The sequence below is a fragment of the Cryptomeria japonica genome, chromosome 11 (assembly GCF_030272615.1).
Source record: "Cryptomeria japonica chromosome 11, Sugi_1.0, whole genome shotgun sequence".
Classification (NCBI taxonomy): Eukaryota; Viridiplantae; Streptophyta; class Pinopsida; order Cupressales; family Cupressaceae; genus Cryptomeria; species Cryptomeria japonica.
In genome coordinates, this window is record NC_081415.1 from 197091846 (window position 1) to 197163934 (window position 72089).

The 72089-nt window shown below is 35.4% G+C and overlaps 2 protein-coding genes and 1 pseudogene across 3 annotated transcripts; 1 reads left to right on the top strand and 2 right to left on the bottom strand.

Moving 5' to 3' along the window:
* Positions 1-9889: 9889 nt before the first annotated feature.
* LOC131044020 (bark storage protein A) lies at positions 9890-11793 on the top strand. Its single transcript, XM_057977283.2, has 6 exons — positions 9890-10322; positions 10455-10522; positions 10602-10760; positions 10857-11078; positions 11170-11358; positions 11453-11793. The coding sequence occupies exons 1-6, from the start codon at positions 10016-10018 to the stop codon at positions 11636-11638; spliced, it is 1131 nt and encodes a 376-aa protein (XP_057833266.2). The 5' UTR covers positions 9890-10015; the 3' UTR covers positions 11639-11793.
* A 15161-nt stretch (positions 11794-26954) lies between these two features.
* Positions 26955-28824, bottom strand: LOC131051783 (bark storage protein A-like; annotated as a pseudogene).
* Positions 28825-32571: 3747 nt separating this feature from the next.
* On the bottom strand, positions 32572-35501 carry LOC131051790 (embryo-specific protein ATS3). 2 transcript variants are annotated; one of them, XM_057986391.2, is made up of 3 exons: positions 35173-35501; positions 34882-35025; positions 32572-33292 (listed from the first exon to the last, which is right to left on the bottom strand). In XM_057986391.2, exons 2-3 carry the CDS (start codon positions 34963-34965, stop codon positions 32804-32806), a joined length of 573 nt encoding a protein of 190 aa, XP_057842374.1. In that variant the 5' UTR covers positions 34966-35025; positions 35173-35501; the 3' UTR covers positions 32572-32803. The 2 variants fall into 2 exon arrangements, with proteins under 2 accessions (XP_057842374.1, XP_057842373.1); XM_057986390.2 differs by having other exon boundaries at positions 34882-35501.
* Positions 35502-72089: the final 36588 nt, after the last annotated feature.

The window sequence follows — 72089 nt, forward strand, 5'->3', positions numbered from 1 at the left end:
AGATTCAGATTGTTGTGATTCTAAAATGCTGAAATGCTCTCCCCCATACATGAAACTTCTCTTTTCTTCAGTATTCTTTCCAATCTGTAGTCTTCTCAGTTTTATTTTAGTCTTCTCCCCCGATATTAGTCTTCTCCCCCTTTGACAACAATGCCAAAAAGTAAAGAACTAAAACATAATTTCTTTCTGTATGAAGTGATTTCCTGCTGTTGTGTATCAACTGAGTCTTTGTCAAAGCATTTTGTCTTTAATTCCTATTCCATGTAATTTCCTGTAATATTTCTTTTACGCCTTTAGAAAACATCCTAAAGTGTGTAATGCAGCATCAACTCCTAAAAGATATGCGATAGAGTCATCAGATTGATGCTTTCACCGAACTCGGTCAGTGAGTAGAAGATAGGGGTAGGACCCCTAACTTACTTCTGAGATATTAAAAAGTGTCCCTTGGTAGTGGCTTGGTGAAAATATCTGCTATTTGTTCCTTTGTGCTAACATACACCAACACCACTTTCTTCTTGTGAGCTTCTTCTCTAAGATAATGATATTTGATAGAGATGTGCTTTGTCTTAGAGTGCATAACAGGATTTTTTGAAATATTAATGGCACTAGTATTGTCACAGAATATAGTTACTGGCTCGGTAACTTTCTCATTTATACCTTCCAACAGTTGTTTGATCCATGCAATGTTGGTACAATTCAGTGTTGCAGCAATTATGTATTCAGCTTCTGTTGTTGATTGTGAAACACATCCTTGTTTCTTGCTAAGCCAACTCACTAGTCTTTCTCCTCAAAAGAAAGCTCCTCCACTTGTGCTTTTTCTGTCATCAATGTTGCCTGCCCAATCAGCATCAGTATAAACTTTTAAATCAAAATCATTTCCTTTCTGATATACTAAGCCATAATCCTCTGTGCCTTTCAAGTATCTAAAAATTCTTTTGATTGTTGTCATGTGTGTTTCCTTAGGATCTGCAGAGAATCTTGCAACTATACCTACTGCATGTGCTATGTCTGGTCTACTATGAACAACATATTGTAGTTTTCCAATCATGGATTAGTAAAGTGTCTCATCAACAGATGCAGATTCATCATTCTTTGATAATTTACAGTTGGTAGTCATAAGAGTACTTATTGGTTTTGAATCCTTCATTCCAAATTTCTTCAAGATTTCCTTTATGTACTTGGATTGAGTAATGAAAATCTCATTTTTCATTTGCAGTATCTGTAAACCTATAAAATACTTTATCTCACCGATTAATGACATCTCAAATTCTTTGCTCATTTCATTTCCAAAGTTCTTGCATAAAGAGTTATTTCCACAAAATATAATATCATCAACAAATATGGTTGAGATCAGTATTCCATTTTCATCATTCTTCATGTACATGTTGTTGTTCTCACTTGTCCTTATAAAACCAATCTTAATCAAATAAGAGTGCAAACTTCCATACCATGCTCTAGGTGCTTGTTTCAATCCATATAAAGCTTTGTTTAATTTACATACCTGATCTTTATTATTGTCTTCAACAAATCCTTTAGGTTGTTCAATAAAAACTTCTTCTTCTAATATTTCATTCAGAAATGCAGATTTGACATCCATTTGATATACCTTGAAATTTTTGAGCAGCATAGGCCAACAATGTTCTTACTCCTTCAAGTCTAACAACAGGTGCAAAAGTTTCAACATAATCAATTCCTTCTTCTTGAGCATAACCTTTGCAAACTAGTCTTGCTTTGTTTCGAATGACTTCTCCTCTTTCATTCAGCTTGTTTCTGAAAATCCACTTTGTATCGATTACATTTTTGTCCTTTGGTCTTGGGATTAGTGTCTATGTGTCATTCTTCTTAATTTGATCAATCTCTTATATCATAGCATTTATCCAATCTTCACTGTTAAATGCCTCTTTCACTATTCTCGGTTCAAATTCAGATATCAAACATGTGTTATGTCTTAGTTTGTTCCTTGTCATCACTGGATCATCGTTATCTCCTATAATCTGGCTTGGTGCATGATGTCTTCTGACATACTTGGCTAATACAGGGTCGGTAGGCTCTGTATGATCTTTTTCATCACTCAGTAACTAGATATTCTCTTCATTTTCTTCAACAGTCTTCTTAGTAAGACTTCTCGGTTGAACATAGACAAATTCATCATAGTCTTTCGGTTCCTTGGAATTTCCTTCATCATTTCTTTCTGAAAATTCATCAACTTTCACATTTGCACTTTCTACTATTTTGTTAGATGATTTGATCAGACATTTAAATGCTTTGCTTCTAGAAGAATAACCTAGAAATGTTCCTTCTTCACTTTTCTGATCAAACTTGCCATTTCTATCATCTTTGTGAACATAGCATCTACTTCCAAAGATTTTAAAATAACTTACATTAGGTTTCTTATCATACCAAATTTCATATGGTGTCTTCAAAGTACCTTTCTTCAATTGTACTCGGTTCAAGGTGTAAACTGATGTGCTTATTACTTCTCTCCAAAATGTTTGTGGCACCTTCTTTTCAATCATCAGTGTTCTAGCATAGTCCACAATAGATATGTTTCTTCTCTTAGCTATTCCATTCTGTTGTGGAGTTCTCGGTGCAGAGACTTGTCTTTTAATACCATGATCATTGCAAAATAAGTTGAACTCATCAGATGTGAACTCTCCTCCTCTATCTGATCTAAGACATTTCAGTTGTCTTCCTGTTTCATTTTCAACTCTTGCCTTGTACCATTTAAACATTTGAAAAGCTTCTGATTTTTCTTTTAAAAACATTACTGACATCATCCTTGAATAGTCATCCACAAATAATATGAAATATTTATCACCATAATAACTTTGAACTTTCATAGGACCACAAAGGTCAGTGTGCACTAGATCTAAAATTCCCTTAGAAGTGTAAGACTTACTTGTAAAGCTTGATCTTGTCATCTTACCCATCTGGCATCCTCGGCACATAGCATTCTTAGGTTTTTCAAGACTCAGTAGACCTCTTACTCAGTGCTTCTTACTTATTTTGATCAAATTATCAAAATTGACATGACAAAACCTTTTATGCCATAACCAGGTATCATCTATCTTTGCATACAAACACTTGTTACGAGTTGAGTCAAGGTGAAATGTGTTACCTTTTGTTTGTGTCCCAGTCGCAGCTAATTTTCCATTCTTGTCATGAACTTTGACAATTCCTTTCTGAAATTCTATTTGGTAACCTGTGTTGTTTAGTTGTGCTACACTCAACAAATTGTATTTCAAACCTTCAACCCAATAAACATCATTGCATCTTGCATTATCAAGAAGTGTTATAGATCCTTTACCTTTCACCGGACATGGTGCATCATTACCAAATCTAACATAGCCTCCATCATAATCTTCTAATATAACAAACTTGTGTTTATCTCTTGTCATATGATGTGAGCATCCACTATCTATAATCCAAGAATCATTAGTGTTTATGTGAGATATTAGGGATTTTTTTTCATACCTTTCTTCATCTGATCCATCTTTGATAGCCACATAAACTACTTCCTCTGTATCAGTCTCTTCTCATTTATCATCATTGGATTCCTCATCAGCTATTAAGCATGTATTTCTATCTCTTCTTCTGAAGTCTCAATGTCCTCTGTAATGATTATCTTTCTGTCTGTCATCTCGGTAATCTCTCTTTTCAGTAAAATCTTTGTCAGGGCAGTTAGAAGTCATATGTCCTATTTTAGCACAATTGAAACATTTCAAAGGTAGTTTTCCTTTATACTTACCTTTGCCTCTCAATAACCTTTTGGCTAGTAGTGCTTCAAACTCTTCTTGCTTTCTAATTTCCTCATACGGTTTGTGTACTTCTTCCATGTTCTTACGAAATCTTTCACTTGCTCCATTGTGATCTCCTTCAGAGTACTTATACTTTCTTTCATTGTAATCATTAGATTCATCAAGATGAAAAGAACTAAATGCAGATTCAACTTTATTTACCAAAGAACCACTGTTATCAAAATTACTTAAGTCAAATGCATGTAGCTTACCAATAGTAGCATCTAAAGAAACTAGCATATTAGGTACAGACCTCAACTCATTGATTGCAGAGACTCGGATTGCATAAGCTGGTAGAAGGGTTCTCAACAACTTACTTGTTATATCCTTTTCTTCAATAGTTCCACCTGCTCCTTTGATTTGATTGACAATCTCCTTTAGTCTTGTATTGTACTGAGTTATGTTCTCACCTTCATTCATCCTCATAGATTCAAGTTGTCCTCTTAGACTATCTACTTTTGCTCTTTGAACATGTTCATCTCCTCCATATATTGATATGAGCTTATCCCACATTGCCTTTGCATCATTGTAGCCTTCTAGATCATTAAACTTTGAGTCGGTCAATGCAGATGTTATTTCAATCAGTGCTTGAATATGTTCTTGCTTTGCCTTTATCTCTTCCATAGTCAATGGATAGGTGCTCGATGTAACAAAATCATTCCCCAGATAGTATACAACATATTCTCCAACTCCTGATAGATGCAGCTTCATCCTTTTCTGCCATGTAGAGAAACTTGACTTGTTCAGCTTCGGTGCATCCCTCTTATACATCCTTGGATCTTTAACTCAAGTGCCTTTAAACTTTTCTTCCGGAGTCCAAAGCTCTGATACCAATTGATAGTTCTGATACTTAATATAAGTACAGATCCAATATACAACAAGATGAGAGGGGGGGATGAATCATACAAACTTAATCTTCTATTAAAACATCAGATTCAACCTCGGTAACATATACTATGGTAATATATAACCAAAATTGTTAAACATGCAAACTCAAAAACATATAAACATCATAAACCTCATAACACCAAATTTAGCGTGGAAACCCAAATAGGGAAAAACCACTGTGGGATTTCAGACCCACTAAGAAATATACTCTTCTAGAGTATGCTCGGTTAAAAGCAAATCCTATTAAAGATTACAAACACATTGCTAGATGTGACCTGGTTAAGGGATTTCCCTCAGATCTGTTAGGATCTTCACCTTGTTAGAAGTGACCTTGTTAAAGGATTTCAAACACTCAATCAGAATGCCACCTTGCTAGAGGGTTTTACAAATAAGGTTGTTAAGTCCACTTGGTTAAGAGATTTTCTGTCACTTTCTCAAAATAACAGTAATAAAAATCTATCTGTAACTTCACATCTAAAATGCTAAAGCAGATTCCTATTTGTTCAATACAATCTAGACATAGAACTAATCTTGTCTATCTGTTGGGCTTCTATACTCTATTATTCAAACAGGTCTTCAAGCTTATGTGCTCGGTAATCACTATGTAGTATCCTTGTGCATACACTTGCCTGCATACATTGTTTATCAACAATTTCCTATTTATAATCAATTAGGTAATCGCTTAATCTCCTTGATCACATTTCCCATGATCAATCATAGCCATCAGATCTTCAATCTTGTCTAGGTTCAATGCATCTTTCGATCTGAAAACATTTTACCCTGCCTTGGAACTTGCATGCATTTCTTGGAACTTGTGCCAAGGTATTGTGGTTCAATCTGCACTGTAGATCTTCATGCCGACTTTCCATTGCCTTAGATTCATTAACAAACTTCATCCACGGCTCACCAATCATTTAATTAGTTCTAGCTCATCAGCTTCCTTCATTAAATAACGCATGCAAACATTTAATGCATTCTGTTATAGCTCGGTTACAACTCGGTAACAACTCGGTTATAACTCGGTGAATACTAAACTTCACTCGGTAGACATTATGCCTTCATTAACCGATAGCAATAACCTTAGGGTTTACCGACTAGGTTCCTTAGGGTTTACCGACTAGGTTCTTTGCTTGGTAACATAGTATAGTATTATCCTTACAATTTACAACATATGTATGATGTTAAAACAATCTAAACATCATGATCTCATCATTTTCTGACTCGGTAGTAGTAGTTGCCCATTGAATACCTTATTCATCCCCTTATTCATCATAATCTTTCCTGTGTCTTTTACCGACATCTTTATACTTTTTTTAAATCATACTTCTCAAGATATGGCAACATCATACTGAATTGGAAAATGAATTTCTTGACATCAATGAAAAATTAATAATATCAAGACAGTAAACATCTTTAATCAGTTATATCAATAATCATCAACAACCTTCTCAATATCCTTATGAAATGCCAACAATCTTTCATTGTCTATTATAATGCAATATTGCCAACAGATGCTAGGTCTATAAATCATAATCACTAAAACCTTAGAAGTAGTCTATGTCATAAAGCTCATAGATAAGCTCCATAAAGCTTTGACAACCTCAAGAAAACACAAGAGATAACCTTGACACAAACATTGGTCATTTAAGTTTGATGAATTATTTTTATAAAAATTTTAATTAAATTCCACACAAGAGACAAGTTCATGTCAAGTTCACCAAAATCTAGAGAAGGAAAAGTGAACCATTACCAAAGGTGGTTAAACCCCTTGAGGACTCACTAACCTCCTCTCCACTCAAAGTAACCTTTGGAGTCCTTTGACCTCCAAGTTACTTAATAAGGATGGAAGTATGCATGAAACTCTTTGATATTAATTTAGATAAAAGTGTTTTAACTATAGGAACCGAAACTATAAGTCACTGAGACCATCTAGTGGACTCTACAAGCTCTCTATCTAAAATGCACGTGTAAGTAAAGGACAAAAGTGTGAAAAATTAGAGTTCCATATAGATGAGACATATAGGTCATACCAAAAAGTTAAAAAGTGGAAATACATAGATTTAAAGTATTAAATGGGATAGAAAAAAAAAGTGGAAGTTGAAACTAATTAAAATGAAATAATGGAAAGACAAAGAAAGGAGAGAGAAATTCACAAGAGGTCTAGAAAGTAATGCCTACAACCAACAAAATGCCTTATTTATCCAAACCCGCACATAGAAGAACGGAGATGAAAAATGTTGGGGCTATGATTTAGAGTTTTTCTATAGTTAGATTCTCATTTTGATGTTTCCACCTCCACAAATAACCAAGATTGTTAGCTTGATGGATAATAAAAGAGATACAATAAAATAAGAAATATAAATGATATACTATTTAAGAGTTGAACAAATACAAAATATGATAAAGTAGAAGTGGGAACTTTCCTTCAACACCAAGAAGCCGAAAGCTTGCTGGAGTGTGAGAAAAGCATCAATTCTCTAGGCTAATCAACAATAAAAAACCTTTATAATAAACTAGATAACTTACGACCATGATGAGAAGCAAGAGAGAGCCAACAAGAGGACAAAATTAATGAACATGGAAAGATAAAGGGATCGAATGGAAAGGCATGAAAAAAATCATAAGCATGTGTGAGCGGTCAAACTAGTAGGGTTTATGTTCCTAGTGTGCCTCCCTTCTCATGTCCACTTCAATCTATAATCCTACTAGGATGTTGAATTTCCTTCTACTAAATGTGTCTTTCGACCATATCTCCCTTTTACTCCTCTCTAAATATAAAAAATTTAGATTTATGATTGCAACCACTCACCAACCCTAACATTCAAACATTAGTGATCCTATAAAAATTTATCATTCTACTCCACCTACCAACCTACATGAAAAGAAGACCACTAATACATAAAATGCTAAGTAATTTCCGTGTGAGATTTTACTTGGATCTAACATCTATCCAAGTACCCTTAAAAACAAACAATTTGGTCATCCATTCAGCCCACAGTAAAGTAGAGAAAACTATCATCAATACAATATTTATGGTTTCAAACCCAAAGTGGTTCATTTCTATACTAGCTAAGGATATACACTTTCATTTTTACCTAAATGCTCATATACAATTGTAATTGACTAAAAGATAGTGGCATAAGGAGAAAAAATTCAATGTTTTAGATTTTTCTCTTGTTTTGGGGGTTTCTCTAGTTGTAACCATGTTTCTTACTCTTTTTTGCCTGTTTCTTTTTTTTGGTATGCATCTATATTATGTTCTATTTTGACCATGTAGACTATTGAAATAACTATCAATAAACAATATTTTAAAGGATTGTGCAAGGTGGAAAAGAAAATATATATAAGTGGTGATTACTAAAAGAATATATCCAACATTTATGGATCAATTTTGGCATCTTTTTAGAATTTTTAACCCAATATCATCAATTCTTATCAATCTTTAAAAGAGGCAAGCTTTGAAATTATCTCCTTGTGGTTGGCTTTGAAGAATTACAAGAATTTGGAAAGGTAGGATTATGCCTAAAATTGATTACTCTTATGGTGTGGGGTTTGTAAAGGGTTGTTGTTAGTTGAAAGTCTCACTCACATTGGTTTTTCTTATCCTAAGTGTCTACCTTGACATAGAGTCAAGACTTTTAATCATCTTTTATGGACATGCCTTCACACACAAGGCAATTGGAAGTAAATTTGTCACTTTTTTTACCTTTCCATCCAAATCTTCCTTCTTGGAGGAATTCTCTTTTTGGGTTTACAACCCAATGACATGCTCACATACTTATAATTTAGGATTTTCTTAGAGTAGCTATTTAATTTTAGCTAGAAAAACCTAGAAAAGTTGTTGTTTTCAATTTTAAATATATTATGTATTGTTCCTCTCATTGTTTGAAAGTGTTACGACATTTGTATTTTTATAGATGGAAGGCAAAAGGGAGAAGTTTGCTATGCGTTTTCAATATTTATAGGGTCTCCACAACCATTAAGGTAGTCTATTGTGTGCTATAAGTAGTGTGCCATGAAATGACAATTTACAATCCACACCTTCAACTCCTCACTAACAATGTCATCCAAATGTAGGGGTCATGCTCCAAGACTAATTTGTGTCTTTTAAAGGCCAATAGGCTAGACATATGTAGAGTGACACTAAGACCACTAGATAGTGTCATTATCATCTTAGCTATACAAGATTTATAGAAAATTATCAAATTATTAACCTAATAAAAAACTCTTAATGAGCCTCTTTTTCTTTATAATATTGTTTCTAAACTTCTAAATTATATTCAGTTTTATTTTGCTGAACTGTATATAACTATTTTTTTTTTTATTACAAACCATATATATTAATTTCAATATTAGAAAAACAAAAAATCTTATGTACATTTTCAATAAATGTGAAACTTTGTATATTAACAATTATTTGATGTCACTATTATTTTATATTGTTTAATTCTTTCATTAATAAATTGGTTCCCTAAAATGTTTTTTTATTATTATTATTTAACAGTTTTGGCTAAATCTGTGTATTCTTCTTTTCTTTCATCAATATTTATTACTTTGATTCAATTAAAAGGAGATAGAAAAGTGAGAACTTTATTTTTGGAGTAAGAAAACAACTATAATATAGAGGAATCTGCAATTTGTATCAGATCTTGTTTGGTGACCATCATCAGAAACGATGGTACAAATACAGCACCCTAGGGTATGCGTGGGCGCTTGACAGCCCTAAATATATTCTTTATCCTTATCACAATTACATGTTGCGCAACTCTATTCGTTATCCCAGATGCCTTATTTTCAAGGGTGAAATCAAAACCAAAAAATCTCCTTCTAGTACACTACTTTAAATAGTTTTCATTGAAAAGCAAACAGATCTTATCCTTGCTCCCAGAAACAGAGGGCACGATGCTTTTTTAACATTGATGCAGAACAGCCAATTCTATAAAAGGATGACACGTTTTGTTTTACACGTTTTCGAGTCCTTCGAGGTTAATGATCTTCAATGGAGTGGATTACATTCATTTAGTGCTTATAATATACATTTAGTAGATTTGACACATTCCATTTTGAAAGATGCTCACTTTGTTTAACTGTAAACCTAAACGAGTAAAAAAGTAAAACTCAAAAAGATAAAAATTGCTGTGTCTGCTGTTCATCAGTATACATCACGCGGAATATGTTGTAAGATATGCTTGGGTGTCCCTTTCTTTTCTTTTCTTCACATGCACCACTCTATTAGGATAAGGTGCGTTTGTTAAACCATACTAATCAATTTCCTAAGAGATTTCTGGATGTGCAAAATCGAGGGTGTTTTTCCCTATAAATAGAAATGAATGAAGAGCTTGGCATTGCAAACCAGCTTAGTAAGTGTGCATCGTAGTTGCTCTAGTCTTTATTTTGCGATGGATTTCTACAAGAATTCATCTGCTTTTTTTCTCTTCTTCTTGCTGTGGATCACTCTTCCTTTCCTCTCTGTTGCTGAAATACCTCGAGAAATTGCTGAAAAGATCGAGCGTGTGAATAGAAAGGGAGAGCTTTATGGCCTCGTTGTTTCGAGCAGAGCTGAACTTGAAGTTGTTCTGGACGAGCGCTCTGGAACATTCCGTCCAGATAGAGAATTACCCACCATAGATATCTCTGGTTTGTTGCAAACCCAATTGACCTCTGTTCTTCCCTTGTTAAAATTTAGATTTGATTTCCCTTTACGGTTTTGGTTTCTTTGCTTCACAACTATAAATTAATGGTTGGTGTTGGGCATTAATTGTGTTGCAGCGCGCAGGTTCCATGTGGGAGAAATTGGAGGGCATAGGAGTCTCGTGGTTATGTGCGGAAGGGGAATGGTATACCCAGATTAAACTATTCCAACAATTTTTTTCTTTATGCTTGAATAATTAATTAAAAAAAAATGTTTTGTTACAGGTGAATGCAGCACAGACAACACAGTTGATGGTGACACTGTTTCGAGTGAAGGCAGTAGTTGAGTACGGAAGAGGATCCAGCGCCAACCCTCGTAAACTCAACATCGGTGACGTGGCAATTCCCCGTCAATTTGCACACACTGGCCTCATCTTCTGGGAGGTGCGTACCCTAATATTTCTTCTTCATTCATCCTCTTAATATCTTGTAGCTCATACAACTAGTTTTTAACTGATTTTGGGTGTGGGATGAAATCAGAAATTTGGAGGCGACGATGAGAGATTCGATCGTGATATTGCAAACCTCACATTTTCTGACTACAATGTTGGAAAATCAAGAGGCCAAGTTGCAAATGAACTTCAGAGTATTTATCCCCAGCGAGAAGAGGTTTACTCAATGAGAGGAAAGGCTGAAGAGGGAAGACGCCAATTCTGGTTGAATGTGGATAATGCTCTCTATACCACTGCACAACAGTTGGAGGTATTTTTTTTATTGTTGCTATCAATTTCATTAACATGCTCTGTAGATAATTGTGGGTATTCTTTTTTATTTAATAACTTTGAATCAACAGAAAGTAGAGCTTGATAAGTGTACGTCAGTGGAAAAAGCGTCTGTATGTCTGCAAGAGCAGCCAAGGATTAAAAGGGTTGAGAGGGGAAGCAGTTCCAACTTTTATGTGAATAACGAAGCATACAGAAACTTTCTCCGGGACCAACTGAATGTGGTCTCGATCGACACTTCAAGCGCCGCAATTGCAATGGTAGGATATCAATGTGGATAAGAAACAATACACCTGTCGGATATAATTTTTTCTTTTAGTGAACTGATTGTGAGTAAGTATGTGATTTGTGCAGGTGTGCGAGAGCGAGAACAAGCCGTTCATAGCAATGAGATCCATCACAGATTGTGCAGGAGGGTGTACTGATGGAAACGACATTACTGTTATGAGGAATTTATGGCCTCACCATGCTCGTAAGGCAATCAATCAGATCTTCACCAACTTCGCTTTCATCGACTCCAATATCCATTCGGTTGCTTAAGACTTAATCCCGTGAAATGGAGATGTATATATATTAAGCTCCAGTGGCTGCTCGATCTATCTATATGTATGTACAATCTATATGAGTGTCTTAGCTGCTTCTGTCGCTGCAGAAGTTATCTTATTACCATAAATAAGAGTGGCTTGTTGTAAACACCTCATCTGTTCTATGACTTACCCTTTTTTGGGGGGTGAAATTTTTAACTAGTAGTATAAATAGTACTTAAATATCCACAAACGAAAACCCCGAAACACAGAGACGAGACCAAACATTTAGAAATTTACACCAGCCAAGCAAGAGCAGAAGATAATTAAAATCCCAAAACCTCGATCTTGCAAACTAACATGGAAAATACAACTTTCAGATTAATTAAGATCTACCTTAACTATTTTGAGATTCAATATGAATGTATTATCAATTGCAACATCGATCTTTGAGCTTTTGAGAGTAAAGGTAAATAATGAGCAGAGATTTATCATCACTATTGTTGCCACTAGGTGATTAACATGCCTACAATGCTTCGAAATCTTCTTGACCCATCTCTATCACGTCATTCTCAGTTCACAAGTTGCCACCAATTTTTGCTTATAGTGATGATAAATCCCACATCAATAAAAGCTTCCACCTCCAAGAAACCCAAGCTCAAGGCCAGCATCAAGGATAAAGTAATGGAAAAATATAACCTGCAACAATCTATGTATATTAGAACAATCAGATCACGATAATGTTAGGATACCTATTGAAAACTATGTAAAGGTTTCAAATTTTTTATAGAAAAAGGATATGATGGCTTACAAAAATAGGGCATTTTAGAATTCCTTCAACCTACATTGGTATTTAAGAAGCAACAAATAAAAGGTGGGATTTGCACCCATGGATCTGATATTAAATGTCCTACACAAGAAGCATTACAAATGAGTCCTACATAAGGATTTGTGGGAATGCTGATTCACTCGCTGCCCCTCCCCCCCCGCCTCCCTCAGTATTTTGGTTTCTTCAACCAATCCAACAAAGGGTTGAACTCTTAAATTGTGAAGAGCTCATGAAAAACAAAACAATATGCCGAATTCTAGATCGTGTCAGTCTTTACCCCTTTCATAGAAAGATTGCACGGAGAGCATGCAAATGTCACAAAAAAAATCACCAAGGGCTTGAAAGATGGAAAAATTCAAATTGAGGGTAGAAAGGTGGAAACTGATGAGAAGCTGATAGGCGAAGTCATTGGTCTGTCAATGGAAGTTGCAAAATTTTACAGAGATAGAAAAATGTCTGACGATGTTGTTAAATGATTTTCCAGAAATGTAAAGGAGAGGGCAAACCTCACCAAAGTGGGATAAAAGCAGCTAAGACACGAGTAACATCAAATCTATTTGGCGCTCTATTCTTGTTGTTTTGATGAAATATATTACCCTTGATGGGAGATACACTAGGGCCTACAGGCATAATTTTGTTTTTCTTAATTATTTTAGGTACAATGTGAATATTTTTTTCCCCTTCTTAATGGCATCCATTAATGCTAGCATTAAGGACCATAGGAAAAAAAAAATTATTTTTCCTTCATGGGGGATTTCTTTTCCTTATCCTTTAGCACATCAAAAACCACCATGCCCCATCAACTAGGGTTCCAGAAGGTGCTAGCAAGTTTGAGGAGGAAGATCATGTTACCCTATCCTCTAATGAAAAAGAATGAAATGTCAACATGAATGAGTCTGATTCTGGGTCGAAGTCTTCTTTGAAGATTGGACACAAAGTTAAACGAGGCAGAGCTTCCCCTAATTCTACCTCATATTTAACTCTTAGTCATCCCACAACTCCATCCCAGAAAAGTCTATCCCGACCCCCTCTAGAAGTAATAGAATACCCTTTCCGAAGGACCTTAATGCCAATTCCTCTTTCCTCAACTTGGAAAGGGAGAACCATGATTATGTCTTAACCATGGCCTGCGATGTTGCGGTGAACAACTCTAGAATGTTTAAATGGGTTTTTCATAAAATCAAGGACATCAATGTGAAACTTCAAGCAATTAACAAGAAATATGATATCCAAGCTATTGAACAATGGACGGTGGACCAGAGACAGTCAATTGTGGATTCCATGCAAAAAAAGGTGGGTATGATAAGTGAGATGAGGAAATATTATGATGTCAAATTATCATAGTTGGAGGACAAAGTTAAGAAAGAGTTTGAGGGAAGATTGAGTCAGATGGAGAATAGGTTTCAGAAAGTCAATGAGAATTTGATTTCCTTGGTCACCTATAGCCACAAAGTGGTGAAGAATTCTACAGAGAGTATAAACACCATGGTTGGAAAGCTTGAATATATCCATCAGGAAGGTGCCATAGTGGATGTCGATGCTTTGGAAAAAAAATAAGAGGAAACGATTAGGACTTGTAAAAGAACCAGAGCAAATATGCAAATCAAGAAATCCAAGAGCTTAAGAAAATAGCTCTTAACATGACTCAATTGGAAACTGAGGCTGCAGACGCCCTAAAAATTTTGCACTAGCTTCTTCCTTTCCACTGTCCTTTTCCTTTCCACCACCTTTTTGCTAGCTTTATGCTTTTTGCTAGTCTTTTGTTGCCTTGACTATAATTCTTTTGTTTTTACTCATGGCATCTTTTTGATGTAGTTCTATGTTAAAGGGTTTCTAGTCCCTTCAAACCCTATTTGTTTTGTAATCAAAAACTTAAATTTTTTTTTCAATTATATTTATGTTTTATTTACTAGTTGTTTTAGAGAAATGAAATATACTCAAATGTAATAAAGTTTTAATTAGAAGTCTTTATTCAAAACAGATCTCATTTTTCAATAATAGAGCAATCTAACACACATATATGTTTCTAAATTTATAGAAGATTTTTCATTTAAAGAAAAATGATATGATAATAGATTCATAAAAAATGTTGTAAAAATTAAAATGATGTTAAAATCATATCGAAACTCTTTAATATTGAAATATAATTAATTTATTTTTTTAAATTAACAACATAATTTATTAATAAAAAATAATACTATACCTACATAATTTTAACAAGCTACTCTATTTTTTTAAAATTCTTCCATACTCCTAAACACTTACAAATTTAACTAAAATTGAATATATCACATAACTTTATTACTCTTGCCATTTCAGTAAACCTGTCAGCCTTACGACCTTTTGAATATGTTAAATCATCGACAAAAGTGTAGAATGCATGCAATCATATAATGTCAGTCGACGTCAATCATTGTTGGCCATTTTTCTTTTTCCTTGTACCTTCCAACTCACAAACAAGATACAGTAAAACAAAGTGAGCATGTTCATGATAAAATGTGTCAAAACCTATTAAATGTATATAATAAGCACTAAATGAAATAGAATGAATTCAATTCATGATCATTGACAGTGACACACATCACTTCAAAGGACTTGAGAACCAGCAAACTAGAACGTGGCATCCTCTTATAAATGGGACGTTCTGCATCATCTCCAGTTTTTAAGAAAAGCATTATAGTTAAAAGAACATCGTGCCCTTTAGCTGGGGACAATGAATAAGATTTATTTGCTTTTCAATAAAATGGATGTGAAGTAATGTACGAAAAGAAGATTTTTTGGTATTTGATTTCACCCTTGAAAACGACGTCTTTGGAATGAATATGGATCAGATTTGCTAAACGGATAAGGATAAGCAGGAGGATAGTGATATTTGTACCACACTGCCCACCTAAACAAGATCTGATACAAATTTCAGACGTCTTTCAATTATAGTTGTTCTCTTATTCCCTAATGGAAGATTATCACCTCTTTTTTTTCATATATTTTAAAGAACGAAGGTTTTATTGATGACTGAATTGAAGAATACAATGTTAACGCAAATAAACACATACAGCAAATAACTGTTAAATATAAAAAAGTGTAACATTTAATTGGAATCAATTTTTTTGTTATAGTAAAATAACAATATGGATAGTTAGTATTTATAATTTAACAAGTAAACTTTAAAATTTCAGGAATTATATTATTAGAAGAATGGCAGACAACCTACAATAATGCTTCAGAAATATTTTAGACTCATCGCTATTACGTCATTCTCAATTCATAAGTTGCTGCCAGCTTTCGTTCATGATGATTCCTTTATACAGTGTATTCCATAGAAATCGACAAGTTTCGATCCATTTAAGGTTTGATGTTGATTTGGATTGTTCAGGGACAAGGCAGCAGTCGACTGGGATTTCATTCAAACCATTTTTTGTACTATCTAATAAATTTTGCATTAATATAAATAAAAGGGTCAAAATGTTATATGGGGTTATAATGTTATATTATAATTGGTTACATTAATGGTCTAAATAGATACCATAACTTATGTATATAGGAACACACATATGGGCATTGTAGTCATTGTTATAACAAGTGGCGAAAGGATAACAAATTTGAAGTGGAAGTTGGAGGATAATCTAATCTAGACTAGTCCCTTACTCAAATGTGGCCAATTCCATTAGAAGCCCCTTCTATTTCAATTATTTCCTCTTTGGATTAAGATGGGTTATATTGGTAAATTTTATCTAAAGTTTTAGCAACAAGACAATGAAAATATTAGCGGTGAAGGTAATGCAATAAATTTTTAGTGTCCATGATAGGATGAATGATTGTTGTAACCAATGCAATGATTTTCTAGTGTCCATGATAGGTGAAGGACAAAATTTTTTAAAACTAATATAGTGAAGCTATGAAATCTATTGTAGTGAACTATTTATATTGTCATAGTTAATGGGTTGTTGTTTGGGCTATTATGTTTGCCCATGTCTAAGTTTCAGTAAACCGCTATCAACAAAATATGATGTAATAGAAAGAATGTTAAAATTATTGCATCATATGCTCAATGTGTAGTTATACATTTATCTTTTATTAATTTGTGTTGAATAATTAATAATTAAATTCTTATAAGAAATATGTCCATAGAAATAAAAATGGAAATCTTTTATACATGTTGAAATAATAAAATAAATTATGACATAATATAATATTTTAAATATATTAAATTTTTAAATGTAAACTTTATTTTTTTATTTATTCATTTAATTTCTCCCAAAAATGTTTATGTAATAACAACGAACCCAAGTCTATAAAAAATGAAGCATCTTTGCATATGTTGAAATGGAACAATTTTCTCAAAAGTTTAAATTCATTTTTAATGTTTTTTTTTTATTGAAGTAAGTGGGGAAGATCCCCAACCTATTACAGATTAGACAACTTACATGAGATCTACAAAGAGAACAATAGGGTTACACCTAGGTAACTTAGAAAATAAACCACATAGCTGGAAAACAACTACAACTTACAGATCCAAAATAGGGAAAAGGAGTTGGCCAAGAGGAACAATCAGAGATCTTTGAGAGGGAAGATAATGGCCCTTTTTCTTTCTCTATACAACATTTCAAGAAGAATCCTTAAGAGGAGAAACAAAAGGAATGGTGATGTTTGAACCAACTGACACAATAGTAGAGTCTAAGAGAGGAGCTACTGAACCTAAAAGAGGAACCTGGTAGTGCATGGAAAGGGAATTAGGACTAGGGACGAAATTAGTCCCATACTCGTCAGAACACCAAAATGAACTAGAGGACCATCTATGACAGACACCATCAAAGGAGTAGGAGCAACAAGAGAATGGGAAGCTATAGTTGGAGAAATATGGGACACCTAGGCAAGAGCCATAGGGGTCAAAACATCATGAACTATAGAAGTTGGGGCAGTTGATGAAGAGGGGGGTTTTGATGCTAGAGAGGATTCTAAGTTTGAGAGTAGTAGAAAGACATAAGATGGTGCCAATCAACATCCTTCCACTAGGTAGGAGAGGAATTTAGATAAGACCATGAGGACAAGAAGAGGCTAGGTGCACCATATCAAAGCAGTGACAAGATATGAATGGAATACCTTCATATTCCAAGCACTACCTCCACTAGAGATCATCAAATTTAAGACATATCTTAATAGGAAGGGGTTTGGAGAGGTCTAAATCCACCAAGATTCTCATGATGCAGGTATAGAAAAAGAGACTAGTATTAGGGTTAGCTTTGATAAAGTGGCCTAGTTTGTGGCTAATGGAATTGTATGTATTAATGCACCAAAAGTGCAATGGTAGCTAAGGGAGTTGCACCCAAGTAGAGGAAATATCAGCAAAATCCATAACGAGTTTAAAAGATGGGGTCCCAAGGTGTAAAGATAAAGCATGAGAGTCAAATTTCTATAGGCCCATAGAAAGGAAAACATCCCTGTCATCCGTATTATCATAGAAAACAACAAAGAACCCTCAAGCGTGAGGATAAATCTTCATCTTATCTAGCACCAAAGGGTTCCAATGTGTAGATAACTAAGAGACGGGTGATGATATAGATGGTCACAACTAATTGAATGTTTCAACTAGTGCAATTTTTTTGTAATAAGGAATGCATTCTAAAACCTTCTTGCCAAGAAAACCTTTGGAACAAAGGAGGAGCATGGAAGGCATTTTGTTGGGGGATTTGAAGGACTTGATAGGGACTTTCAGAGCAGATCAAACATTCTTTCAACATTTTTGCATTTGTTTGCATTTAAATCTATAAACTAGTATATTTTGAGAAATAATAATTTGAGCAATCATTGGTAATCGATCCACAATTTTCTCTAATTTTCGTCCAAATTTGGTTTCAAAATGTTATTTATTAGCTCAACATACCAATATTTTTTATTGAGCTACCTATTTTTAGCATTGATTTGATCTCATTTAGAGTTAATCTATAATTTTTTATAGTTTTTTATTGGAATTTGATGTTGACCAACAAATGTTTTGCTCAATTTCCAACTATTTTGTCATTGGCATTGATATGCCTTATTTGGCTACAATTCACCCATTCCTAACATCTAATTATTTTTTGGTGCAAACACATAGTACTTTGGCATTGAATCACATTTATTAGCATCAAACTATTAATTTTGTGTTTAGTCAATCTGAGACTTTATTCGAGGCATATTTTATTCTTGTGCTATTTTTTCACATGTTATTGGCATTGTATATTGTATGGACCATTGGAAGACATCATTTGAAGGTGTCAGTCTCTCCTATTTTCTAGCTACTAAAGATACAAATCAAAGGGGTCTAACTCACATTTGACATATATGTGTTGACCTCTCCTTTTTTTTGGTAGTTTCACATTCTAGTGGCTTGATTTGGGCACAATTTGGAAAGCTTGAAGGTTTGAAAATTTTGGGTGGTAATTATTTAATTTCAAGTCTTCAATCTATACTTGATTAGTTCTTTTTTGAATGACGACCTATTTTCATTAAATTGGCGTTGCATTTTAATTTTAATTACATATGAATTTCAATTGATTTTTTCTTTGAAATTTAATGGCTAAAACTTTTCTTTGGGAAGGAGGTGTGTATGGTTGGGTGTGACTTGCTTTCAAAATTTTGCCTTGTTATCACTGGTAGAGAATTCTATTTAGAGTCATGTTTTTTATCTTAAGTTCAGTTAGTCGTTCTTTAGTTGAGCTTTATTTAGCTCCTTTATGATTTTTTAGTTCTTCTAATTGTAGATTAGGGCATCTCTTTTCTTTTATAAAGAAAGTCATTATGTATTGTTTTAGTCATTCTGTAATATTTAGTTTTGAGGAATATAACATATCTTTCTGACTGCTCTCATTTGTGAAAGGTGTTCTTTTTTTGTTGTTTGATCTTATAGGTTCTTCTATTGCAAAAGTCAACATGGTATTAGAGCGGGATTTGATAAACCCCTTCTCAAGATTTGAGGGTTTCTTTTGTTAGAAGCATTATAGGGTAACCAAATTTTCCTTCTTATGTGGATATGGAAGTGAATTTTTTTCATTCTTTTGGAGCAAAATAAGCCTCACCATTGTGTTCACAATTTCCAAAACCTACAGATTAGCTATCATTTTGTCGAAATTTGAGCTATTCAGTTTTGGGTGAATTTTACTATGGGCAAAATAATTGAGGCGAAATCTAGGGATCATAAAAAAAATTGGGTACTTTGAAGAGAAATTGATGTCACCAACATGCGCACATCAGCGAAAAAACCTAAGATCACTTGTCCAAATGCCAATTTTGGTGAGTAGAAAAATTTAGCTATTTTTTTAGGGTCTAAATTTTGTGCATGAATTTTCATATAGTTTGTATAGATCTATACAAATTTACCGCTTACATCAACTAGCATACCATTCTGGGTCCCTACTTCAGTGGTGAAAATCCATGTAGAATTTTTTTATAGGTTTATTAAACAATTTTTGCAATTCTTTTCAAAAATTAAAAAGGGCATTAAAATACCTATGTAGGACACTACCTGTTGTACCCTATACCAAACTTGCACGTGCATGATGTCAGCCTCTCATATTGGTGGTGCCTATAAAATTTGGCATGATATCTATTTTTAGTTCTACTTTGGGGAGAGAATATTCAAAGGCATATTTCTTCCAATTAGGAATATTTTAGAAATATTCTCTTTTTGGACCTAGCTTATTTTTTGACCTACTTCTAGTTTTCTGGCCATAGCTTGGTCATACAAAGTCAAAATCATGCAAAAAATATATTATAGGAAATTTCGTTCTGACGCTGATTGAGTGGTGCTACAAACTTTTTCAAATTGTGCTCCAATTTTTTGTACCGGGACATTGAAGTCGGGCCTTAATTTTTGCAGTCCCAGTGCCATAATTTTTTTGCTCACTTCCTAGTCATTTCAATTACATAAGGGTTTGTTTTTTTCTTGGTGTGGGGTGGTCAAATTGTACATTTTAGATAATCATAATATCTCAACCCTATGGATGATTATACTTTTGATGTACACCTTACACCCCATAGTTATCATACTTGGAAAGACTAGTTGACTAGATTACTCATATCCAGAGGTTTGTGGTGTACAATAAATGAGACCAAACCAAAACTAACCAGTCAATTTGAAATTTTCTAGAAAAGAAACAAGATGTGTAAGGATTGGGTTTTATTTCTTTACATGTTTTCAATAGTCTCTTGTTTTACCTTGATTTGTGCACTACTCCTTAGGCCATGTGGACTAAGCTTGAGGATCTTTGTGGGACATTTAATGAATTTAGGGCACAACAACTAGAGATAGATTTCACTACATTAGTACCTGATTTCTCTCCTTTAATTGATTCCTTTATGGAGAAATTCAAGTCACTTAGATATATGTTACGTGATTGTGGAAAGGATAAAACTGACAAAGGGTGCATCTTTATGATTTTGTCAAAGCGTCAAGGGCCTCTTTAGGTCTTCGATTCTACATTTTACTCCACCATGGATGTTATGGGAGTTTCCTTCCTTTGAGGTCTTTTGTGAGAACTTGACATGACAACATGATTTTTTGACTCATCATGATTCACTTTCTAGTTCCAGGTCTCAGTTCTTTGTAGTAAATACATCTATAAGGAAGAATAGAAGAATAAGTTGAGGCCTAAGAGACATTATTCATTGCGTAGTAAGAGTTTTCCTCCAAGCCCACTCATTGGTTAGATTATGTTTCTCCATCCATTAAACCACCTAATATTTCTTCTAAGTATAGTGAGTCTTCCTCTAAGATGAAGAAGATGAATTCAAGTGAGGCTTATATTTTTTGTGTCAAGGAGGTAAATTCAATCACTGAGTGTTGGAAGAGACTAAAGTCTTTAGAGGAGGCCACGCAACAACATCGTACTTCATCCCCTAAGTCTTCTTTCTCATAGATAGCCAAAGGTCATGCTTTTTTTTGCATCGGCCTTTTCTTCACTAGCTACTTGGATATTTGATTCTGGTGCTTCTCACCATAGGACTCACTCCCACAACCTTTTTAAATCTCTTTCAATTTGTGGAAACTTTTTTATCAAAAAAAGGGCCAAAAAAAAAAGATGACAAAGAAGAAATTAAGCAATTAAGAAAGGAAGTACAAAATATGCTTGATTCTGTAAAAAGAGAGCTTTTCATTTCTATAGAAAAAGTGGAGAAACCTTATAGAGAACCCAAAATTCTTGCGGAATATATTTCGACAACTAAAGGAAAGAATTGAAATAAGAAAAATAATGAAAAAAACTATTGAACTGGCTGAAAAGGCAGATGTAGAAAGTATTAAAATAAAAATTAAAGGGCATCTTAACAGAATTGAGAGAGCCTCACAAGAATCGGCTATGCAAGGTAGAGTGCCCCCTTCGAGCTAAAATTGATTATTGTTATTGATGCTCTGCAAAAAGGGAAGGTTAGTCATGATAACAAAACACAAACAAGGAGAAAAGCCAAATTGTTAGTGTCGGAAATCATAAACAAAATACTTTCCCACACAAGCATATCAAAAGAGATACCAAAAGCATGAGAGAATATTTAACTAGGAAAGTAAATATGATGAGGCATCTCCAAATGCCTCCTAACATGTTCTTAGCTCCTTCTCCCTTGTTCCTCTCCTCTCCAAGTTCCAAACTAGTGTATCTCTCAACAGCTTTTTGCACTATGGATGCTTATGGAGGCTTGAGATTGAAGTATTTGCTCTAAATGTGAATAAAAAGCTAATATTAGATACTATTGATATTAAAATGATTTATTTTAAACCAAAATGATAAGATATTAGTGATTTATGCTAAATGCTCTCTAGAAATGCCTATAGATTAAATGTATACAAGTTTTTAGGATTTGGATTATGAAGAAATGGGCTCTATTTATAGGAAAAATGGAGCAATGGATGGTTGAGATTGAGTAATCTCAACAAGGGTCAAGAATATTCAATCCATGTGATGGCTTTCAACCCAATCCCAGGATGACAAGTGTCAATATGAAAGGGGTTGAGAGGAGAGGGAATAAGCATTAAATGCTTGACATGACCTGGGAGTCAACTTGGGGGTTAAGGTCAAGGTTGGGTTGAGTGAATAAATTTTTTATTCAAAGAATAAAGCTTTTATTCAATGGATAAACTCTTGTGAAAAGGCAAAAGGGATAACCATGGTCAAAGCAATAAATGCTTGAGGAGACCCATGAGTGCAAGTTGAAATAACCATAAATGGTTATGTAATCTAGCCATTAATGGTCATGTAAAAGCCATAAGTGGTTTGGAAGACTTTTGGAGGTTAAATTGTTGAACACACAAAGCATATAATGTTTTTCAAAGACTTTGAAGTCTTTGAGAAGTGACTCCAAGTTGCTTAGGAATGTGACAATAATTAGGGGATGGATTAGGTTAATTAGGAAGGGTTTAGAAGAATCTAGAAGGGGGTTTAGGAATGCAAGTGGATTTGGTGGGTGAGGCAAAATAGGATTTTAATTAAAATAAAATTCATCTATTTCAATTTGTGTGTGCAACTTGCATTTGTAGGAAAATGCAAGTTGGGGGGGTTTTAATGATTTAAATAAATGTTAATTTATTTAAAAGAGGAAAAAGGGGATTTAATGAAATAAATATGATTTATTCATTTAATTGATTGTGAGTTTGGTATAGTGAATTAATTAAAATAAATTGAATAATTTATTTAATTAATAGGAGAATGTTTGAAGATGAATTAATTAAATATTAATTTAATTAACTGATGGCTAGTGGATTTTTAATCAAATAAATAGCAAATATTCATTTAATTAAATTGAACAGATTTATGTGACTACAGTTATTATGCAGTTCAAACCATCTATGGAGTATTGGGGATCAAAATTTGGATCTTTGTTTAAGATGAGAAATATCTTTCTATAATCTAACCAATTATAAATCTTAAATTATATAAGACCAAAAAAAAAAAATTAAACATCTTGGAGCAGTGCTATGCTTAGTGTGTGATTCATTGAGATCGTGCTTTTGCTTCTTTTCTAAACTGATAGAGAACTCTAAATAAAAACAAATTGGTCTCTGGTATATTTTATTTATATTAATTACTAAGATACAATAAGCTAGTTATTTCAATATAAATAGTTCTATCAAATAAGCGAAAGACTTTTTTCCCACAAAGAGACAAACCTATATCTCTCATAAAGTGAAAAAGAGTCTTTGCTAATGCAAGAAAAGAAAAAGGGAAGGAAGGAGAAAAAGAAAAAATGAAATTTTCTTCCTTACAATATTGTATGGTTCATAAATCACCCCCAAAGAGTAGTGTGATAAAGCATAAGAAGTATTATGATTATGGGCTAAGGCCTTATTCAGCTTGAGGTTGAATATCTTCATAATGGTCTTGTTGTTATTAACATCTCCAACAACCATCTATGAGTGTATCAAATTTTTCATTCAAGCATGAGTAAGATAGTTGAGGTCACACATCATATGGCTATCAAAGACCTTCATGATATTAATGTTATTATGACTGATGGGAGTGTTGATCCTCCATATTAGTTATACCACATTGATGGATTTGAAAGCTTAGCTCTTTTTGGTTCATCTTTGATAGAACATGGAGATTTGGTGCCTAAGCGTTGGTCATGTCAAATACACAATTCTACAAAAGGTGAGCACTCAATGATTGGTGCTTGGTCTACTTAATATTTTTTTCATAGATAGTGTTTGTCAAGGATTTCTTTCCTTCAAGGAAAGACATCGGTGCTAAGGCACCTTTGGAGTTAGTTCATAGTGACCTCATGTCCTTTTCGACTCCATCTCTTTTAGGGGTCGAGTATGTGATCACATTGAATTATGATTTTTCCATGTGTACATGGGTGCACTTTTTTAAGTACAAGAATGATGTCTTTGATTCCTTTAGGAAGTACAATGCATTTGTGAAGAAGTAGTCTAGTCTTTCTGTCAAGCAAATACACACAAATAATTAGGGGAGTATGTTAATCAAGTTTTTCAAGAATTTTGCACTGAGCATGGCATCCTACATCAACTTATAGTTCCATATACCCCTCAATAGAGTGGTGTTACCAAGAGGAACAACGAAACATTGTGGGAGAATCCTAATTGAATGATCTAGTATTAGGATATATGAATGTCACATTTTAGGCTGAGGTAGTGAATTGTGCTAATTACATTAAGAATCAGATGCCCCACAAGGAATTATGACATTTAAATTTTGAGGAGAATTGGTCCCATGTCAAGCCTAATGCATTTTCATTCGAAGTTGTTGGGAGTAAGGCTTAGGGATTTATCTGGGCGTTCAAAGGAAATCCATGGAGAGGAAAAGTCAATGATTCATATGTGTTGGCTAATTTGAGAAGTGTTTTGTTAATTATTTATTTAATTATTAAAATAAAATTAAAACAATATTTTGTGTGTTTGTGTCTATATACATACATACATAATTACATATATATGTATGTATATATATACACATCAATGATAAAATTGTATAATATATTTGTTAAACTAATTTTGGCTTGGAAGCCAAGTTGCATATTTTGGAATCTAGCATGTTTACATGGAAAATGTGTCTTGTTTTGATTGATTAAAGTGGGAGATGGCCCAAAACCTTAACATAATAGGGGGAACTCACAAGGAATGAGATCACCAACACCAAAAACGAGGAACCCCTTTTTTGAAAGAGAGGATCTTAAGAGCACCCAACCAGAGCATCAAAAAAGAAAAGACCCTTTTTTGAAAGAGAAGCTTTTGACTAGAACCTCAACATGGCAAGAACAAGGGTCCCAACCCTACAAAGTTTCACATATTTAGAAAATAGGGGTTATGGAAGGAACCTCGCACCGTAAACCAAACAAAAACCCTTTCATTGGAAACAAACTAGTCACAGAGACAAAAAAACTAACAGTGGGTTTTGAAAGGCTTCCTGTAGCCTTTTTCTTGAAGGACCACCTTAAACAGAGACATTCTTAGACAAGGAAAGAGACCACAAAGATCTCAAAAATCAACAAGTTTTGGAAGGCACCTAGAAACCGTGTGAGGTAAACAACTAGCTAACATCAATAGGTAAAACAAACCAAAGGAAAAATAACTAGCTATCATCAATAACTAAACCAAAACTAAGGGAAAATAACCAGCTAACAGTACTAACTAAAACAACAAGATCCACCTCCAAAGGACCTATGGGACCATAATCTGCCTTAGTAACCATCTCCATAGGATCACGAGCAAGGTTCATAACACCAACAAACACAACACAAACCACCTCAATAGGATCAGCAACAACGAAAAGCATATCAGAACCCACCAAATGATCCACCTCAATAGGACCAAAAATGTGAGAAGCAATGAAGACCAACACTGTAAAAAGAGCTACCTTCAAAAGGTCCACTACAATAAAGTACACAGCAAAAGCCAAATCCCCTGAAAGGGAGAATAAACCAGGGAGCATCACTACCCAAACATCCAAGAGGACATCCACAAAAGGAGAAGGAATCACCAAAGCAAGTGCCCCTAGACATCAAGGCACATTGGCATAAAACCACCTAGAAAGGTCAGCCACAAAAGTCTCAAAGAAGAACATGGGCCTCAGGGTAACACCATACGATATCACAGGAATAGGTCCAACGAAGACTTCATGGCATCCAAGGCCCAAAAACCTACCAGGCACAAGACCACAGCACCCCCACCAACACTGCTACAGAGAATGGAGGAATAGGAGAAAGCAGATCACAGAGAGGCCCAACCCCGAGACACAGAGTTTCTACGCTAGCTTGATTAGAGATTGCTAAAACCCCAAGAGCCCAGAGAGAGGGCCTGCAAGAGACCCCACATGCCAGGGTCTTAGCCCATTCAACACAACCCACATCTCGACGACCCACAACAAACTCTAGGAGGCAACCAATGCGCCCACAACAAAGAAGAAAAAACTTGACCAAGGCAACCCCCAAATACGTAGAATCCATGTCGTTGGAATCTACAGTCTGCTTCATCCGTATCCCCGTCCTCTTCTCCATCCTCCCCTGAATCTCCAATCTCCCCTTAAACCCTAACACTACACTCTCCACCTCCGCGCTCCTTTTTTTAATGACTTCTCCTTTTGGTCAATAATGGAAAATTTGTTTTGTTATTATATGTAATGGAATATCATTTCATTTTGCAAATAGTGTAAAACTTGACAAAAAAAATGGAGGCAACTTGTGAACTGAGAATGGCGTGACAGTGATGGGGCAAAAAGATTTTCGAAGCAATGTAGGCATGTTCATCCACCAGTGGCAACACTAGTGATGATAAGTGTCTGCTCATTGTGGATTTTACAGAGGTTGGAGGATGTCATGAAACTAGTAAAAGTTACTTATACTCATATGCAAGTGCAGGTTAGAGTTGTTAAGCTTGTTTAGATCGAGGTATCGGGATTTCAATTATCTTCTGCTACTGCTTGGCTGGTGTGAATTTCCAAATGTTTGTTCTTGTCTCTATGTTTTCTGGTTTTCGTTTTTGGATATTTCAGTACTATTTACACCATTATAGAAGAAGAAAGAAAAGAAAAGAGTGTAAATCATAGAACAGATGAGGTGTTTACAACAAGCCACTCTTATTTACGGTAATAAGATGACTTCTAAGCCACTCTTATTTATGGTAATAAGATAGCTTCTGCAGCGACAGAAGCAGCTAAGACACACTCATATAGATTGTACATACATATATATTTATAGATCGAGCAGCCACAGGAGCTATATATGTATACATCTCCATATCGTTTCACGGGATTAAGTCTCAAGCAACCGAACGGATGTTGGAGCCGACGAATTCGAAATTGGTGAAGATCTGGTTGATTGCCTTGCGAGCATGGTGAGGCCATAAATTCCTCATAACAGTAATGTCGTTTCCATCAACACACCCTCCTGCACAATCTGTGATGGATCTCATTGCTATGAACGGCTTGTTCTCGCTCTCGCACACCTGCACAAATCACATATTTACTCACAATCACTTCAATAAAAGAAAAAATTATATCCTACAGGTGTATTGTATCTTATCCACATTGATATCCTACCATTGCAATTGCGGCGCTTGAAGTGTCAATCGAGACCACATTCAGTTGGTCTCGGAGAAAGTTTCTGTATGCTTCGTTATTCACATAAAAGTTGGAACTGCTTCCCCTCTCAACCCTTTTAATCCTTGGCTGCTCTTGCAGACATACAGAAGGCATTTTTTCCTCTGACGTGCACTTATCAAGCTCCACTTTCTGTTAATTCAAAGTTATCAAATTAAAAAGAATACCCGCAATTATCTACAGAGCATGTTAATGAAATTGAAAGCAACATTTACAAATGAATACCTCCAACTGTTGTGCAGTGGTATAGAGAGCATTATCCACATTCAACCAGAATTGGGGTCTTCCCTCTTCAGCCTTTCCTCTCATTGAGTAAACCTCTTCTCGCTGGGGATAAATACTCTGAAGCTCATTTGCAACTTGACGTCTTGATTTTCCAACACTGTAGTCAGAAAATGTGAGGTTTGCAATATCACGATCGCATCTCTCATCATCGCCTCCAAATTTCTGATTTCATCCCACACCCAAAATTAGTTAAAAACTAGTTGTATCAGCTACAAGATATTAAGAGGATGAATGGAGAAGAAATATTAGGGTAAGCACCTCCCAGAAGACGAGGCCAGTTTGTGCAAATTGGCGGGGAATTGCCACGTCACCGATGTTGAGTTTACGAGGGTTGGCGCTCGATCCTCTTCCGTACTCAACTACTGCCTTCACTCTAAACAGTGTCACCATCAACTGTGTTGTCTGTGCTGCATTCACCTGTAACAAAACATTTTTTTTAAATTAATTATTCAAGCATAAAAAAAAAATTGTTATAACAGTTTAATTTGGGTATACCATTCCCCTTCCTCACATAACCACGAGACTCCTACGCCCTCCGATTTCTCCCACATGGAACCTTCGCGCTGCAACACAATTAATGCCCAATATCAACTATTAATTTATAGTTGTGAAGTAAAGAAACCAAAACCCTAAAGGAAAATCAAATCTAAATTTTAACAAGGGAAGAGCAGAAGTCAATTGGGTTGGCAACAAACCAGAGATATATATGGTGGGTAATTCTCTGTCTGGACGGAATGTTCCGGAGCGCTCGTCCAGAACAACTTCAAGTTCAGCTCTGCTCGAAACGACGAGGCCATAAAGCTCTCCCTTTCTATTCACACGCTCGATCTTTTCAGCAATTTCTCGAGGTATTTCAGCAACAGAGAGGAAAGGAAGGGCAATCCACAGCAAGAAGAATAGAAAAAAAGCAGATGAAATCTTGTAAAAAGCCATGTTAGAATTAACACTAGAGCTACTACGATGCACACTTACTAAGCTGGTTTGCAATGCCAAGCTCTTCATTCATTCTATTTATACGAGAAAACACCCTCGATTTTCCACATCCAAAAATCTCTTAGGAAGTTGATTAGTATGGTTTAACAAACGCACCTTATCTTAATAGTGTGGTGCATGTGAAGAAAAAAAAGAAAGGGACACTTGAATCATATATAAGCACTAAATGATGTAATCATTTACTAATCAATTCTATTGAAGATCATTAACTGCGAAGGACTCGGGAAGCTCCCAAAAAAAACGTGGCATCTTTTTATAAAAAGGATATTCTGCATCAACTTTAATAAAAACATTGTACCCTGTTTCTCGGGGCAAGGATAAGATTTGTTTTCTTCTCAATGAGAAAGAAATTTAGTGTACCAGAAGAAGAATTTTTGGTTTTGATTTCACCCTTGAAAATAAGGCATTTGGGATAAGGCAAGATATTAAGGGTTGTCAAGCGCCCACGCATACCCTACGGTGCTGTATTTGTACTGCAGTGCCATCATTTCTGATGACGGCCACCAAACAAGATCTGATACAAATTGCAGATTCCTTTATATTATAGTTGTTATTTAGAGTTTAGCAAATTAAAAATGAATATAATTTAGAATTTTAGCAACAATATTATAAGGGAAAAGAGGTCAATTGTGTTGAGGAATTACATGCTAATAGTTTCTATTAGCTTAATAATCTAAGCCTCTCAAATGTTCTATAGATTTTGTATAGCTAAGGTGATAAGGACATTTTATCTAGTCGTCTGAGTGGCACACTACACATGTCTAGACTATGTGTCTTGAGAAGACAAAAACCAGTCTTAGAGCTAATAACATGAAAAATAATCCCTACAATGGGATGGCTTTGTTAGTGAGGAGTTGAAGGTGTGAATTGTAAATTGTCATTTAGTGGCATACTATTTATACACATGGTACACAACCTCAATGGTTGACAAGACACTATATATATTGAAACCTCATTGCCAGCTTCTCCTTTTTGCCTTGCATTTGTAAAAATACAAGTTTTGTTACACTTTTTTAATAAAGAGAGAAGTGTCAATGGGCCCTTGGTCTATTGGTGAAGTTGAATGGCTTTGAATGAACCCACCACGGATCAAGTCTTGTTGAGTGCAAAGCTCCGACATCAAATAAATAAAAAGAGAAGTAACAATCAATATATTTAAAATTCCTAAATTCTAACTATATAAGTGTGTCATTGAGTTGTATCCTCAAAAAAAAAAATTCTCCAAAAAGATTTGGATGGAAAGGTTAAAAGAGCCACAAATATACTTTTGTTCATCTTTTGTGAAAAGGTAAATCCAAAAAAAATTGATTAAAAGTTTTCACTCCATGTCAAGCTAGACACTTAAGATGAGCAAAGCCAATATATATGAATGAGCCTTTCACCTAACAACAACCCTTTATAAACCACACACCACAAGAAATAATCAATTTTAGGCATAAGCCTACCTTTCCAAATTCATGTAGTTTTTCAAAGCCAGATAATTTCAAATCTTGCCTCTTGTAAAGCTTGGTAAGAACTCACGATATGGGGCTAACAACTCCATAAAGATGCCCAAAGTGATCCATAAAATGATGGATATATTCTTTTAGTAATCACCACTAATAGATTTACTCTTGTCCACATTGCAAAATCCTTCAAACTATTGTCTAAGGATAATTATTTTGATAGTCTATATTGTCAACATAGAGCATGATAGACACATAATACCTAAAAAAAACACAAGAAGAATAAGAAATATGGTTACAATTGTAGAACTCCCAAAATAAAAATATAAATATAAAAGATTGAATTTTTTCTCTTTGTGCCACTATATTTTAGTCAATTACAGGTGAACATAGAGCATTTAGGGAATATAATTTCATTAAAATTTGTTTCTTTTTATCATTTATCACAATAGACACCCTACTAGAGAAAAGGTCTAATAAAGATCTATAGACACATTTGCATGTATTTTATCATTAACACAATCTTCTTTCTTTTTCTTTGGTTTTCTAATTTTTATGGTTGGAGTTTGTAATATAATTTTAAAATATTTGTGTTTTTATGATCAATAGAGTTAGTGTGATCAAAGATGGTTTTTTTTTTTTTGAGGTACTTGAAAATATCTAAAAGAAGTAGTTGGTGCAATGCATGTCAATAAATAGTTAAAGCTTGCAAGGCATGTTATATGGAAAGATGAATTTCAAAAAATAAATTTGTGGCCCCTTTTAATTTATCGAATTGATTTATAATATTTTCAAAGTGTCACAATTGAAAGACTTCTATTCTATCAATATGACCTAGAATTTATAGATGGATTCAATTGTGTGTGGTGCACGATGTCTTTTGATACTCAATTTTCTTTTGAATCTTTGCAACACTATTCAACCATAGTATAGGACATAACATGTTAGGATTATAAGAATAGCATAACCTAGAAGCTACTACAAATTTAAAGAAATAATTTGAAACATTTGAAATTATCTTTAAGAAACACAAAAGTGTGGAGAAAGAAATGGAATAGTGAAGATGTGATATTTGAGTCCATTCATTGATGATTAATCTTTTATGTGATAAACTAATATTCCAAGTAGTTTTGAAATGAATTCAACACTTAAGTGTGAAAAATAATAATCAATAGATAGTTATAGCTTGTAATTTATAATTGATGTTCTTATCATATATGTTGTTAAATTGTATTTATTTCATGTTTAGATTTTAAATTTATATATTTTACACTTTTTAAAAATTATTTATCTTTATTTTTAAATATTTGTTAATAAATTGTTTCCTCTGCTTTATAGTATTTTAATGAGAAATATTTCCTCATAACAAATATTTTGAGGTAAAAGTAAGATCAATTCATTTATTACAAAACATGAGTAATTAAAATTGATAGATCTATGGAACACATTTTTTTTTATAATTTTGTTGTGTATGTTTTCATTAATAATTTTTCATTTAAATTAATTATAATTTAGACATATATATATATATATATATATATATATATATATATATATATATATATATATATATATATATATATATATATATCCAAATTATTATTTGTTGAATCAACCACGTCTATCTTCAGTATGGCCATTTTTTAATTTCTTTTCTAATTTTCCAAATGTGTTGAAAAGAGGACTTTATGCTAAAGCCATTATATACTTGAGTGTTATGTCACATATCTAAGTGCAAGCTGATAAAGTTGCTCAAGAGGTTCCACACTTGTAGACACTTATTAAGGACTAGTCCAATATCTCTTGTCTCATTATTCATTTGTGGCTTTCTCTTGTTCACAAGGATGCCTCTCCAAATAAACATCAATGTGATTATAACCATGGCGTTTATCAAAAACATGGTTCTCATGTGATTAGAATAAATCCAATAATATGCTACCTATAATAAAGTATTTGAAAATCAATGTGATAATAACCACGATGTTTATCCAAAACATGGCTCTCATGTGATTAGAATAAACCCTATAATAAATTATTTGAAAATGTATTAATAAGAACAAATATAGCAATAGTTATGTCTCTATCTTAATCTATTAAAATGGTTAAATAAAATTAATCTTTATATACTAAAGATTAAAAAGAAAACTTGATAAATAATATAATATAAATTTATTAGTAAAAAGTTATACACATTATTTACAAATTTGATAATAAAAAAAGGTAAAAATTTATTCAAATCAGAAAATTATTTACAATTTTTTTAAAATTTAAAAATTTTAGGTTAGAATCTAATTCCATTGATAATAGCTTCCTGTAATAAAATATAAGATCACCAGATCCAACATATAATTAACTCATTATCATTATTACAAGACTCTTCTAAAGTCTTTAAAAGCTTGCAATCTCAACCTGAACTTTAATAATACAGAAACACAATATCAAACTACACCCAACAAACCACACGCTTAACAAGACTACTTCCCACATATTATACCTAAAACCATGATAAACTTATTTATTGCCATTACATTTTTAGTCAGCAATATTTTTTAGAAATTGCTGAACTTTTTACTCGTATGCTTAGGTTTTCTGGAAGACGGCCGCCCCTGATCTTTTCCTACCCCATTAGTATATTTGATTGATTGAGAAGAGCCCAAGTCTTGAGGTAAATTGCAGTAATTAGGCCCATGCCATGCTCTGGCTGGAAGCTTTCTCCCAAAATTGAAACTGTCTGGTTCAACAAGACTTGTTTTGTAGATGTTTGCAGTCTCGGGAGTCCAGTCATCTTCACCTTCAACCATGAAATTGAGAAGGCAGACAACATCTTTTAAGCAATCACCCTGTATACTGAAATTATCAGTTTTTCCAGGCTTAAATCGTTTTTCTTCTTCTCCCTCGTTCAGATGTTTCTTGAAAACCTCTATCCCATTTTTATCCCGAAACCTTACATGCACAGGATCTTTGATCCCGTGTGTTTTGATGATGTATGATTTCAGTGATTTCTCTGTCTTCACCTCTACTACATATGAACATTTTTCCTGCAAATATTAAGACATACAATCATAATCTGGCACATGATTTCTTACAAGTTAGGGTTTCAAATAGGGTTATAAGTTAGGGTTTCATTAAGATGTATATGCTAATTCAATGCTCCCAAAATTAGATTTTTTTATATATAGAACATATGGAAACCTGTAACCACAATTAGATTTCGCAAATGAGACAGATCCGCCTTATAATCTCTAAGGTTTTCAAAAAAATTAAAACAGAGAAAGACAAGGTGGTCTGCCCGGTCAGGCGCTATGTACATTTTTCCTTTATAAAAAGTGATAAGCTATTGACAGGGCAACCTGCCTGCTCTTTCTTCCTAAAAAATCTATAAAAACAGAAAATTGATTAAAGCCCAAATAGTATCGAGAATTGAAGCGAGGTTGCAATCAGATAGACTTAAGGATTGCTTACTACATTTATCTCTGAATGAAGTGATAGGAAAATTGATAGAGATGTCTTCTTTGGATTAGATAATCACAGATTCAAATCTCATTTACCCATTTCAAAATTACCTTCTGACTGTTGAAGCGCACAACTATAAAGAGAGCTCCTGAGCATTGAGATATTGAAAAAAATGGATAGAGTTTGCAATAAATTGAGATAGTTCCAAGAAGTGGAGAAAAGTTGCAGTGAGACATGACACAAGCTAAATGATTAAGGAATGCGAGAAGATAGGAGATTTGATGTAGCTAAATAATACAGAATCTAAAGGATTGAGATGGTGGTAAGAAAAGGAAAGATGTCATAGCTGTTGGAAATAAGTCACATTCAGATCAGCGATGGAATGGTTACAAAGGACTGGCCACAGAGGGTCAGTAGTTGGTAGATTAATCTAGTAACAAATGGAAAGTCTTAGTTTTGAGTAGCTCAATTACGGTATCAATGTCGTAGCTCAACATATGATATCAAAGCTAGGCTAGTAGTTCCAAGCATTTGTAATGTGGTTTAAAGGGCATGTTGAACATAAGCTACACTTGAACCGGTGATGAACTAGCAACAAGGAGGCCAGTAGCTCAGCTTGACTTGAGCAACAAATAAAAGGTCTTAAGTTCAAATCCTAGATGACAACAAGAACTGTATCTCAACAATAATGTTATGCATTTCTTACAGTGAACAAGCAAGTAACCAAGTAATTTTGCAGATGGAAGATCTGAGGTTTGAGCTCTCTTTGATCATTTAACTTCTAATAGAGATAAACTAATAGTTCCACACACTCAAGTGTGACTTTAACACGGGGATTGCAGTCAGATTCTTAGACATGGAGCTGGTGGGTTGTAGTCAGATAGCTCATAAGCCCACAGATTCAGAGAGTGAAAAGAAAGCAAGCTGGAGGATAGGTTACAAAGGATAATCTTCTGACCAAGTGAAATTCACTTTCATCAATCACCTGTACTCTAAAGCATGAAAACAATATAAGCAATCTAATATGCAACTAAATGTTGTATGTTAGAATGTAGATATCAATCTGTTGAAAAGACTAAGGACCACTCCACCTTCTTACAAGAAATCAATTGAAACTGGTGAACTTAAAAATTAATGTTATACCGTACTAGAATTTTAGAGAGAGAGTGATAACCTGATTGGCGGCACAGATGGGCTTGAGTGGAGCGAAATTCAGAGCAAGAAACAGTATGACCCATGTCATAGGTCCCATGACCATCTCTTCAGAGAAAATTCAAGAACAAATTAAGAAATGGAAAAAAACTGAAATGAGCTGAGCCTGTAACAGAATGGTTCGAGAAGTATTATTATACTAAATTTAGTTCCTTTTTACTCAAGGAGAGGAGAATAAGAATATTGAAAAGGAAAAGGAAGAAACTATAAATCAGACTAGGAGAGGGTTAAGACCCACTTAAAGTGACAGCACCTGTAAGCAAATTCGGAACTCCTTTTTCGAGATTGCTTTGAATTTGATTACAGGATTTTTTTCTGTAAATGGTATACAAATTCGTGAAGTAAAGCTCAATATAGTTGAAAAGAAACATAAGAACTAGTTAATAGTGTAGACAAGGAGGATTGAAAAAAACTGAAATGAGCCTGGGCCTGTAACAAGGATCTTGGAGAGGAGAATCAGAATATTAAAAAGGAAAAAGAAGAAGCTATAACTCAGACTAGCAGAGAATTAGGACCCACTTAAAGTGACAACTATCTGTAAGCAATTTGGAGATTGCATTGAATTTGAATAGAGTATTTTTTTAGTAAATGTTATATAAAATCTTGAAGGAAAGCTCACTGAAGTAGTAAAGAAACAGAAGAACTCGTTAGTGGTGTGGACAAGAAGGATTAAAATGGACCCCTGGAGCAGACCAGATTGTCTAAAGACATTGAGTACACATTATTCTGTAACTCATTAAAGTCAATGAGGAATGGAAAATCCCTGTCAGGATGCCCTTTTGGTAGGGAAGCTTGACATTTTGTCCACTAGTTTTCCAACTTTCTACTATAGCTTCTACATTTATGTTGCCAAAGTCTTGCTATCCATTAAAGCAAATGACGAATGCAAAATTCTTCCGAGGCAATTCTTTGTAAGGACCGCTCTTTTGGTAGGGCAGCTTGCAATTCACTCCATTATAATTTCTTCCAAGTCTTGCTATCCATTAAGCTTGGGAACCATAGACTTTTTTTCAGATTCATGGAATGTAATAATTGCAAGGTATAGGCAAAATGGTCTTGGTCAAATGATTGTGTGAAACATTTAGAATGAACAAGTTGTTGTTGCATTGGAACACTCTATAAAGTCAAATGATTTCATATTTTATAAAGTCCTCAATATATGTGTCCCTTTATTTATATTAGAACATAACAGATAGGTTTAGTTCTTGTCATTATCTTTCTATTGGGAATTTCTTTATTAATATGTAAAAAAAAATAAAAAAATGGAAAAGTAGACTATGCATGAAAAATATTTTATACAATAGTTGGGGCACTCCTGGCCCAACAAAAAAAAAAAGAAGATGCTAGTGGATTAGAATAATTACAAGATATATTAAAAATGTGCGAATTGAATAGTCTCAAATATTCTTTTAGAAAATGTTTATACATAATGTGATCTCATGGATGTCCAAAAAGAAAGGATAGGAGTTATTGTTAACATTAAGGTGTCATCAATCTTGCAAATATTATATGATATAATATTTGAACATCCTTGTCAAGGTGTCTCTAGGCACCTAGGGTGTTAGTGGTGTGCTAGTTTTTTATCTATAATTTATAAATGCATTCATAAGGGATGAATGGATTTACTAACAATAGAAATTAATTATTTGTAACTAATATTAATTAAGTCCTCAAGTGGGGGTGCTTGGAAAGGAGTTTCTATTCATGTTCATGGAGGTGAATATTGATTTTTTAGGGAAAGACATTTTGGGCACCAATTTTGATGACTCTTATGTTTCCAAGGAATAATCCAAGGGGATGGAACATTTTTTTTTTATAAGAGGGCTTGGAAACTCCTTTTGTTGTTGTTAACTATTTATTTGTATCCCTAACCCAATAACTCTATAAATTCTTTGAATGAAGGTTTCATATTAATTTTTTATAAGCTCATAGGAATTACTAAGTTGAAAATTTGCGTGTTGCATTATAATCTTGTTTTCGAAGATAGTACATATTTGACCTTTCTTCTTAGTGGAGTTTCTTTATAGAAGGGTTTATCCATGTTAATTTTATGTTGTGATGTTTTCATGTGGTTTTTTAATTTCTTATGCTACTAATTTATTTTATCAATCACCCATGGTATTATACAATTAAGGTTGAATGATTTTTATGACTTAGCGAACTTAATTTTAGATTTGTAAAACTAATTTTGATATCTGCATTTAATAGTAATTTACCTTTCTTATTTCCAATACTTGGTATCAAATTTTGGCCACCTTTGGTCCTTATGGGTGGAAAGGCTTTTTAGGCTATAGTGGAAATTCTAGTAATTTTATTTTGCAGATTTATGTGTGGAAACCATGGCTACATCTACATCTGGTTAGCAATTGAAAATTTTAATGAAGCTAATTGTTGTGGAAGTTAAAGATGGGGCATCTCTTGGAATGGAGAGATCAATGGGTAATGATAATAGAGGAATATAAGCCTACAAAATTATTACCCAAGACTTATGGAAGGTTCAAGAAAATATGAGGATCTAAATGGAAGGTTCAAGAAAATATGAGGAGCTAAGAGAGAACCAAAGTGATATAAGGAGAGTTGTAATTCTTGAAGCCAATAAAAAACCCTTGGAAAGAATAAAGCGGAGTGTTGTTATTATGGTAAAAGAGGACATGTGAAGAATGAATAGAAATATAAGAAGAAACGATGGGATTCATTTATGAATAAGTCCTCAAAATTAGGTGATGAAGCCTTATTTTTTTCTTATAATATTATGTGTAATGAACAATAATTGATTTACTCAAGATGCTTATACCACATGACTCCTCATAAGAAGTGACTCTCCTCATGTCGAGAATTTGATGGTGGGGAGATATACCTTGGGGACAATAGTTCATGTCATATTGTTAGAGAAAGAAAGGTAAAGTTATGTTTTAATGACAAGAGAATAAAAACTCTCTCAAGTTTTTAACATATTCTTATATTAGCAAGAAATTTAATTTTTGGCATTTAAGTTGAATTATTCAAGAATACAAGTAACATTTGATAAGACTAATTGTAGATTGGTGAGAGGAAACTCAGTGGTTCCAAAAGGGTCAAGAGTAGGAACCTTGTTTAGCCTGAATTCCACTATTATTTATAATTCCACTTATGTAAGTTAAAAAACTAAACATATATGTATCTTGTGGTACCATAGATTAGGCAACATAAGTAAAAAATTATTTGAAAACTATTATGAAGAAAAATTTAGTTGACATTTTTCCTATTCTAATGAGGATTTTTTTTGTGAGAGCTGTGTTTTTGGTACAAACAAAATAGATCATCACTTCCCTTAGGAAATTATAAAGTAAAATGTAAATTAGAAATCATTCATACTAATTTATTTGGTCATATGAATGTCGATTCTTTTAGTAAATCTCAATATTGTCATATGAATGTTGATTCTATTAGTAAATCTCAATATTTTGTGAACTACATTAATAAGCTCTAGTAGAAAATAAATTAGAATGTAAGATAAAGGTTTTGATGTCTATAAATTGTCGAGAGTTATTATAATAAATTTGATCATTTTTACAAGATATAGCGTAGTAAATTTTATACCACTACCATTTCACACTTAATTTGGACTCACTTTGGTGGTTGTGCCTAATGTTATTGATTCATGTATGTTTGTGCTCAATTTTAGGACCATTTCCAAAAGCTTGGTGCAATAGCCTACTCAAAGACCTTTGTTCCAGCCTAAACTATTGGGACTATGACACCCAACACCCTAGTTCTAATGGACTAGGGCACCCAATGCCCCTATCTAGAAAGTTTGGCCTCAAATTTGAAATTACAATAGTTGACTTTGCGAGTAGTAGGAAAGTGCTCCTTGATGTTGACCTTAGCCAAAAATTAAATCAAAAAGGGAGCATGTTGTATATTAATAAAAATCCCTCTCTCATTTGAACTAGAAATCCTTCTAAGCATTATTATTGAGCACAAGTCTACAATCAAGGATACAAGCATTGATGTTTCAACAATCTTGATCAAGTTTTGTGTGTATGTAGGAATTTTGGGTATTGTTGTAGGAATGGGCGTCAATATCTCAATTGACTTGTATGAGTGGTATGTCTAAGAACACATCCAAAAAATATCCAAATGAACATCAACATCACATACATACCTATCTTCCACTCCTACTTAATATACCACATATGGACCTAACGGGATCATAGGATTTGACATCAATGACAACATATAGCATAATTCTAACAATCTCCCCATTTGTCATTGATGGAAACATCTACCAACAACATCAAAAAATCAACATATAAACATACTCTCTCTCTCCCTTTGACAACAATGACAAAGGTGAGCAAAACTCCCCCTATGAAACTCACTCCTACTCCCCCTAAGAGGAAGCACCCAAGCATCAGTCCAGATAAGAATATGCAAGCTACTCACTGGACCAATACATATCAAAATGCACATTAGTTCAAACTGGAATGGGCAATACCCCTAACTTCTGTCGAAGATATTCAAAAATATCATTGCACAATGCCTTAGTAAAGATATCTACAATCTACTCCTTTGTAGGTACATACTCAAGTCTAACTGCATTGTCCAACACGTTTCCCTCAAAAAATGGTACTGAATAGATATATGCTTTGTTCCGGAATGTTGTATTGGATTCTTTGAAATATTTATTGCATTGGTATTGTCACACATGATTGAGATAAGGTCATCAAACCTTACACCAATGTCCTTCAAACTCTGCTTCATCCATAAGATTTGAGTGCAACATGAAGATGTTGCAATATATTTTGCTTCAATTATAGATAGGGACTCAAAGTAATGCTTCTTTCTTGACCAAGCAACCAACTGGAAGCCAAGAAAGAATGCTCGTCCACTAGTACTTTTTATGTCATCAACACTTCCATCCCAATCTGCATCTATATAAGTTGTCTATGTAAAATCTGAGTTCCTGGGATACCACAAACTAAATTCTTATGTGCCTTTCAGATATTTGAAAATCCTTTTTACTGCCACAACATTTGATTCTTTTGGTTCTTTCTAAAATTGGGTTGTCAGACAAACTGCATACACGATATCTAATTTGTTAGCTATCAAATATAACAGTCCTCCAATCATCGACCTGTACCGACTTGCATCTACGTTAGGATATTTATTATCTTTGGTTAACTTGCATCTGGTGGTCATAGGTGTACACGCTGGTTTAGAATTCTCTACCCCAAGCTTCTTCAACAACTCCTTAATATACTTAGACTAAGAAATGAAAATTCCTTCATCATTCTAAATAACTTGCAATCTAAGAAAGAAATTTAACTACCAATCATGGACATCTCAAATTATTTTGGCATCTCATTAGAAGATCTTCTACACATACCTTCATTTCCTCCAAGGATAATGTCATCAACATACACAACAACAATTAATATTTTACCTGAATCGGTCTTGAAGTATAAACTGTTGTCAACCTAACCTTTTTGAAATCCTTGATTAGTCAGGTACTTGTCTAGTCTTCCATACCAAGCTCTAGGGGCTTGCTTCAGTCCATACAGAGCCTTTTTTAACCTACAAACAATGTTTGGATCATCTTTCAACCTGAAACCTTCCAGTTATTCAATATAAACCTCTTCTTTCAATTCTCCATTCAAGAATGTTGATTTCACATCCATTTGATAAACCTTAAAGTCCTTAAATGCTGCAAACACCAAGAACATCCAGATTGTCTCCATCTGAGGCAACTGGGGCATAAGTTTCATCAAAGTCAATGCCTTCAATCTGAGTGTAACCTTTGCAAACCGACCTTGATTTGTTTCTTACAACCATTCCATCTTCATCTAGCTTGTTCTAGAATACCCACTTAGTTCCAATCAAATTCTTGTCTTTCGATTTGTTAACTAATTCCCATGTTTGATTTTTCTCAATCTGATCCAGCTCTTCTTTTATTGTTTTCATCCAATTCTAATCATTACAAGCTTCTTCTATTGTCTTTGGCTCAATTTCAAATAGTAAACACAACAAAACTTGTTCTTGAGTGGCTTTGCTTCTTGTGATGATACCTCTTCTGTTATCTCCAATAATCAGGTCTTCTAAATGATTCTTCTAAACATACCTTGGAGTCTTAGATGTAGATGTTGGAGCATCTTAATCATTATTTTCTTCACTTTTGATTTCTTCTTCCTTTTTTTCTTTGCACTCATCAGATTCATATCCTGCCACTATTTCTGAGTCTTTTGAAGTACATTCATCAACCTTCACATTCGCATTTTCAACAATCTTATTGTAGCGTCATAAAATTGTGACCCTAGCAATTTATGACTACATTGGGTCCTCACGCATGCAAACTCAAATCCTCTAGCCTGATCAAAGACCGGAGAGTGCTTGGCTTTTGAAAACTGCTTCTTCCTTGGCCTTAACATCACTATGTCCACACTATTCCCTGGAGACAGGGGGAGGACAGGAGCGTCGCCCGGGACAAGGGCGTGGTGCCCCTATCCCTTCCCTATTTTGGGGCAAGACCTTTCTTGTGCAAGCATTGTGGGTTGTGCAGTGAGCGGGAAATCTCCCCGATGTCGGCCCATGATGAAATTCAAATCCACCAACATGTATTTAAGGGGCATTCGTCCTCTCATTTGGATAAGTGGAAGTTGCATAAGTTGAAGTTCAATAAGTCGGATAGGTCAAAGTTGGATGTATTCAAGTGATCAAGCATTCAAGCATTCTTTTCCAGTATTAAGCATTCTCAAGTCTCCCTTCAAGGCTAGGTGTTGTAGTCAAGTCAAGGATTCAACCATTGAAGATGAGATTGATTTCAAGATACAATTCCATACAAGCATTTCTATCAACATTGCTACTACAACCTCCCTCGAGGTGATTTACAATTCAGTCTTTCATTTACATCTACTTGCAAGTACTTTCTTTCATTAATTGGTTAATTCCAAAACTAGGGTTTGACCTTAAGGCAAACCCCCAATCCCAACACATTTCCCTCTCTTTTATGTGTGTAGGTTGCAAGTGTGCAGTTATACTTTCGGATTCGGGCTTCATTTGTAGAGGCAGAAAAACCATTTTCGTTTAATGGATTTTTTGGAGGACCATGTACATTCCTGCCACGGTCCAGACAACTTTTCATCAAATTTATAGGGTGACTTCATCTCGATATTTTTCTGCCAAATCCAGGTGCACATCTTCATCCCATATTCAAATCTCAAGTTATAATTGATTCTTTATCACTTTTGCACTACATAATTCAATCAATTTCCTTTCTAAATCAAACAAAAAGGGAATAACCCTTTTTCTCAAAGATAGATGAGAGTTTCACTATTGATTAACCTTCAAGAACTTTTAACCATTACATTAAGGAGATAAGGGGTAACTCACTAGATCCAATCTCCACACAAAGATGATAGATTGAATTTTGAACAATTAGGATGTTTTCCTCTTGATCTATCACTCATCATTTTCCCACCATCACATTTTGGTGAACCCGAAGTCTTGCATGCTATCCTTTGAACAGCATTGTATATTTGTCATTTACAAGTTTCAACATTCTGCAAACTTAGTGGTTAATTCATTAAAAACCCTAGTTTTAAAATTTAAAATTGAACTTGTGATTTGTAAAACTTGCTTGTGTTTGTCAAATTCAATTTCCTCATTGTCTTGTTCAATTTGCAATTAAAATTTACAAAATTAAGAGGTTACTTGTTAAAACCTTAATTTTCAAAAATCATCTTGAACTTGTGCAAAAATTGGATTTCAACTTAATTTTCAGATTTCTGATTGTTCTAAGAATTGTCTTCAATCCTACAATTCAAATTTTCAATTTCCCCCCTTTTTCCCAAAATTCAAATTTCAAAATTAAGTGGTTAGGTCATCAAACCCTAATTTTTAAAATTAATTGGATTTTGTGTGAATTTTAAATCAATTTCAGTTACATTCATATTCTAAACATTTTCCAAGGTGTCCCTATCCATTAGGTTTGACCCTTTTTCAAAATTGCACTTCAATTCCTCTTTTTCTTCAAAACCCCAATAGAGTCCTATTTTCACCTTTGTGCCTTCATTTCACCCATCTAGAAATCGTCAAATTCGCCAATTTTTTTGGGGTTAGCTTTAAAATCATCATAATATCCATCCCCAAAAATTTTTAAAAAAATTGGTTGGACTATATGTGTTCCCACCACTGTCCTCGACTTTTTTTCTGAAATTTTGAGAGACTGTTATGACTGTATTTAATAGCTTAAATCCAGAAGATTGGTTGATTTTATCGATTTTTGAACCCTCTAGAATCGTAAATACCTTCAAAATTCAATGTTTCAACTTTCAAGAAAAATTTTTAAATTAAGAGGTTAATTATTGTCTACCCTAGTTTTAAAAAAACTAATTTTAAAATTAAGTGGTATTCCCTTGGCCCTAATTTTAAAATTTCCAATTTCCTTTCATTTTTGGAAATCAAGTGTCATTCCCTTCCTCCAACAAAGTTCAAATTGTGTAATCATTATTTCCTTACATTTTGCATTACTCAATTTTGTAAGCTTTGTCCTACAATTCAAAATTCAAATTTTCCCTTTGGTGCATGAGTTTTACCACTATTAGTCCTACCTAATCTATCCCCATTAGACGAAGCGTTAGAATTAAGGCTTCCCAAGGTTTAATTATCGAGAAGATGGAGCCTAATTTGGGTGACTTCTTTAATGAGGATCATGTTAATTCTTCCCATCCTAATCATGTGCCTATTTACCCCATTGATGGATCTCATGATGAAGAAGAAGCTTTAACTAGGGTTTCTTTAGATCAACTTTCAACATTGGACAATCAATTTGATAGCTTTCAACAATGGATGTCCCAAGAATACCCTAATAGTGAAGCTCTTCTATTAATTGAAGGTCTTAAGTGCATGCTTCAAAGTGATAAGAATGGAATTGATATATTGTGTGTCATTGTACATATTGTTGATTCTAATGTCATGCCTATCAAGAGTTGTGCCGAAACCCTAGGTTACTCACAACCTTCAACACAAGTCAATTCCTCTATTCCTTTGACCAATCACATGACTAGTATTCCTACTTTCACATCTAACATCATGGCTACTTCAACTCAAAATTCCATTCCTACAACCATAGGTCATGGGGACAATCCCTCTTCTTCATTTAATCCTCCATCATTACTTATGTCTTCCATAAGTGTTCCTATTATTTATCAACCAATCAGTGTGACACAAGGGGGCAATTCCTTCAACAACTTTATTCTTCCTTTAAGTGTCCCTTTTTCTACCCAGTCATCACCAATGCCTACTTATCATAGTGTTCCACCACCTTATTCTCAGTCCATGCCTTCTTTCAACAACATCACACCACCTTCTCAATCACCTATGTCTAACATGAATTCCTCCACCGAAATGACAATCAACAATCTTGCCCAAACTGTGTCTTCCTTACAACAACAAATTGCTTCCATGAGTCAATCCAAGTTTAGTGTGCCCACCTTTGATGTTGCGATTCCACTTTCTCTTGATATTGTTAAATTTATGCCACCTAAACATGTTGGGATCCCTCAATTGGAACTCTATAATGGAAAAGGTGATCCTCTTACGCATGTCAAACATTCCAAACCTTGTGTATTGATTTTGCTTATGATCAACGATTGCTTGCAAAATTGTTTATAAGAACTCTAAGAGATAAGGCCTTGCAATGGTATTGTTCTTTGCCTTCTTATTCTATCACTTCCTTTCAACAACTGGCAAATGCTTTCATCCAACAATTTCAACACAACATTGGTCCTAAAATCACTTTGACTGATTTAATGCACTGTAAACAAGGTGTTAAAGAAAAAGTGATTGGTTTCATTGGTAGATATAAGCATTTGTGTGCTCAAATTTCTTTTCATGTGCCTAATAATGATATTCAAAGAAATTTCATTTCTAATTTACAAAAAGATATCAGAGAAAAGTTTCTTTTGTCTAAGTTTACTTCCTTTTCGTAGTTGTGTGCAACACTCCACAATTATCAACTGGTTGTGAGTCAAATGGAGCAATCCACTCCTATGGCTCTGAGTGATAAGGGGAAGAGTGTTCAACAACCGTTTGTGAAGTTAAAACCAACAAAAAGCTTCATCAAGTTCAATGATCCAATCAACAACAACCATGTAAGTGCTACAACAGGTGTGCCTCCTATTTCTATTTTTTTTCCAAAGAGAAAGATAGTTTACTCCTTTGAATGAATCTTTGCATAGTATTATGTCTCAATTGTTGCATAGAAATGTTATCAAACTTCCTCCTATAAAAAAAATTGATCCTTCCAAACTTACATCTCCTCATTTTTATAACAATTCCTTTTGCCAATTTCATCATCAACCTGGTCATGATACTAAGAAATGTTTTGCATTGAAAAATAAGGTTCAAGACTTGATTGATAATAATACTATATTTGTGGCCGGTGTGAATGATAAAGGGAATAAATCTGTTGCTCCTCCTAATCAAAATCTTAAGATTTTCACTGATCCCTTGCCATCTCATACCTCTAATGTTATTGAGATTGTGCCTAGTTCTCTCTCTTCTAAAACACTCATCTGTATGGCTCTAAACTTGGTTAACCTGGTAGAGACACAAGATTCTCCTAAGGATCCATGCATTATATTTGACCCTAGTGAGACCATTAGAGCACCTGATGGCCCTTTATACATAGTTGCAAAGATTAAGGATATCCCTTGTTGTGGTGCCCTGATTGATCCCTCTTCCATGGTTAATGTCATAACTGAAGAGTATCTTTTCACTTTATGATTGCATAAACTATTATATGATGCGTCTACTATAGTTGTGAAGTTATTTGATGGCTTCTCTTGTCCTACCATCGGTTATGTCACCCTTCTTGTTGAAGTCCATGCTAAATCCATGGATGTTGACTTTGTTATCATACCTTCCTCTAAGCAATTCCATGTGAAGTTGGGCTATCCTTGGCTGTCTTCCATGAAGGTTATTGCTTCTTCAATCCACATGTATCTCTAAATTTCCTGTAATGGCGAAATCATAAACGTGAACCATAGCTTATTTCGTCCATCTAAAAGAAGCCCTAGTGTTCCTATTGATCTCTTTTGGCTTAAACAATTTCAATCTCTTCCATCAAGGAGCGATGATCTTTTTAAATCCTATCAAAAATGGAAGAATGATATGATCTTATCCTTAAGTCAACCTAGATTACCAACACTTGACATTCCTATTATTCTTCAAGATGAGGTTCTTCCTCTCTCGAATAGAACTGATCTCCCTCCTAAAGGAAATTGACCACCTACTCCTATGAATGTGACTTTACCTTCTCTTAAGGAGAAACAAAATATTCTTCCTAAGGTTAGACCTATACCTCTTCCTCATGATGGACTTGGTCTCCTTCCTACACCTAATATTCCTCCTTTCTATGGCGTAGTTCCACCTCCTTCCTCTTATTGAGAGAAGAGGCCTGATTCTCCTATTGTTCAACCAAAAAGATCTCAACCTAAACCTTCCACTATCAAGGAGAGAAACGCTCCTACTTTTTCAATTTTTCCTCCTCCTTCTCAGCCTTTCACTAAGACTCGACGGAATTGTTGTGCGAGAGAACGCTGATGAAGATGTCGTGTTTGAGCTCGTGAAGCTATCCCTCAAAATAATAAGTCTCCTCAAACTCCAATAGTTGACATGATTCCCTTTTCTCCTAAGCAATATGTTCAACCAACATCTCCAAATCATAAGTTGCATAAAACATGTGATGCTTTTACTCCTATTCGTGTTCTTGCTCCTCTTGCTTTAAACTTTGATATAGAAATGAGTGAAAATGTTATTCATAATGGTAATACAACTCCTAATGCTTCTGATAGTGAGCATGAATATATTGATGTGGATAAACATTTATCGGATGAGTTTTCACAAACTTTAATCCTAGCTCCTAGAATCGAACAAAGTGACTTAAAATATGAGCATAGTCCTTGTTTGGATCTTGTGACAGCTCCATCTATTGTGCTCTATATCTCTCCTCTGGCGCATTGCTTGCCTTCCTAAAATAGTGATCAGCAAGATCGGGAGGCAGATATCATGCTAGATTAGCAATATTAGCATTGTAGATCTTTCTCTCTCTCTTTCTTTCTCTTTTGTGACCATTCTTCTATATGTATCCTCGTTCTTCTATTGTTCCCTTAATGTCTACTTGGAAACGATGCAAAGAATTGAGATATTTTCTTGGTCTCTTTCATGTTGACTCAAAAGACATCCTCTCTTCCCTTTCTTCTAAGGTAGTATCCTTCTTTGGGGAATTAAGATTATTATATGCATATGTGTACATGATATACATGAGTTATCATACATCATACTGACCCCAAGGAAAGTGACACTACCTCATGTTTTGTGCTCATTATCCTTGGGTTTATACCTTGATTGGGGGCTAAATCCTTGTGATAATGTGCTTCCTCCTTCTCTCTCTTGGGTGTATCCTACCTTAAAGAAATCACTCCCGATAAGGCGCGTGTGATCGCTTTAATGTGGGGGATACACTTTGCTCATTCTTCCCTTCTTGTGATACTTAGAATTACTTAGTGAACTTTGCTTTTCTTTTTAATCTTTTGTATCCTTGTTTTCATGACTCATAGTGAAGGGAACTTTGCTACTTCCAATCATGGTTCTCTCCTTCTCGATCTTCCCTTTTACTTTGTCAATCGAAGTCGTAAGATCCTAAGTCCACTGGGGGCTTGGCGCATCTTGCCTCCTTGACATGGTGAAAGTCTTTCAATCTTGTTTCCTTGTACTTTACTAGCAGTATTAGCGTACACTTATACTCTTGCTAAAGTGGGGGCTAAATTTAGTGTCATAAAATTGCAACCTTGGCAATTTATGACTGCATTAGGGTCCTCACACACGCAAACTCAAATCCTCTAGCCTGATCAGAGACCAGAGAGTGCTCGGCTTGTGAAAACTGCTTCTTCCTTGGCCTTTGCATCACTCTATCCACACTTTGCCTTGGAGATAGGGGTAGGACAGGGGTGTGGCGCCCCTGTCACTACCTTATTTTGGGGTAGGACCTTTCTTGTGCAAGCATTTTGGGTTGTGCAGTCAGCGAGAAATCTCCCCGATGTCCGCCAATGGCAAAATTCAAATCCACCAACATGTATTTAAGAGGCATTTTTCCTCTCATTTGGATAAGTGGAAGTTGCATAAGTTGAAGTTCAATAAGTTGGATAGGTTGAAGTTGGATGTGTTCAAGTGATCAAGCATTCAAGCATTCAAACATTCAAGCATTCTTTTTCAGCATTGAGCATTCTCAAGTCTCCCTTCAAGGCTAGGTGTTGCATTCAAGTCAAGGATCCAACCATTGAAGAGGAGATTGATTTCAACATACAATTTCATACAAGCATTTCTATCAACATTGCTACTACAACCTCCCTCAAGGTGATTTACAATTCAGTCTTTCATTTACATCTACTTGCAAGTACTTTCTTTCACTACTTGGTTAATTCCAAAACTGGGGTTTGACCTAAAGGCAAACCCCCAATCCCAACACATTTCCCTCTCTTTTTTGTGTGTAGGTTGCATGTGTGCAGCTGTACTTTCAGATTCGGCTTCATTTCCAAAGGCGGAAAAACCCTTTTCATTTCGTGGATTTTTCGAAGGACCGTGTACATTCCCTCCATGGTCTGGACAACTTTCTGTCAAATTTGTAGGGCGACTTGGTCTCGACATTTTATTGCCAAATCCAAGTGCACAGCTTTATCCCATATTCATATCTCAAGTTATTATCGATTCTTTCTCACTTTTGCACTACATAATTCAATCAATTTCCTTTCTAAATCAAACAAAAAGGGAATAAGGGGATCATCAAAACATCCTTAATTCATTCGGAATTCAACTATCATCTTTGTGTGGAGATTGGATCTAGTGAATTACCCCTTATCTCCCTAATGTAATGGTGAAAAGTGTTTGAAGGATAATCAATAGTGAAACTTTCATCTCTCTTTGATGGAAAGGGTTAGTTTTCCTCTTGATCTATCACTCATCATTTTCCCACCATCACACTTATCATGCCTTTTGTTGTAATAGCAGTATGCCTTGCTCTTTGTTGAATAGCCTAAGAATATGTCTTCATCTTCTCTCTTGTCAAACTTTTCAAGATTAACTTTTATCTCTCTAGATATAGCACTTACTTCCAAATACTTCAAAAAATTTCACTATCGGAGTTCTATCATGCCAAATTTCATAAGATGTCTTCCCATATTTCCACCGATACAAAATTCTATTAAGAGTGTATGTTTTTGTGTGAACTACTTCTCTCTAGTAAACTTTTAGTAGTTCTGCTACTTTCATCATAGTTCTAGCCACCTCTTGTATAGTTCTATTCATTCTTTCCACTACACCATTCTACTACGGTGTCTAGGGGGAAGATAATTGTCTTCTAATACCAATTTCCTCACAGAAATCATTAAACTCATCAAAAATAAATTCTCCATCCCTGTCAGGTCTTAAAGAATTGATTTTCTTGTCAACCTCAATCTCAACTTTTGCCTTGAAAAAATTGAATTTTTCTAATGCCTCTGACTTTTCTCTTAAAAATGCAACCCAAGTCATCCTAGAATAAATATCAATCAGTAACATAAAATACCTCTTACCTTGCAAGCTCCTTGTTCTAGTTGGACCACATAGATCTATGTGAACTAAATCCAATAATTTGTTGGATGAGTACTCTTTTCCTTTGAAAGTGCTCTTTGTTTTATTTCCTACTTGACATTCCCTGCAGATGTTGTTCTCTGGTTTAGCCAGTTTCGGTAAGTCTCTCACTACGCGTCTTGAACTAATCTGCACCAACTTGTCAAAGTTGATATGACACATCCTCCGATGCCATAGCCAGTTGTCATCAAGTTGTCAAATTAAGTAGTGCCTTGTAGCTCCTTACAACTGATACATATTCCCATTTTTCCTTCCAACTACAATAACCATTCTGGACTCCTTTCGGATCTCACATCCATTATCCTAAAAAAAAACATTATATCCATTTTCACAAATATATCAAACACTCAAAATATTATGATGCAAACCCTTCACATGGTAAACATTGTTAGTGTTATGTTTTTCATCAAAAGTAATTGAACCAATCCCACAATTTGTGTTGTTTGATCATCTCCAAACCTAACAGAACCTCCATCGTATTTTTCAAGTTTTATGAACTTACTCTTATCACTAGTCATATGATTTGAGCATCCACTATCAATCAACCGTTCATTCTTGTCTCTTCTAGCATGAAATGCATTAGCAACAGTCTTATAAATATCCAACCTAGTGTAAAGCGGAAAATCGATCGAACCCTAGTTGCTCTCCCCTCTTCCAACTCCGAGGAGAGAGAAGGGAGGTTGCTAGGGTTGATGGTTTTCACTTAGGGAGACTTTACATTCAAAAGAGGGGTTGAAACCCACAAGATCCAATCCCACACAAGGCAAGATTGGATGCTAAATGAGTTTCAAGGGTTAAGACAGCAAGGCTACCCTCTTTTGTAAAGAATGTGCATAGAAGAATTAAGCTAGGAATGCATTGAAAGTGAGAAAGATTCGCTTATAGACTGAGATAGGGATATAGGATGAAGCTGCGGACCTGGAATTAGCAGTAAAATGTCGATACGGCACTGTCCTGCAAATTTGAGCAAAAGTTGATGGGACGATGGCGCCCGGCGTGCACACGGTCCTCCGAAAAATCCGCGAAATGAAGGGGGATCTGTTCGTCTCTGCACAAGGATTCCAGATCTTCAATTTCAGCCGCGTACCTACAACCTACACACAGAAAAGCAAAGATGATTGGGGGGTTAGGGATTAGGGGTTTGCCTTTAGGTCAAACCCCGATTTTGGAATTAACCAAGAAATGAGAAATTGCTGTAAATGTAAATGTCTGTAATGTAAAACAAGTACTCATACCTTGTTGTAAGGATGTTTGTATCCTTATGTGCGAAGGTATAGATGTTGTTGTTTGTTGTATGTTGTAGTATGTGATCTCCTCTTCAATGGTTGAATCCTTATCTTGAATGCAACACTTAGCCTTGAATGGAGACTTAGAATGATCAATTGCTTGAAGGAATGCTTGAATGCTTGAATGCTTGAATGTTTGAGTATCGTTTCCACGCTTGTACACATATGTCCTTCTTACTTTTCATCTACCCAAATGGGAGAGAAAATGTAGTTTATATACTTGCCAATTAGGGTTAATAGACTGATTTTCCCGACCTTAGGCCGACCAGGAAATGTTAATTTTCCAATTTGCAAACAAAAAGGCCCGAAGTCCCATAGGAGACCGGGCCCAAAATAGGGCCAGGGACCAGGGCACTGGGCGCCATGGTCCTGGGGGACCAGGGCGCTGGGCGCTCTAGTCCCACCTCCCGGGACAGCAGGGTGCAAAGGAGGTTCAGGCCAGAGTGCAAGAAAATGCAGTTTTTAGTGTCGTAAATAGGTTTCGGGGTCTCCATTCAGGTTCCGTGTTGCGTCACCATCGTGAAGACCGAAATGCAGTCGAAATTGCAAGTGTCGCAATTTTAGGACGCTACATTTAGCCCCCACTTTAGCAGGAGTATAGGCGTACGCTCATACTTCTGGTAAAGTACAAGGAAACAACATTGAAAGACTTTCACCACATCAAGGAGGCAAGATACACCAAACCCCCAGTGGACTAAGGATCTTACGACTTCGATTGACAAAGTAAAAGGGAAGATCACAAGGGAGAACCATGACTGTCAGTAGTAAGGTTCCCTCACTATGAGTCATGCAAGAAAAATACCAAAAATTTTCAAGGCAAAGCTAAGTTCGCCAAGAAACTTTCAAGTATCTTGAAAGGATAGACAGGGTGTATGCCCCCCTACGTTAAAGCGATCGCACACGCCTCAACGAGGGTGATTGTTTTAACGTAGTGATACACATAAGAAATGAGAAGGGAAAGGAGCACGTTATCACAAAGATTTAGCCCCCAAGTGTGAGATAAACCCAAGGATAATAGATACAAAACACAAAGCACAAGGTGACTTCGCTTTCCTCGGGGTCAGTATGCTGTATGATAATTCATGTATATATATCATATGTATGTATGCATAATTGTTCTTCATTCCCCAATCAAGGAAGGTCACCTAGAAGAAGGGAACACATGTGTCTTTTGAGTCAACATGAGAGAGACCAAAAAGAGATCTCAATGCTTTGCATCGTCCTCAAGTAGACAACACTAAGGACAACAAATAGAAGAATGAGAATAACATATAGAAGAAGTAACAAAAGAGAGGAGGAGAGAATTTGCTATGCTAATGAAACTAGTCTAGCACGTCATCTACCCCCCGATCTTGCTGATCAATGTTTCAAGAAGGTAGGGAACATGCTAGAGGAGGAACATCCAACACAGCAGATGGAGCTATCACAAGATCCAAACAAGGGCTATGTTCATGTTCCGAGCCACATTGTTCTTGTCTAGGAGCTAGGATAGGTGCTTTAGAAAATTCGTTAGATAAATGGTTATCAATATCAACAAGTTCATATTCACTATCAGAAGCAAGAGGAGTAACATTTTCATCATGAATAACATTTTCATCTATAGCATCATCAAGATTTATAAAAATAGGATCTTTAACCCGTACAGGATCAAGACCATCATGCATCTTATGTTTAGGAGATTTTGGAGAAAATGGAATAATGCTTGTTGAAGGTGTTTTTGGAGATTGCGAAGTTTGAGAAGCAGCTGCTTGAGCCCTAAGACGACGCTTTCGTCGGCGTTCACGTGCAGAACGATTTCGTCTAGTCTTAGTAGGAAGTGTAGAAGATTGAGGAGGAGGAATGTTCTCATCCTTATCACTTGGGTGTTTAGGTTGTGGTCTCTTAGGCTGGATAATAGGAGAAGAAGAAGGTCTCTTCTCTCTATAGAAGGAAGGAGGAGGAACTGCTCCATATAAAGGAGGAATTTTTGGTTTAGGAAGAAGACCAAGTCCATCATGACGAGGAGGTATAGGTCTACTTTTAGAAGGTTTATTAGGTATAGACATAGTCACATCCATAGGGATGGGTTGGGAATCTTCTTGAGGAAAGACATTAGTTTTATCTTTCAAAGGAAGAACTTCCTTCTCAAGAACGATAGGAATATCAAGTTTGGGTGTTCTAGGTTGACTTAAAGATAGGATCATATTTGTTTTCCACTTTTGATAAGATTTGAACAGATGATCACTTTGCGGAGGAAGAGATTGGAATTGTTTAGGCCAAAAGTAATCAATAGGAACGCTAGAAGTTCTTTCAGCTGGTTTAAAGAGACTATGATTGATAGTAACAACTTCACCATTATGGGGAAATTTCAAACACTTATGAATAGGAGAAGCAATAGCTTTCATGGAAGATAGCCAAGGATAGCCAAGCTTCACACGAAATTGTTCGAATGAAGGAATAATAGCAAAGCTCACATCAAGGGATTTGTTATGAACCTCAATAGGCAATGTAATAGAACCAATTGCAAGAGAAGAAAATGCATCAAATAATTTCACAACCACATCTGTTTTGTCATAAATCACTTGATTCAATTGCAAAGTAAAAAGAAATTCTTCAGTAATAACATTAACCATGCACGAAGGATCAATAAGCACTCCACGACAAGGTGTATTCTTGACTTTTGCAACTATGTATAAAGGACCATAAGGTGCTCTGATAGTTTCACTAGAATCAAATGTGATGGAAGGTTCTTTAGGGTTTTCTTGCTGCTCTACAAAGTTAATCACATTCGGAGTCATAGACACAAGACCATCAGATGAAAAAGAGGAATCATTAGTCTCAATCGCATTAGAGGTGTGAGAAGGTAGTGGATCAGTAAAAATCTGAAGATTTTGGTTAGGAGGAGCTACAGATGTGTTGCCTTTATCATTCACTCCAGAAATAGAGATAGTATTATTATCAATCAAATCTTGAATTTTACCCTTTAAAGAAAAACATTTTTCAGTATCATGCCCAGGCTGACGATGAAATTGACAAAAAGATTTGTTATCAAAATAAGGTGAAGTAATCTTTGCAGGATCTATTTGCCTTATAGGAGGAAGAGTAAGCACATTTTGTTCCAATAACTTATTCATAATACTATGCAATGATTCATTCAAAGGAGTATACTTTCTTTCTTTCTTGAAAAACTTAGAAATAGGAGGCACACCTGATGCTGCATTCACATTGTTGTTGATGATGTTTTCATTGAATTTGATGGAATCTCTATTCGGTTTAAACTTCCCAAATGGTTGTTGACTGCTATCACCCTTATCACTCGGAGCCATAGGATGTGATTGTTCCATTTGACTCACAGTTAGTTGATAATTGTGAAGAGTTGCACACAACTGTTGGAAAGAAGTAAACTCGGAAAACAGAAGTTTGTCTCGAATATCTTTTTGTAAATTAGAAATAAAGATTCTTTGAATATCATTGTCAGGCACTAGAAAAGAAATTTGAGCATACAAATGCTTATATCTACCAATGAAATCAGTCACTTTTTCTTTAACACCTTGTTTACAATGCATTAAATCAATCAAAGTAACTTTAGGACTTATATTGTTTTGAAATTGTTGAATGAAAGCATTTGCAAGTTGTTCGAAAGAAGTAATAGAATAAGAAGGCAACGAGCAATACCATTGTAGGGCTTTATCTCTTAATGTTCTAGTAAATAGTTTCGCAAGCAACCTTTGGTCATAAGCAAAATCAGTACATATTGTTTGAAAAGTCTTAACATGTGTTAGAGGATCTCCTTTACCATTATAAAGCTCCAAATGCGGGATTTCAACATGTTTAGGAGGGATAGCTCGAACAATGTCAAGAGAAAGTGGGCTCGCAACATCAAATGTGGGCACACTAAACTTAGATTGATTCATAGAGGCAATTTGTTGCTGTAAAGAAGAGACAGTTTGTGCAAGATTGTTAATGGTCACTTCAGTCGAAGAATTCATATTAGATGTGTTAGATTGAGATGGAGGTGTTATGTTATTGAAAGAAGGTAAAGAGTAAGGTGGTGGGACACTATGATAGCTAGTCATAGGAGAAGATTGGAAAAGAGGAACACTACAAGGAGGAATGGAATGGTTGAATGAATTGCCCCCTTGCGTCATGTTTATTTGTGGAGATTTAATAGGGACACTCATTGAAGGAATGAATGAAGAAGTTGGATTAAATGAAGGAAGAGGATTAATTGAAGAGGAAGGATTGCCCCCATGATTGGTAATCATAGGCGGAATGTCCTGTATAGAAGTAGTCATTATGTTTGATGTAAAGGTAGGTATGCTAGCAATAGGAGTTGTCAAAGGAATAGAATGATTGACTTGAGTGGGAGGTTGTGTATAACCTAAATTTTCAGCACAACTCTTCATAGGCATCACATTCGAATCCACAATGTGTGCAATACCACGCAAAATATCAATTCCATTCTTATCACTTTGAAGCATATGTTTTAGACCCTCAATTAAAGGAAGAGCTTGACTATCGGGGTATTCTTGAGACATCCATTGTCGAAAATCGTCAAATTGATTATCCAATTTCGAAAGTTGTTCTACAGAAACCTCATGGAGAGCTTCTTCATCACTAGGAGGGTTAGAGGAATTACCCATGTCCTCGTTAAAAAGGCTATTCAAATTAGGTTCCATCTCCTCAGTAATTAAACCTCGGAAAGACTTAATTCTACGGCTTCGTCTAACGGGAATAGTGTAAGTAGGGCTTATTGTTGTAAAACTCATGCACTAGAAAGAGAGAGAAGATTTTGAATTTAGAGGTAGCAATTTTCAGTAAAATCAGCCAATCTTCTAGATTTAAGCTGTTAAATGCAATCACGACAGTCTCTCGAAATTTCAGAAAAAATATTCGGGACCGTGGCGCTCGGAGTGCACACGGTCCTTGCAACTTTTTTCAAAATTTGCAGGGATGAAAGTTATGATGATTTTAAAGCTAATCTGAAAAAATTGAGTGATTTTACGATCTGTAGATAGGCCAAATTAAAGTTGCAATCTCAAAATTGAACCCTACCCAGATTGTCAAAAAATGCAAAATTTGAATTTTGAAAAAGAGAGGGAAACTGAAATTTTGAATTTTATGATTTTAGAGGGAATGTCAAAAGCAATGCAAGTTTTGGATTTTAAAAATTGACTCAATTTCATGCGAAATTCGATTTTGAAAGCGGAAATCAAAGTTGTTGTAATTAAGCACTTAATTTCAAAAGTCACAAATTGCAAGAATTTGAATAAAGCACTGAAATTTCGAATGAATGTTAACACAATTTTCAGATTTAGGACAGTAAGAACACAATTTTGACACAAAATTTCAATTTCAATGATTTTTGAATGATTAGAAGCCTTAAACCAAGCAATCACAAGACCAACTTTGACTGTAATTTTGAAAGTGTTATAATTGATAAAATCAGCCAAAATTCTGGATTTTAGCAGGAAAATACAGTAAGATCTTGCTCCCGAAATTTCGGAAAAAATGTCGGGGATGATGGCGCTCGGAGTGCACACGGTCCTCGCAACTTTTTTCCAAATTTTCAGGGATGAAAGATATTGTGATTTTATTGCAGAATCCAAAGTTACAGCTGATTTGGAAATGTTTTGATTAGTGAAATTGTCGGACAAAGGTTGAATCAAGAGGGTTTCAAAAATTAGGGTTTTGACACTTAACCACTTAATTTTGAAAATTAAAGCACAAATATGGATTGATAATTTGCAGTAGAAGGGTAGATCTGAAACAAGCATTAACAATTAAACATTTCGCAAGCTTAATTACTAAAAAGAAAATTTAGGGTTTTTATGCAATTAACCTCTAAAATTGGCAAAAGATCAAACATGGAAATGTAATCAAGGAATCCAATTTTCAGATCTAACCATGAATAATCAGAAGGATGTTCACGTCGGGTTCACCAAAATGTAAAGCGGAAAAATCGATCGAACCCTAGTTGCTCTCCCCTCTTCCAACTCCGAGGAGAGAGAAGGGAGGTTGCTAGGGTTGATGGTTTTCACTTAGGGAGACTTTACATTCAAAAGAGGGGTTGAAACCCACAAGATCCAATCCCACACAAGGCAAGATTGGATGCTAAATGAGTTTCAAGGGTTAAGACAGCAAGGCTACCCTCTTTTGTAAAGAATGTGCATAGAAGAATTAAGCTAGGAATGCATTGAAAGTGAGAAAGATTCGCTTATAGACTGAGATAGGGATATAGGATGAAGTTGCGGACCTGGAATTAGCAGTAAAATGTCGATACGGCACTATCCTACAAATTTGAGCAAAAGTTGACGGGACGATGGCGCCCGGCGTGCACACGGTCCTCCGAAAAATTCGCGAAACGAAGGGGGATCTGTTCGTCTCTGCACAAGGATTCCAGATCTTCAATTTCAGCTGCGTACCTGCAACCTACACACAGAAAAGCAAAGACGATTGGGGGGTTAGGGATTAGGGGTTTGCCTTTAGGTCAAACCCCGATTTTGGAATTAACCAAGAAATGAGAAATTGTTGTAAATGTAAATGTCTGTAATGTAAAACAAGTACTAATACCTTGTTGTAAGGATGTTTGTATCCTTATGTGCGAAGGTATAGATGTTTTTGTTTGTTGTATGTTGTAGTATGTGATCTCCTCTTCAATGGTTGAATCCTTATCTTGAATGCAACACTTAGCCTTGAATGGAAACTTAGAATGATCAATTGCTTGAAGGAATGCTTGAATGCTTGAATACTTGAATGTTTGAGTATCGTTTCCACGCTTGTACACATATGTCCTTCTTACTTTTCATCTACCCAAATGGGAGAGAAAATGTAGTTTATATACTTGCCAATTAGGGTTAATAGACTGATTTTCCCAACCTTAGGCCGACCAGGAAATGTTAATTTTCCAATTTGCAAACAAAAAGGCCCGAAGTCCCATAGGAGACCGGGCCCAAAATAGGGCCAGGGACCAGGGCGCTGGGTGCCCTGGTCCTGAAGGACCAGGGCACTGGGCGCTCTGGTCCCACCTCCCGAGACAGCAGGGTGCAAAGGAGGTTCAGGCCAGAGTGCAAGAAAATGCAGTTTTTAGTGTCGTAAATAGGTTTCGGGGTCTCCATTCAGGTTCCGTGTTGCGTCGCCATCGTGAAGACCGAAATGCAGTCGAAATTGCAAGTGTCGCAATTTTAGGATGCTACACCTAGTAACATCCTTTTCTACCAAAAACAAACAATCACCTTCCTCATAGTCTGATTCATCATCAAAAATCCCAGCACCATCTTTAACATAATAGGCTTTCTTATTGAACTTTACCTTGTTTTCCTTAAACTTTTGTCTTGTTCCCTTTTTTGGACATCTAGTAGCTATATGACCAATCTTTCCACATCTAAAACATTTAAAGGGTAACATACCTTTGTACTTGTCAGTACCTTTCTTCAGTTTCCTCATAAATTTTTCTTCCATCTCATTTGATCTATCAACACCATCTGGATCATCTTCAAATGCTTTGAATGCAACCTCTGATTTGTCTTTGTCATTCCCAAACTTAATTACTTCAAATGCAATCAAAATACCAAATAGCTACTCTCTAGTGAATGTATTTGGATCATAGGTTTCTTCAACCTTCTTAAAGTATCTTATTATGTCTTCTACTTCTTCCATCTTCAAATTCTCATACCTTTGCTTAGTTGTTAGCCTCTTTGTCAACCTAACTCTCATTTCCTTCATAAATGTCTTTTTGCTTCTGCCAGACCTCATAAGTAGTATTCAAAGAGATAACTTTTGTTAACTCGGTTTTTGATAATGCACTAAAGATAGCATACCTTTCCTTTTTATTCTCTTCATAAGCTTGAATCTCATCCGAAGTAGTAAGATCATTCATCGGTTGAACATACTTAGTCTTCATTACCTTCCAACTATTGTAACCCAGAGAAACCAAATAACATCTCACCTTTACTTTCTAGAAACTATAATCAGGTCCTTCAAAGATAGGAATTGATAATTTATGTCATCCCATCAGGATCTACCTTAAGCAGTTAATCTCTATATCAAGGAACCACAGTTATGATACCAATTAGTGAGAATTTGGGCAACTGAGAGGGGGAGTGAATCAATTGACAATAAAAAAAATTCATTAAACTCTTATTCATAGATATGGAATAACTAGCAGAATTAATCAATGAAAACAAAGCATGAAAGTATATGCACATAATAGATTAGACACATAGAACAGAATTTACATAGAAAACCCAAGGGAAAAACCACGAAGAATGCTAATTCTTAATATAGAAACACCACTTAAGGTGATTTTTACAAATGATGGCTCACTGCCAAAATGCTCACTACGGGTGGGCTCACTACCCATTAAAAGGCTCACTATCGAAGAGAGAAAGATAAAAGAGAATCCACCATTGAAACACAATTTGCTCTACCGAAACTACTTTTGGTAAAAGAGCCACAACACAACTCTTGCACATCAACTAGATTCTTTCAATATCGCATGTCTTCAACACAAAAACCCATGTCAACTCATCTAGATTACACTCTTACATATATTGTCTTAAAAAAAACATAATCCTCTAAGTCGGCCAAGACAAAGATCTAAAATAGGTCACCACTTAAACATTTTAGTGGTGGGAAGGAATGAGAAGTGGACCAAATCACAATGTTCATGATCGAACACATCAACATGTTAAATAGATTTCCAAAGTTTGTCCTAAAACATTATCCACATGCTATACAATTGGCATTACACAACCTCAACAACTAGACCAAAATCCTCAACTTTTGAATCAATTGGGACCCAAAAATAGCACTGAGTAGAATTAGCAACACATCTTCTAATAAGCCAAGACTTTCGAGAAATCCTCAAATAACCATCAACATTGCATGCATACCTATCTTCCACTGCTTCTCAATATACCACATCTAGACCTAACTGGACCATAGGATTTGACATCAATGACAACATATAGCATAATGCTAACACATTATACACCTTCAAATCCACAATCAGAATCTAACTTTTCATAAGTTATTTCACCTACCGATGTTGTCATAAACCAATTGTTGTAAAATGTGTCATCCTTACAACAACAATTTCCTAATATAAGCCAATCCCAATTTGAACTCTCCAAGTTTAATGCACAAATAGCCCACTTTCCACTAAAATACTTAAGACTCCCATCCCACAAAACATTGAGATACCTCATTTTAATAAATATGATTGAAAGGGTTTTCTAAATACTCGTGTGTTTGCATTTACTACTTTATGCAACTATTTTATCTTTGAACAAGTTGTTCTAGCAAAACATTTTCCTAGATTATTGAAAGAAACTACCTTGAAATGGGTTTTCCCTTTTCCTACTATTCAATTAACAATTTTCAATGATTGGTGAGTCAATTAGTAAATCTCAAAATTTGTGACCTATATTAATAAACCCTAATAGAAAATAAATTAGAATGTAAGATAAAGGTTTTGATGTCTATAAATTGTCGAGAGCTATTTTAATAAATTTGATCATTTTTACAAGATATAGTGTAGTAAATTGTAAACCACTACCATTTCACACTCAATTTGGACTCACTTTGGTGGTTGTGTCTAATGTTCTTGATTCGTGTATGTTTGTGCTCAATTTTAGGACCATTTCCAAAAGCTTGGTGCAATAGCCTACTCAAAGGCCTTTGTTCTAGCCTAAACTATTGGGACTACAACACCCAACACCCTAGTCCTAATGGACTAGGGCACCCAATGCCCCTATCTAGGAAGTTTGGCCTCATATTTGAAATTAAAATAGTCGACTTTACAAGTAGTAGGAAATTGCTCCCTGATGTCAACCTTAACCAAAAATTAAATCTAAAAAGAAGCAAGTTGTATATAAATAAAACTCCCTCTCTCATTTGAACTAGAAATCCTTCTAAGCATTCTTATTGGGCACAAGTCTACAATCAAGGATTCAAGCATTGATGTTTCAGCAATCATGATCAAGTTTTGTGTATGTAGGAATTTTGGGTATTGTTGTAGGAATGGGCATCAATATCTCAATTGATTTGTATGAGTGATATGTCTAAGAACGCATCCAAAAAATCTCGAAATGAACATCAACATCACATGCATACCTATCTTCCATTCCTACTTAATATACCACATCTGGACCTAACTGGATCATAGGATTTGACATCAGTGATAACATATAGCATAATTCTAACAATCTCCCCATTTGTCATTGATGGCAACATCTACCAACAACATAAACAAATCAACATATAAACACACACACTCTCTCCCCCTTTGACAACAATGACAAAGGTGAGAAAAACTCCCCCTATGAAACTCACTCCTACTCCTCCTAAGAGGAAGCACCCAAGCATTAGTCCATATAAGAATGTGCAAGCTACTCATGGACCAATACTTATCAAAATGCACATTAGTTCAAACTGGAAAGGGGCAATACCCCTAACTTCTATTGAATATATTCAAAAGTATCCTAGGTTAGTGTAGGATCAAGGGGGGCCAAAAAGTGGCGATGTGAAAAAAATAGCCTTCCTCACTCGCCTAAAAACGTAAAAATCTGTGTTGAATTTTTGCTTGGCCTGGGTGTCAGTACACCTTGGCCTGGTAATTACCGATTTAATCGGATATCCAATTTTTATTTGTAATTTTAATTTAAAAAATATATTATATGTTACATATTATATAATAAATAATCTATTATTATATTATATAATATATATAATGTAATAATATATTAGATAATATATATTATTTAATATATTATTACATTATATATATTATATAATATAATAATATATTATATAATACGTATTATATTATATATTATTACATTATATTATGTTATAATATAATAATATATTATATAATACGTATTGTATAATACAATATTATATTATATATAATATAATATAATATTATATGTAATATAATATTATATTATATATGTTATAATACAATACGTATTATATAATATAATAATATATTATATAATATATTATTATATTATATAATATATTACTATATTATATAATATATTATTATATTATATAATATATTATTATATTATATATGTTATTTAAAAATAATTTAAGTATAAAAATCGGATATCTGATTTTCTGAGACTTTTATATTTCAACAGTGACAACCCATGAGTCATTTTTAACTCACGAGCCGCGCGATTTCATCAAAATCCAATATCTGGTGCACTCGATATCCGGTGTTTTGGCAAAAAATTGCTAAAAAATAGATCGAGAGGTAAGAATTTTATCGTTTTCAATCATTTTCATTCATTTTTTGTATTTTTTGTTAATGTTTATTTGATTTTTCATTGAAAATATGGTTTTTTCATGAAAACTAGGTTTTTTTAAATCAAATACCTAACTGTTTCAATTTGTTAACTAAATTTAATTGTTTACATTCAATTAGGTTAAAAATGGGGGATAACAATGAAAACCCTAACCAACCACAACTGCAACAACCAAATCCTCATTTGCCAAACCCCCCCTCAATTCAGGATTTGATTGCACAAAATTTGAATGAATTGAGGGGGATTGCAGAAGTATATCGTAGGATCCCTCGTCTAAACCCAATGTTTGATCCTCTCACGTCGATCATAAAAAGTGTGGAAACCATGACTGAGGAGCACAATGTCGCCCTTTTGTGGCAAGATTCTATGAGGGAAAAATATGCAGATGGCTTGTCGTACAAGGATATCAAGGATCTCGAGATATCCAAAGCCGAAATCACCTCATTGTTTGTCAATCCCCGTACTGGTCAGCCCATAGATCCCAAAAAAGAAACTTTCTATTAAATGGTGCACAAATGATGGGATTGTGAAAAAAATTTGGGATCGTTGGTGGATGGTTTTCGACAAACCACCCAACAACAATCTTGATATCCCCTTCTATTTCATAAAAAAATTGTATGTTGAGTTTGTTTTAAACAAACATGTGAACTACTTTGACATCCAACCTTTCAAGGGTGTAGGTTTAGGTATGCCCCAAAATAGACATGGGACAGTCAGAGTAGTCCAGGGCCCATATGTCCCCCCTCCTCCTGTTGATCCCCCACCTATAGTGCAGCATCCTGATATCATTTGTGAGATGGCTTCACGGACCATATCGGCTATTCACTCTTTGAGTATCCTTTTGGTTTCTCATTCTGCATCAGTAGCTCAGCCTACTCTTGATGGTAGCGGTGCATCCGGTGGCGTTGACACATCATCCTCGGCTCCACACATATGCATGCCCCATAGTTGTGTCATGTGTGGGCACGTATGCTTGGGTCCAGTTGGACAGCCTGTTGATCCTCCTGTGCACAGTGTAGATTATGAGGTGCATGAGATGCATGATGCACCAGATGTTATTACATAGACTGGAGGATACCCTGGGGAGTCCTCACATGCTAGAGGCGAGGAGGCACCGTCATCATACATTGATGATGTAGTGGTAAGATTTGTATTTTCACAGTTCATGTTATATTTTAATTAAATATTTATAAATTAGATAATATTAAGTACTAATTTTTATTTACATGGTCTATTTAATAGTTGATGACCGAGGATGAGTCGAGACAGATTCAAGAGGGCACCTTGTCGGCCATTTCATTTGGCCTTGATAGCTTGACGGTACATACATGCTCATCATTTATATTGGTATTAATTAGATTATGTAGTAACTTGCATGTATATCTTATTTTACTCTTGTAGGGCACAAGAAGCACGAGTGCGGAGCAGTGTGATTTAGGATCTGGTAGTGCAGTTGGAGACAAGGGAAAGGTAATTGAATGCAAATATGATTGAATGAATAGTTTAAATAACTTATAGTGATTATACATGTCTAGACATAGATTGATAGTTTCATATACATGTTGTGTATATATATAGAGAATTCTTGGCTTCACATCCTTGATGACTACACCTAGTATACCTGAAGAAGAAGAAGAGATGCCTCGAGTAGATATGTGTTTATTTTATTTTTTGATTAGTAGATATAATTTGTTATTATCAGTGACAATTATATGCTAACTTGTATCAATGTCATGTTTCTGAACATATGTAGGTTGTGTATGAAAATATTCAAAACATACCTCCTCTACCGAAGACATACATCAAGAGTCGTACAAAGCTGAAGAGAAAACGTGGAGATGAGGTAAACATGAATAGTTCAATTATAGTTCATTTTTATGTTAACTTTTCGAATGTGAATTATATAATATAACTAATATTAATCATGGTTTGTTTCTCTCATGCAGGATCCTTCAGAGCCGAGCAGTGCGGTGAAGAGGATCGATTTTGATTATCCATCAACAGCTTAGGATGTTATAGATAGTTTTGCGATGCTTACATGTCTAGTTGGCATGTATATTTTGTATATGGATACATTCACGTATTTAGACATACATTTTGTTTCAGTTGGCATTTATGCCATATTTGTGTATGGATATACATTTGTAATCATTTGACATTTTTATATATACAAAAGTTGATATTCGATCATATAAATTCTTGCTCATCTGTGCGTGGTGTTATCATGGAAATCTTTAATCTTCATTCCAATAATTAACAATGGTTAATAATGGTTATTTAATTAACAATACAATTCATTTCATTTCATCATAAGTGTTGTTTTTATAATGAACAATACAATACAATTCATTTAATGAACAACACAATCCATTTAATCAACAATACAATACAATTCATTCAATGAACAATACAATTCATTTAATGAACAATAATTGATACAATTCATTATTACCCTATGCATGGTCCTATTTTTCCCCCCACCTCGGTCGAATGCTCGGGGTTTTATTAGGGCAGTAATTTTTCGATTGGCAAAAAAATCGTCAATCTCACTCAATCAAATGTTGTCGTGTGGCCGATTTCTTGTTCTGCTCATCGCAATGACAAAATTTCGGCTCTGACATGTCTAGTTAGGCATTATTACCCTATGCATGCTCCTATTTCCCCCCCCCCCCACTCGATCCAACGCTTGGGGTCATACCCTACCGGCGTCGTCCCTTGAGTGCCTTAAGTGCTCAAAATTGTCAAATGTTGACGGGCCCTAACTCAAAATCCGTGACACCTACGAACGATCCGTTTGAACCTACGGGGCCATGAGAGGGGTCCCTACAAAATCCTATCTCGGTTTTTCAAGTTGCCCTACGGTTTTATTAGGGCAGCAATTTTTTTGTTGGCAAAAAAATCGTCAGTCTCACTCAATCAAATGTTGTCGCGTGGCCGATTTCTCGTTCTGCTCATCGTGATGATGAACCGTCGGCTCCAACATGTCCAATTAGGCATTATTACCCTACGCATGCTCCTATTTTTCCCCCCCACTCGATCCAATGCTCGGGGTCATACCCTACCGGCGTCGTCCCTTGAGCACCCTAAGTGCTCAAAATTGTCAAACTTTGACGGGCCCTAACTCAGAATTTGTGGCACCTGCGAATGATTCGTTTGAACCTATGGGGCCACGAGAGGGGTCCCTACAAAATCCTATCTCGGTTTTTCAAGCTACCCTACGGTTTTATTAGGGCAACAATTTTTCGGTTGGCGAAAAAATCATTAGTCTCACTCAATTGAATGTTGTCACGTGGTCGATTTCTCGTTCTACTCGTCGCAATGACGAACCATCGGCTCCGACATATCCAGTTAGGCATTATTACCCTACGCATGCTCCTATTTTTCCCCCCCACTCGATCGAACGCTCAAGGTCATACCCTACGGTCGTCGTCCCTTGAGCGCCCTAAGTGCTCAAAATTGTCAAACTTTGATGGGCCCTAACTCGGAATCCGTGGCATCTGCGAATGATCCGTTTGAACCTACAAGGCCATGAGAGAGGTCCCTACAAATTTTTATCTCGGTTTTTCATGTTTCCCTACGGTTTTATTAGGGCAGCAATTTTTCAGTTGGCAAAAAAATCGTCAGTCTCACTCAATCGAATGTTGTTGTGTGGTCGATTTCTCATTCTGCTCGTCACGATTGTTAACCATCGGCTCCAACATGTCCAGTTAGGCATTATTACCTTACGCATGCTCCTATTTTGCCCCCCCACTCGATCCAACGCTCAGGGTCATACCCTACCGGCATCATCCCTTGAGCACCCTAAGTGCTTAAAATTGTCAAACTTTGACGAGCCCTAACTCAGAATCTGTGGCACCTGCGAACAATCTGTTTGAACCTATGGGGCCATAAGAGGGGTCCCTACAAAAGCCTATCTTGGTTTTTCAAGTTGCCCTGCAGTTTTATTAGGGTAGCAATTTTTTGGTTGGCAAAAAAATCATCAGTCTCACTCAATGGAATGTTGTCACGTGGCCGATTTCTCGTTCTGCTCGTCACGATGATGAACTGTCAACTCCGACATGTCCAGTTAGGCATTATTACCCTACGCATGCTCCTATTTTCCCCCCCCACTCGATCCAACGCTCGGGGTCATGCCCTACCAGCGTCATCCCTTGAGCGCCCTAAGTGCTCAAAATTGTCAAACTTTGACATGCCCTAACTCAGAATTCGTGGCACCTACAAATGATCTGTTTGAACCTACGGGGCCATGAGAGGGGTCCCTACAAAAGCCTATCTCAATTTTTCAATTTGCCCTACGGTTTTATTAGGGCAGCAATTTTTCTGTTGGCAAAAAAATCGTCAGTCTCACTCAATCAAATGTTGTCGCGTGGCCGATTTCTCATTCTGCTCATCGCGATGATGAACTATTTGCTCTGACATGTCCAGTTAGGCATTATTATCCTACGCATGCTCCTATTTTTCCCCCCCACTCGATCCAACGCTCGAGGTCATACCCTACCGGCGTCGTCCCTTGAGTGCTAAAATTATATATAAACAAGCATTACACTGTAGACACATAATGATCATGAATATTTCCATGTATTGTATACACATAATTACCATTACACTTGCATGTGACATCCATGAAGGGATATGCAAACATGATTTTTTTTTTCATTATCAATATAACTACACCAATGTACTCATGTACAGATACATGGACATTATCATCAATATAACTAAACCAATTTTCTCATGGACATTGTATATCATCATAACAATGTTACATCAATTCACATCCATATACAAATACAACATCCCACTTCATCTACATCAGACATCCTCATATCCTAAGAGAAAAGCTTATGTACAACAATGCCTGCATATAAATGAAGACCAAAATAAGTAAACTTTTTATGCGGAATGAATGTGCTACAAGAAACAAATTATAACACTTAATACAAATTAGTTTGGCAAATTATAAATAGATCATTTCAAACATTTTTAAGACGCACAAGATTGTGTAATTACGAAACTTACCAGTTTCTCTGCAAAGTATACAAGCATAACTTTGAAGAAAGACGCATGTTGATTAAAGCCCTTCTCACTGCATTTCTCTGCATGGTTGAAGACGATGGTAGATATGGTCATTTCTAAATAGCAATACATTCACTTGACTTAATGTTTATGCACAAAATTTTATCTCAATAATGCACAAAAGAATATGTACCATCACCAAGAGAGGGTCTTGTCAACGACGAATGATCTAGCATGAACCTATATATCATGAAAAATCATAATGTGATGTACTATTGTATATCATCAATAAAGACCTGCATGAGCATAACGGTTTTGCAATAATTATATCATCAAAAATTGTAAAGCTCATCAAATGCATGATAATAAGTCATGTTGCAAAAATACGTCCCTTCCGATTATATCGTTTACCCATTATGTGCATGCAAAAACCGTGTTGCCAAAAAAAAACATTCATCAATAGACCTGCATTTTCAAGACATCCTTAATATACACGTAACAAACTTGATCATTAAGGTTTAATGATCATTGTTCGAAATGAAATGCATGATAAAAAAAAATAAGGCACCATTAAAGACTTACTACTCAAGTGTGCCTGAAGGGTCATCTCTTTGTTTAAGAGTATCTAGTATTGCTTCATGATCAGCAGTAGTCACTATCCATAGCTCTTTGGTCTTCGGTTTTGCTTGATGCTTCAACAACTTGACATTTGTAGCTATAATAAGGTGTGAATATATTATAATGGTTTTATGTGTCTCATAGTCTTCAAATGCAGGTATGCCGTTCTTTCTAATCATGTATGTTCGTAACCAAGTTCCCACAACAACAACTGAACCTGTAGGATATGTGAACCTGTCATCATCTATCACTGGTTGTGTTAGCTATTGTTTTTCATGTACACATTGTTCCAACCAATATTTTGATCTCTCTTCATTCCCTTGCGGTGCAACAACTACAAAAACATGTCCTGGCTGTACAAGATCTGATAGACGATCATACTCAAGTGAACTTTCCATGTCATCGTTTGACAAGGATATTGTTTGAGATAAAGGAGTTAGATAGTGGGGAACCCACGTATCAACCCACTCACTTGACTCGCACTGATCCCAATCACACCAAACACAACTCTGACAAAAACAAGCCAACGCTCGTGTCCAAATGGTCCATGTACTTGCATCAGAGCTGAGAAATGAATGCATCTTTGAAGAATCTTTAATTGTTTGACAATCCAATCTATCTCCCATTGTTCCCTCCTCAACCAACCAAAAGAATCTGCTCACTGCTGAATCAAGAGAACCTCCATGTGACAATGTTGAACTACACCAATCAACAATAGAATGTGCATTAGAGAAATTTGCACCTGAAATCCTCAATTGCTTCTTAACTAGAGCTCTCTTCAAACATGCACCTGCTCCATCATGCTCTCCCTTCCCATGCCCTGCCTCAAAAAAACACCAAATATGAGGTATACGCCTCTTCAAATGCATTCTACTCAACCAATAAAACATACGGGCATTCTTGAATTGACCCGTACAGTTATCTGACCATATTATATGTTGGTCAATTGCAATATCTTTCTCATGCAAGAACTCAAAAAAATTCTCGAAAGAATGTTGCACATAGTCGGAGGAGTGTGATCTATCATCACTCATATAAAATTGATACTCCCTGATTATCTTCCTGTCCTCTTTTGTACTATCAGGAGCATGTCTATATGTAATGTGAACAAAAATAGCAATCTGGACTGAATTGTAGTTCTGAGACTGTATCTCATTCTGTGGTTGCAATGTATAGTTCTCTGCAAAATCAACCACTGATACACTAGTGCCAATCGGGAAAGAATTCTTACACATCCTAAACTGTTGATCCAACCACTGAGACCTATGGGTGTGCCTTGCATACTTGTAGAAAAGATTTTCCTTAAAATCCAAAATAAAATCAGCAATTCTCACTTCTCTTGAGACTAATTCGCATCTAGAACCTTCACCTCCACTCTTCAAAGTATATTTCATTGTCTCGTATCTTTTTTTCTCAACATAATTTTTCCAAACTCGTGTTCACTTCCCTCATGAAAAAATGAAACAAACTTTGACAACCCACCGCATTCTGGGCACTTCTCATTCAAACAATTATTTCTATAGAAATAGCAGCCATCACCTCTAGGGCATAAAAATAGATCTTGCAAGTCTCTTGATGATCTCGAAAATAGCATTGCACCACACTCCTGCAACATCTCATTAGTATGCATCATAGAACGAATATGACATAAAAGTTCATGGTACATTGAAAACTACGCATGGCACTTGCAACAACAAGTATTGTGAATCTTAAAAGGAACACAATAAAATGGTTTCAAAGATTCAAAGGCCCTTTGTGATATTTGCAAAGTTGGATATAATTCACAAAAAAAATTGTACAACATTGTTTGACTTGATTCCAAGAAATGTTTGGGATGCGGTGTGCGGTCTCGGTTGCCGATTCTTAATTTCAAAACGTCATTTACATTGGGTGACACTCTAGAATTAGAGTGCCAAAATTGTTGAATCTCTTCCTTCACATTGTCAGTCAACTTTCTATCAACACGTGGAAGCCTCCCACCAAATGCCCATGTATCTTGTTGAAGTGGATCGTCAATTCTTTGTCTTCGTGCAAGTGCTCTATCCAAAGTTTTATGGTTTATGTTAAAATCAACACAAGTTTGTCTCATTTGACGAGCCTTCCTCAATTGATGGCTTACTAAGGAGGTTGTAATCACTCTTCGAGCGGCTCTCTTATCTCTTTCTTTGGCATTCTTTCCAATAGAATTGAGAGTGTCAAATAGATTTTTTGCAATAATAGAATTTCTCTCCATCTTCTTGTTCATACAAATCTTCAATTTGTTTAGCAATGGTCTCATCTTTAGCAATTGAACAAAGAGTTGGCATTGCTCCGTCAATGTCTTATTGCTAAAATTTTGGTTTAAAAGTTGTGTAGCCCACAACCGAACGGTTCTTGTTGACCTCTTGCCTTCAAGATTCGCAATAATGTTCTCATCGATTTCAAATAACCATTTTGGGGATCTTGAAGGTCTTGGATTTGGAATTTGTCTTTCATCCATGAGAGGGTCTTCAGTTCTAAAGTAATTAGGTGTTACATATGGTTCACTTGGTTGAGCAATTCCACCTTCAATGTTAAATTTTTCCACATTTTCACCTCCTATGTCAAAATTTTCCACATGTTGAGCATTTTTCATTTTCAATAACTTGTGGCACATTTTCAAATTCAATTTCCTCTTCAGTTGAAGTAACATTTGAAATATTTAACATACCTTGTCTTCTCCTCCTATAACGTTCTCTATCTCTTTCTCTATACACTTCAATTTGGTCATTTGAAAGTTGTCTTTTGCGTTTAGACTTCCAACGACTACTACTCCCCATTTCCCTCCACACATATGCTCCTTTGTGATTGACAATGTAAGTTTTCACTTTAAGAATCTCCCAAAATGACAAATTTGTCTCTAGTTGTCTGAAAACTCGTGATCCTCGATAGAAAACAGAATATGCAGATTGTGGGCCATTGGAATCTACAAAATGGCCCACAAACCCTTTTTTTCCTAGTTTTTTGTACTAAAATTGGATATCCGATTTTAGTACAAAAATTTGTGGTTCCTAAAAATTTCCCATTGCCACCATTTATTTAGTAAACTGCCACATGGCAAAAATCCGATATCATATTTTAGAGAGAGAGAGAGAAGGAGAGGGAGAGAGAGGAGGAGAGAGAGAGAGAGAGAGAGAGGGGAGGAGAGAGAGAGAGAGAGAGGGGAGGAGAGGGAGACCATAGGACCCCTTAAGACACCAAATCATGTCGTTAGGGGTCATATGGTGTCCCATGAACCCTTATGACCTCTTAGGACACCATATGACACCATATTGGGTTGCTTTGGGTCATATTGTGTCCTAAGGGGTCGTATTGTGGCCTACGACCCCTTAGGACACCATATGACCCCTAATGACATGATTTGGTGTCTTAAGGGGTCCTATGGTGTGATTAGGGGTCATATGGTGTCTATAACGGGTTGTATGGTGTCCCAAGACACCATATGACCCCTATGGACAACATAGGACCCCTTAAGACACCAAATCATGTTGTTAGGGGTCATATGGTGTCCCATGAACCCTTATGACCTCTTAGAACACCATATGACCCCTAATGACACCATATTGGGTTGCTTTGGGTCATATTATGTCCTAAGGGGTCATATTGTGTCCTAAGGGGTCTTATGGTGTCCGAAGACACCATATGACCCCTATGGACACCATAGGACCCCTAACGACACCATAGGACCCCTTAAGACACCAAATCATGTCGTTAGGGGTCATATTGTGTCCTACGACCCCTTAGGACACCAAATGACTCCTAACGACATGATTTGGTGTCTTAAGGGGTCCTATGGTGTCGTTAGGGGTTATATGGTGTCCATAGGGGTCATATGGTATCTTGGGACACCATAGGACCCCTTAAGACACCAAATTGTGTCATTAGGGATCATATTGTGTCCTAAGGGGTCGTAAGACACAATATGACCCCTAACAACATGATTTGGTGTCTTAAGGGGTCCTATGGTGTTGTTAGGGGTCATATGGTGTCCATAGGGGTCGTATGGTGTCTTGGGACACCATAGGACCACTTAGGACACAATATGACCCCTTAGGACACAATATGACCCAAAGCGACCCAATATGGTGTCATTAGGGGTCCTATGGTGTCCTAAGAGGTCATAAGGGTTCATGATGTCTTAATCTCTCTCTCTCTTCCCTAATCTCATAAGGGTTCATGATGTCTTAATGTCATAAGGGTTCATGGTGTCCTATGATGTCTTAATCTCTCTCTCTCCCCTGATCTCTCTCTCTCCCTCTCCCCTAATC

Excerpts from the sequence above, each read along its gene's own strand:
- LOC131044020 (XM_057977283.2), top strand. The coding sequence starts at position 10,016 with ATGAAGAGCTTGGCATTGCAAACCAGCTTAGTAAGTGTGCATCGTAGT. Across the intron at positions 10,323-10,454 it reads ACCCACCATAGATATCTCTG|CGCGCAGGTTCCATGTGGGA; the intron begins GTTTGTTGCAAA and ends ATTGTGTTGCAG. Across the intron at positions 10,761-10,856 it reads CTGGCCTCATCTTCTGGGAG|AAATTTGGAGGCGACGATGA; the intron begins GTGCGTACCCTA and ends GGATGAAATCAG.
- LOC131051790 (XM_057986391.2), bottom strand. The coding sequence starts at position 34,965 with ATGGTCATGGGACCTATGACATGGGTCATACTGTTTCTTGCTCTGAAT. Across the intron at positions 33,293-34,881 it reads CCATCTGTGCCGCCAATCAG|GAAAAATGTTCATATGTAGT; the intron begins GTTATCACTCTC and ends TAATATTTGCAG.